This window comes from Carettochelys insculpta, chromosome 14 (genome assembly GCF_033958435.1).
Source record: "Carettochelys insculpta isolate YL-2023 chromosome 14, ASM3395843v1, whole genome shotgun sequence".
NCBI classification, from domain to species: Eukaryota; Metazoa; Chordata; order Testudines; family Carettochelyidae; genus Carettochelys; species Carettochelys insculpta.
Genome location: NC_134150.1, coordinates 34416184 through 34488272, shown reverse-complemented (window position 1 = coordinate 34488272; position 72089 = coordinate 34416184).

The window sequence follows — 72089 nt, the reverse complement described above, 5'->3', positions numbered from 1 at the left end:
TTGAAAAGCAAGTGGAGTAGTGGGATGTCTGCCCTTCTCTGTGTGTCCTCACTCTGTAGTATAAGTTGGTGTACAGCACAGGCAGAGATGCATGAACTCTACCAGCAGAAAAATCGCTGAGTGAGAGTACATAGGCTGCATATATACTCATGTGAAGCAAACTCCAAGTACTATACAAGGTAACTAATTTCTCATTTTAGAACTCCATTTATGTAAAAGGTAAGTAATCTCTCCTTTTGACACAACTGATTTTGAAGGCCACCCTTCACATCGCAAATGCCTATGTACCCTCAAGTTTCAGAGAGACCAGCATCTGATGAAGTCAGTCTGTGCTCACGAAAACTCATGCTCAAAACTTTTCTGTTAGTCTATAAAGTGCCATAGGACCCTTCGTTGCTGTACCTACACTCAGTGGTTCTTCTAATGCTTTTGTACTTTAGAGGATGTTATATTCCATCTAGTATTTCTCCAGTAATTCCCTTCCTTTAGTCTGCTCCCAGATATAGGCTTTAACCTGTGGAGAGGAAGTTGGCAAATATTTAGAACAAAGATTACAATTATCTGCTCAAATAGAAATGCCTATTGCAGAGATCAAATATTGTGCTATTAAAATGGCTTTCTGCAGCCATATGATTCTATTTGATATCAGATCCTCAGTTTACACTAATGGAAATTTGATGCTTTATCAAAGTTTAAGACGAAAGATGAGGTTTTCAGAAGTGCATGGCATTTGTCTACCTGTTTCCACAGAAGTCCATGATAAATCACCTATTGGCTTCAATGTATCTTTATAAAATTCTACCTTTACATCTACTATCCAGTAAGTAAAAATGAAGGCAGAAGTTATCTTTAATGTTAAACTAGATCTGAGAGGAAAGTATCAAAGAATCTTCAATTATAATATATATTTAAATTGAATAATCTGTTAAGTGAAAAAAGGCAAATGTAAATAAATGAAAGTAGAATGTAGGCAGTGTATTTAAGAAGATTAAACCTGTAGAATACTAGTAACAGAAACAAGCAGAATGAAACACCATACACTATCAGTGTTTCTGAGAATAGTATTAATGCACATACAGTGACTCTCAAAGGCATTTAATTTGTATTATGTTCCATTTTACATCACTTACATCTCTTAATGCATGAGGGAAAATTATTAAATCAAATGTAATAGCCTTTGACTTTGTCTATTGTAATTGGACAAGGGCACCTGTTGGAGAGGAAGAATAATTTCAAAATTGCTCTCTGGCAAAACCCAAGACCCTTACTAAATTTGATAACATTGTAAAAAATATGTAGTTTCCATGTTAGTTGATCTCTGAGTCAACATATTGAGATAGAATGTATTGTGAGATCCTGTCCCTGTGTGCCACTCAGTTGATATGAGGGGCCTGGATTCTTTGCACAATTTTCTAGCAGAGAATTCCCTTTGCTGCAACATCTGAATTGGACCAACCTCTGCCGTCTCTTCCAAAAGATCCTTTGGCTTCAAATGTTTGCAGAAAAAGGGCCTTCCAGAAGGGGGGTTTCCTTCAGAACGACCCGTTTCCTTCCAAAGGAACCCTGTCTACATGGCAGCTTTTGCTTTTGGAAGGGGATCTTCCATAAGCAAGATCTCACAGGAATATGCAAATGAGGCACAAGATATTTTAATCTGGGCCTCATTTGCATCTTCTGCTGTGCTCATTACCATGCCCCTTCCAGAAGGGAGGGGCAGTGTAGATGCAGTCAGTGTGTTTAGTTTAAGAGTTTTTTACCTTTCATCCTGATACAGCAGAGTCTGAAATCTACTGTCTCACATAAGAGTTTGATAGCCTGCAATCCTTGATCTGTAGGTCTAATAGCCTCAGATTTGTTCTGTAGTGAACATTTGCCTGCAACACAAAAGTGGCAAAAAAATTGACATGATCCAAAAAGGCCTAAGGCTGGAATGTTGCAGGTCAGGGCTGACCAGTCTTGGCAGGGATTTATGGTAATGCTTGCAAAGAAACTACCAGAGCAGCACTGCGCTACCAGCCTCTTTCACTTCTGAGCAGTAAGATTCACTTGGCCAAATTCTGCTCTCAATTTCAACAGTATAACTCAACTGCAATCAATGGGCTAAAGTTAATACATTGTCTGGCAGAAATATATCTAGGATTCTGTAGTCCAACAAAGTGGGAGTAGTGCCAAAGAGGCGAAGCTAGTATTGGCATTACCAACACCTGCATTTCATTCTGTAAGGACAGATTGCCATGTCAGCTATAACTTAATACTTTAGACTTTTTGCATAAAAAGAAAAAAAAATCAGAAGTTTCTACATTCCTGAGGCAGGATTCATTTTAGGAGAAAACATCCTCCTTTGCCAGAACTGCAAATGCTCTCCCCATCATGCAGCCTTTTATCCTTTCGCAACTGTGTTGCACAGCAGACAAGTTTCCTGTAAAGTGACGAAGAATGCAAGTCTCCAGTGTAATTCAGATAGCAGATTTCTGGTTTGCACTTTCTGTCTGTACAAACATCTGAACTTCTGCGGATGAAAAAGTGCTTGCAGAATTGGTCTCTTAATTGACAATTAAATAATTATGTAGTCTGTGCTTAAACTGCTTTTTTTTCTTCCAAACTGCACCTGATTTAGATGTCTTTAAAGATGCTTGTGGGTGAAGCATGTGTTTGTGGGTTTGAATAGATAAAGAGATCACAGAATAACCACAATTCTCATCAGTCTTATCATCTTCAAAGACAGATGCCTTCGAAAGGTCAAGACTTCATCAACCTGGTTTTGATCAATCTATTTTGTGCAAGAGGTGGGGTTATTCTGCATTGGCCCAAGAATAATCCAGGAATCTAATCAGGCCTGAAAGAGGCAGGATTCCTTTCTGCATCCACTTGTGCCAGGTGGGTAGCCTGTGAATGGCAGACTTCTACCTCTTGAACATACTGACTCAGCTGTGCTGGATGGTGTACTGGGTGAAGCTGGCAGAGTCACACCATGATCCAGTCTTCTATAATTAGATACTGATGTAAGTGACAGATTTAAGCCATTGCTACTGAAGCTATGAAACTACTTTCATCATTGCTTGATGTAAACTGGCCTACAGAGCATGAGGCTTTCAGATTTAACCCTAAATAAATACTTTTGGTATTACCAGAGGCTCTCTAACTAATTTATTGTTTATGAAAGTGGTTTCATTTTAATCAAAGCAGAACTGTTTGTACTGAACGCTGCCTCGATAAGCACACATTGAAATGTATTTGCTTCTGTTTCAACAAATAACACAGCAAATATTTAATACACTTCGTAACAGAAATAACAGACTGTTAGTGATTTGAAGTCTCCTTTCCTCATTTTTTATACAACTAATAATAGGTTTTGCTGCTGGCATGAAAAAAGGAAATATTTTGTTAGTTGCGTTTTAAGGGATTGAAGTGAGTAAATTGGTCTTTATCAGAATGGAAAATCACTGTTTAGTTTTCATTTGAGATTTAATCTCACTAAGAATACAGAATATTGTTAGTATATCTTATTTTCCTACTGCTGCTATTTGAAAGGATCTAATGTAAACATTTATCAGCTCTAAGAAAAGCTCTTTGAAATTATTAATGCTAAAAAGGTATCTTGCTTTTGCAAATAATCTGATTAAACTGAACTGTGTCTAAAGAGTTCAGAAAACCAAAGCAATTCATTAGGGAAATACCTTGCATAACTAGAAAATATTTTAATAGAACAGGACTATTTCCTGCAGCTGAGGATTTTTGCAGAGTATTTCAAACAGTTGAACTCACAACAGGAAGTAATTGCTGTTGAAAATAAGATCACATGACACTGCCTATGCTGATAAAAGAAAAATACATCACTTGGTAAAATTGATATATGTAGTCTAGTTAATGTAAAGTCATCAGGGCACTTTAACAACATTACACATTTTAAATTATGCTGCAATCTTAGAAACATGAGAATTAAAAACAAGTTGCATGAAATGTGAGGATTAAATGAACATTAGAAACATGCAAATCATGTGAATGACTGTGATGATATGACAGGTAGGTAAGGCAGCCATTTAAAAAAATGTAAATCCTCAAATTATGAATCACATTCAAAATCCGATATTCTTACATGTGTATTATAATGACGGGAAATGTCTAAAGCCACCTATTGGTGAAAAAGGAGAAGTTGTTGGAATTCTTTCTAACTTTCTTTTGCTGCTAAGAGAAGCAAGTATAGAGAAAAATACGTTACATGATAATGTGCAAATTCACAACCTAACAATACCATTCTTATTAATTTGTATCTTTGTTAGGTACTGAAAGTCAATGGGAATTTTTTCATGAACTCAAATGAGTCTTAGAGTTGGCCTTTGAAAAACACTTCAAAGTCTTCAAAATACACTCCATGTATTGAGTTAATTAAAGCTCCATTTTATAAGGTGAACATTCCTATTAAGTATCGGAGGGGTAGCCGTCTTAGTCTGGATCTGTAACAGCAACGAAGGGTCCTGTGGCACCTTATAGACTAACAGAAAAGTTTTGAGCATGAGCTGTAGTAAGAGGCTTCTTAGTAAGTAAGTAAGTAAGTAAGAAGCGTCTTACTACAGGACAAGCCCAAGAGAGAAACCAACAGAACACCACTAACCATCACCTACAGTCCTCAGCTAAAACCTCTACAGCGCATCATCAGGGATTTACAACCCATCCTGGACAATGACCCCCCACTTTCACAGGCCTTGGGAGGCAGACCAGTCCTTGCCCACAGACAACCTGCCAACCTGAAGCAAATCCTAACCAGCAACTATACACCGCACCACAGTCACCCTAACTCAGGGACCCATCCATGCAACAAACCTCGTTGCCAGCTCTGCCCACATATCTACACCAGCAACATCATTACAGGACCTAACCACATCAGCCACACCATCGTGGGTTCATTCAGCTGCACATCTACCAATATAATTTATGCCATCATGTGCCAGCAATGCCCCTCTGGTATATACATCGGACAAACTGGACAGTCTCTATGTAAAAGAATATATGCACACAAATCAGATATCAGAAATGGTAATATACAAAAACCCGTAGGACAGCACTTCAATCTCCCTGGCCACACAGTAGCAGACTTAAAAGTAGCTATCCTACAGCAAAGAAATTTCAGGACCAGACTCCAAAGAGAAATTTCTGAGCTACAATTCATCTGCAAATTCGACGCCCTCAGCTCAGGCTTAAACAAAGACTGTGAATGGCTGGCTAAATACAAAAGCAGCTTCCCCTCCCTTGGTGCTCACACCTCCAGATCAACTGCTGGTAGTAAGCCTCATCCTTGCTGACTGAGCTAACCTTGTTATCCCCACCCTTGCTCTGGTTTATTTATACCTGGCCTTGCAGATTTCCAAGACCTGCATCTGATGAAGTGAGTCTGTGCTCATGAAAGCTCATGCTCAAAACTTTTCTGTTAGTCTGTAAGGTGCCACAGGACCCTTCGTTGCTGTTACATTCCTATTAAGTAACTGATTTTTAAAGCCTCTTTTCTCTGTAGTCACTATAAAGCAGGCTTCATTGTGTAACATTCTCTTACGAGAGCAAACATGAGAATATTTGGCTGTAATTTACTTGTTTTGACACACATCTGACAAATGGTAGAATATCTGTGGTGATAATCTCCTTTTAAGGTAGCATTAACATATAATGGGCATGGTTCTAGTGAGGTGCTACACAAATTGATAAAAATGTTAAAAGATAAAAATGTAGGACCAAGAATAAATAATCTGGAAGAAAACATAACATCATTGCCAACAAAATTTTCAGTTGACATGCAAATTGAGGGAATGGCAACTCTGAAGAGAACAGATCACTGATCTACAACAAGAAGTCCTGTGGCACCTTATAGACTAACAGATGTTTTGGAGCATAAGCTTTCATAGGCAAAGACCCGCTTCATCCCTCTGACGAAGTGGGTCATTGCCCATGAAAGCTTATGCTCCAAAACATCTGTTAGTCTATAAGGTGCCACAGGATTTCTTGTTATTTTTGAAGATACAGGCTCACTCAGCTACCTCTCAGATACTGGATCTAGAGTTGTGATTTGATAAGTTATTAAACAATATTAATGGCTATATGTATACATTTAAGGACAAATAATGTAGGCTATATGTAGAGTCCCACATATTGGGTATCAGAGCCTCTGAAAAAAGATTTGGTAAGATTTGGGGGTGGAAGTGGATAATCAGCTGAGCATGAGTTGCCAGTACGTTGCTATGGCAGAAAAGGCTAATGTTATCTCTTCATGCATAGACAGGGGAATCTTGAATACACGTCCTGTATTACGCTCTGGTTTTGCCACTGCTGAAATATCTTGTTCAGTTCTGGTGTCTACAATTTAAGAAGGGTGTTGCTGTGATGTAATATTTTCTCTGCTTTATGAAAATATGCTTATGATATGCATATCACAATTAAAACATGCTTTATGCAAGATGGTTCATGTCAAATATTGGTGAGGTTGTGGCTTTTGGAACATGATTATCCTATTTGTATGATTGCATGATTTTTGTAGGAGAAGTTTGTAATATTGATCTGTGTATCTGTATTTCATATTTGCTGCTTTGGTTCACTGCCACTGCTGACAGTACCAGACTCAGCGAGAGAGTGTGGAATAACATCAAGTTGTACACCCACACCAAAATGCAAGTCTACAGAGCCTGCATCCTCAGCACCCTCCTTTACGGCCGTGAGTCTTGGACCCTGTATGCCCACCAGGAAAAAAGGCTAACCGTCTTCCACTTGCACTGCCTCAGGCGCATCCTTGGAATATCATGGAAGGACAGAGTATCCAACACCGCCATCCTTGAGCAAGCTGGAATCCCAACCATGCACACCCTCCTCAGGCAGTGGCGGCTCCGCTGGCTTGGCCACATCCACAGGATGAATGATGGAAGGATCCCAAAAGACATCCTGTATGGCAAGCTAGCCTCTGGCAAAAGACCTCCCAGACGCCCCCAGTTGCACTACAGAGATGTTTGCAAGAGGGACCTTAGGGAGGTAGACATTGAGCCGGACAGTTGGGAGGAGCTGGCAGACACTCGCAGCAGATGGAGGCAGGGACTACACAAGGGCCTTCAGAAGCGTGAGATGAGGATCAGACAGCCAGCAGAGAAGAAGCGAGCCCAGAGAAAGCACAGTAAGGACCTGCCAGACATCCATTACACATGCAACAGATGCAGCAAGGACTGTCACTCTCATGTGGGCCTTCACAGTCACAGTCGACGCTGCAAATGATGATCCCAAATGGAACTACGAAGGGTGTGATCCGTAGAATCATAGAAGAGTAGGACTGGAAGGGACCTCGAGAGGTTATCGAGTCCAGCCCCCTGCCCTCATGGCAGGACCAAGCACTTTCTAGACCATCCCTGAAAGCCATCTATCTAAACTACTCTTAAATATCTTCAGTGATGGAGATTCTACCACCTCCCTTGGCAATTCGTTCCAATGTTTGATCACCCTGACAGTTAGGAACTTTTTCCTAATGTCCAACCTGAACCTCCCCTGCTGCAATTTAAGTCCATTGCCTCTTGTTCTATCCTCAGAGGCAAGGAAGAACAAGTTCCCTCCCTCTGCCTTATGACACCCTTTTAGATACCTGAAAACTGCTATCATGTCCCCCCTCAGTCTTCTCTTTTCCAAACTAAACAAGCCTAATTCTTTCAGCCTTTCTTCATAGGTCATGTTCTCTAGACCTTTGATCATTCTCGTTGCTCTCCTCTGGACCCTCTCCAATTTCTCCACATCCTTGCTGAACTGCAGTGCCCAGAACTGGACACAATGCTCCAGCTGAGGCCTAACCAGTGCAGAGTGGGGCGGGAGAATGACTTCTCGTGTTTTGTTCACAACACACCTGTTAATGCATCCTAGAATCATGTTTGCTTTTTTCACAACAGCATCACACTGTTGACTCCTATTTAGCTTGTGGTCCACTATAACCCCTAGATCCCTTTCTGCTGTACTCATTCCTAGGCAGTCCTTTCCCATTCTGTATGTGTGACACTGATTGTTCCTTCCTAAGTGGAGCACTTTGCATTTGTCCTTATTAAACTTCATCCTGTTTACCTCAGCCCATTTCTCCAGTTTATCCAGATCCTTTTGAATTATGACCCTATCCTCCAAAGAAGTTGCAACCCCTCCCCGCTTGGTATCATCAGCAAACTTAATAAGTGTACTTTCTATGTCAATATCTAAATTGTTAATGAAGATATTGAACAGAACCGGTCCTAAAACAGGCCCCTCCGGAACCCCACTTGTTATACTTTTCCAGCAGGATTGAAAACCATTAATAACTACTCTCTGGGTACGGTTATCCAGCCAGTTGTTCACCCACCTTATAGTAGCCCCATCTAAGTTGTATTTGCGTAGTTTATTGATAAGTATATTATGCGAGACCGTGTCAAATGCTTTACTGAAGTCTAGGTATACCATATCCACCGCTTCTCCCTTATCCACAAGGCTCGTTATTCTATCAAAGAAAGCTATTAGATTGGTTTGACATGATCTGTTTTTAACAAAACCATGCTGGCTGTTCCCTATCACCTTACCACCTTCCAATTGCTTGCAGATGATTTCTTTAATGACCTGCTCCATTATCTTTCCTGGCACAGAAGATAAGCTGACTGGCCTGTAGTTTCCCAGGTTTTTCTTGTTCCCCTTTTTATAAATGGGTACTATATTTGCCCTTTTCCAGTCTTCTGGAATCTCTCCCATCTCCCATGATTTTCCAAAAATGATTGCTAAAGGCTCAGATACCTCTTCTATCAGCTCCTTGAGGATTCTAGGATGCATTTCATCAGGCCCTGGTGATTTGCAGACATCTAATTTTTCTAAGTATATTTTAATTTGTTCTTTTCTTATTTCAACTTCTAAACCTACCCCTTTTTCACTAGCATTCTCTATGTCAGGCATTCCTTCAGATTTCTCAGTGAAGATCTACGTAGACTGAAGGATGCTACTACTACTGCTATTACTACTGCTGACACTTTCGGTACAACAATCAAAATGCCAAAAAATGTTAATGGCTTATTGAGGAAATGCATACAAGCACAAGGATTACCTTTGGAACTGTGTGCTATAGAAATCTCTCAGAGATAGTACTACAGAGTGGGAACTGTTTGACCCAGGTCACATCAAAATTGATTTCCAGCAATTAGGAAATTGGTATAAAAGAGGGACAATGAAGTCATGGAAGGTCCTCACTACTCCAACAGCACACCTGGAAACACCAGAGGAACAAAGGCTGAACACCTAAGGTATAAAGTGGTGATCCCAGTCTGGAAGGACTTTTAACTTTCATAAGAAAACTTCGGAAAGCCAAGGCAATTTATGTCTTGAGAATCTGTCTGACTAGTTATCAATTAGGGTAGGACTTAGCTAATTTATATTTTACTTATCCAGTGCGTTAAGGTCATTTTGCAGTTTGTGTTTATTTACTAAGGTAATCTGCTTTGTTCTGTTTGTTCACTCTGATAAACACTTACCATTTACCTTTGTAGTTAGTTAATAAAAGTGTTCCTTTTTATAATATAACCCAATTCGTGAAATTCATGTCTGGGAAGGGACAAGACATTGTGCGTATCTCTCTACATTGAGGGAGATAGCGAATTTTTATGAGTTTGTGCCGTGCAGCTCTTTCTACATAGCGCTAGACAGTATTATTTTGAGTTTGTCCCCCCAGAATAGGTGTGGACATGAGTGCTGGGTAAGTTATCTCACACAGAGCTGATACCAGTCTTTGTCTGCAGCTGGAGGTGGCCCTACCTGCATATGTGCTCCAAAAGGCTGGAAGCAAAGCAGGAAGAATCTGGGGTGGCAGAGCAGGAGAGGCACAGTGAAGCCCCACTCCATCAGGTGGCATCCCAGATGGGGGTCTCCCATCACAGTTGATGAATTGAAGAGGGTTCAGAGAAAAGCCATGAGAATGACTAAAGGATGTTAAAGTATGTCTTATAATAATAGATTATGCTCTTTGAGTCTATTTAGTTTATCAAAGGGAAACTTAATGGTGATGTTTTTTAAACTACAGGTGCCTAAATGGGGTGGGGGGAGTAAGGGAGAGCAAATGATTGATGATGGAGTCATGAAAGTATCAGAGAAAGAGTAATATGATCTGAACGCTGGAAGTTGAAGCTAGACAAATTTAGACTAGAAATAAAGCACAGATTTTTATTAACAGTAGTAATTAACTATTGGAATAACTGACCAGAGACCATGGTGGAGTCTCCATCATCAGCAATTTTTAAATCAAGATTGGATATTTTTCACAAACATCTTCTCTTAGAACTTTGGGGAAGTTCTATGACAGAGGTCAGTAACCTTCCCAAGGTGGAGTGCTGAAATTTGACCTTTAGACCTTTCTATATGGTCCAAGTGCCAGTGATACTTTTCAAAGTCAGTAACAGTCCTACCTACAGCAGCTTCATTAATAAATAAATGAAGATGCAGAGCTTTACCATTTAGGTGTTGGTTGGTAGCATGAGCTGGTTGTTTGTTAATCCACAGGCAGCATGGCTTTGAGCAAGCTCCTGGCTGCATGGGGGAAGAGGGGCTGGGCTGAGCTCCTGCCTCACGTGCTGATGAAAATCAGCTCATGTGCCACTCTTGGCACCCTTGCGGGGGTTGCTGACTCCTGTTCTGTGGTCTATGTTAGACTGTAAATATGGCGAGATTATCGTAATGGGCCCTTCCAGCCTTGCAATCTGTAAAGCTATGAACCTGTAAAACAAAAGAAGTTCCATGATGCTTCAGCTATCAAATTATCAACCTACATTTTTAATTAAATGTCTACTTTATTAAGATATGTTTTAGTGTTCTCAATAAGTTTTTAGAAAATCCAGATAGGTAGCAGATGTTATGTATTTGTTGATCTCAAATACAAGGGCTTTGGGGGTAGAGAATAGAAATTATTTAATTTCCATTTGAACTGTTCTGGAAAAATTTTATGGGTTATTTTATAAATTAATAATGAGCGTCTGTTATAACTGATGCAGCCAAGGCTTCTTCATGGCCTCACAGAAGTCAATTGGAATTTGGTATAAAAGCAAAGGGGACAGGACTGGGCTTGTTATTTTGGAGATCTTTTGTATTTGTATGTTATGTTATGATTGGCTATTGGACTGGTTTCTTGGAAGATTAAACTGTAAATGTTAAATCAGAACAGCTACATGGTATCTAAAGAACAGCAATTATTGGCTGCAATGTGAAATGATTGGCTGTACTGACTGGAGTCAGAATATTTGTCGTATTTGACTTTGTTCTGAAGTTCACCCCAGGATATGGTCTCCAAGGGCAGTGTTCTCTCTAATTTTTTCCATCCATGAGCAGAATACATTTTGTTATGTGCACCAAGGCATGTGTGGATGTGCACCATCAGTAGAAACACATGCTGCCAGCTGGGCGGCACCTGAATCACTCCTGGGTAGCCACCCAAGTGCTGATTTTACAGGGAGCACTAGCCAAGGGCACTGTCCACCTGTAGAAAATAACCAGAGTTCCATTTGGGTCCCCTGCCTGTACGTAGCTCAGAAGCCTGTCACATCAGCTCTATAATGTTCGTCTGCTTTTCATACCTTTAGCACCACCACCATCACAGTACAAAAGGGACTGCATTTCAGCATAGAAGCTAGCTCATAATGTACATGATGAAGTAATTTCAGTCCCTAACCACATATGTTCATGTGTAGCTGGGATGCTTATTAAGAGGAAGGCTATTATTAAAATGAATCTGTTTCAAAGTCTATTGATCAGAGCAGTTAACTTACAGTTCTTATTCAAAATTATAACCTTTTAGAATGACCGGTTTTCATAGTGTCATGCGGAATTGACCCCTGCTGGTCACTAAGTAAGCATGTAATACTTGACCGTTTATGTATATTCATGGAAAAAGCACAGGAAAAATTATGCAAGAGTTGCTTTAGCTGCAGGGCAATCTCGCAGTCACTGACAATTTGTGTCTATTACACAACTATTTACTTTGCTTTTAAAGGGGAAAAGTCAGTTACCAAAGCAACTACTATATTGTATTCTACTAATTCTGTTTTTGAGATGAGGAACACTGTAAAGGTGTATACATTCGTATCCCTTAGGAACATGTCAAGTATCGGAGGGGTAGCCGTGTTAGTTTGGATCTGTAACAGCAACGAAGGGTCCTGTGGCACCTAGGAACATATACACTTTTCACAATCAGAAGAATTAGACCTGTTTTATAAACATACTTTTTAAAAAAAATCTATATTTTCTTGCTAACTTTTCTACATTCTATTTTTCTAACCAGTTTTCATCCCTGTTTTTGGTTTGAGGCTACATGGTGGTAATGGATAAGTCAAATATGAGTTTGGATATAAGGATGTATTCATATGTGTATTTCTGAGCACTATCACATTGTTTATATTAAGTAGCATTAGCAGCTCTCAGGTTCAGTAAGAGTTGTTGCTGTGATACAGTCAGGTCAGAGGGCTACAGGAGAGTGATAGAAGGGAAACGTATTAGTGCCAGGTTAAATAGGTCCCTGTTCCCAGGGTCTAACAGAGTCAAATCTAGACCCAGCAGGAACTTGTCAGAATCAAGTAGGGCTATCAAGTGCATTAAAGCATCTGGAGCCCATTAGGAGGTTTCCAGAGGCAACTGAGTCAGACTAATCAGAATATCTGGGCCAGGTAAAAACCAGTTGCAACTGGTTACAAAGGGCTCCTCTTCTGTTAGCTCTGTGTGCACAAGAGCTGAGGCGAGAGGGTGCAGTGGAGGATCTGGGAGGAGCAGGTGCAAGTAGGAACCAGAGAGAAGGACCTGTGGATAAGAAGATGCTGGGGAGGGCCCTGGGGAAAGGTTCAGGGAACCTTAGCTGTCACACATCTGTTATTGGAAATATTTGCAGGGAGGTGCTTTCATAGGGTCCCTGGGTTGGAGCCCAGAAAAAAGGATGGGCTAGGGTTCCACCCACCATCTTCTCCCTGTTACAGCACTGGAACTGGACTGGTTCTGGTAAATGGGTTTGGCCTATCCTGTACGAAATTGGAGGGGGAACAGATACTATGGCATTTGGTTTCCCATTTTCTCCGTGCTGGCCAATGATGACAGTTCCTCAATAAACAGCAAGCTGGTGCCTTAGAGAAAATGCCTAAACTGAGAGCTGCTATGAGCATCTGAGGCAAGCAATCTGCCTAAAAGCATGGGTCCCACCAAGATTGAGGAAAAGCTTTGTCACTCTGCTTTTTATGTAATTACTGAAGAAGTCTCCATATAAATACAAGTGGATGACTGGTTTATCTGTTCAGCTAATAAAGTGTCTTCCTAGCATTAGTTGTGAATGTTCAAAGCAAAATATGTTCATTACTTGCTATAAAATAAATGCTAAAGCATGTAAAATGTTTATATGATATTGCTATTAGATGAACACCTCTGGTGGAGAGTCACAGTGGAATATAAAAGCATATCAACATAAGTTACAGTAGTTCATTTCTGTCCTAAACACAGTCATGACCTGGTTGCAGAACTTGGAAATGCTTGTTGTTATTGTGGCAGTGATGGTCCAAAGGGCAATGAAACACATGGAGTTTACGGAGAACAGGATTTTATTAATGAAACTTGATCTCATTCTGTTAACAGCTTGTCCCTGAGCAGATTGTGATTTCCTTGCAAATACTTTGGAATAACCATTAGGTTCAAGACACAGTTTGTGAAAACACCTGGATGTGTAGCTCACTGTAAGTAGTGCATTGTGAATGTTCACTGTCAATTTGAGTTGCTTTTGATTAGGTACATACGTTAGGTGATACTTTTTTCTCGGTTGGAGGAATCAGGTTTCTTGCGCTGTCTCATTATCACAAGTCTGAAATTCCCTTTCTGTTAAATATTTTGAAAATTTTGCTTAAAATATATTGTTTCTATGATCCTTTTTAACCAGCAAATGATTGACTAGATTGTTTGTATATTGATTCCACCCTATAGACAGTTATCTGCATAACTAGCTTTACTGAATGGATAAGTCCCACTGAAGACAATGGGACTACTCAGTGACACTCATGGCTGTATGCCTGTGATGCACAGTGTGTACCATTGGTATGAACAGTACTACCTGGGTTGGGGGGGAAGAACAGTTTGCTCCAGACATTCCATTTGTGAGGTCTGCCAAACCAAGGGGCATTGTGACCCAGTGCACTGATTTGCAATACTACTCACTGATACTTGTGGTCCCTCCATCATTAGGCAAACCTGAATTGTTCTTTGATATTTAAAAGGAGAGAGTTTCAGTTATGCTTACCATGTGGAAAACCTTTGGAGCTGCCTCTGGGACTATTCGCTTAAGTAAATTGTATTCATGTACTTGTGTGGTTGAAGTTTCAGGCCCAAAATTAGCCCCAAAGAGGCTCAACACTAAAGCAACTTTGTAAAAAAAAATCTATGAACATCTCTGGAAGCATTTTGCCCAGGCCAGAGCTATCGGTTGAGTGTAAATTATCATGGCTACATTGAAGTCAATTGAGCCAAGCTCATTACACTAGCTGATGATCTAGTCCTTTCATTCTTAAGATCTTTTGACCAGGGTGGTGTTATTAATCAGTCCATAAAAATGGTGGAAATGTTAATGGCCTTGCTGTAAAGCACTTTGAGATCTATGATGAAAAGTGCTAATAAGAGCTAGGTATTATTATTCTTAATTTATTGTACAATACAGATAGGCTTCTATAGTGTAGTAGACGAAATCATAACATCTAACACATTGTATGCATCCTTGTATCTGAGTCCTTCAGACCACTTCAGGACAACTTCTGTTTCTGGAATGAAGATTAGACTCCCTGGCAACAAATTAAAAGCCAATCAAGTGTTCTGACACATCTCTGTAAATTGCAGAAATCAAATATTACTCTTCTGCAGAAAATCTGGCTTTTAATGTTAGTTAATTATTTTAAACATGTAAATGTCATGCTACAAATACGTGCATTAACCCCTGCAGATAACGTATAAATGCTTGCAAAGCCCTAAAGATGTGGAAAAAAACTTGTTTTAGTTTCTCTTTATGCTTTAACGCTGCATAGTAAGCACTTTTCCTGGCTCCCTCTGCTGGCTATGAGGCTAGCTTGGCTTTCTTCCAGAATGATACTGCTTTTGCTGATTAAAATAGCTATAGTAGCTCTTTCTGTTCTCTTCTTCCTCTGCTCTATGAATTCTTTGCTTAATTACACAGTTGTTATCATGACTTATTCTACCTTTCCCTTGCATGAGTCACATTAAAAAGGAAACATTTTTTTAAAATCATTTGCACATTGCATTGAAAAAGTATCAAAAGGAGGGCGGGAGAAGCAGCTGAGTTATTAAGGGGCTGCAGTCAACAGGAGCTAACTTTTGAAATCATTTAAAAGACTATGGCTACGTCTACACGTGCAGCCAACATCGAAATAGTCTATTTCGATGAATAACGTCTACACGTCCTCCAGGGCCAGCAACGTCGATGTTCAACTTCGACGTTGCTCAGCCCAATATCGAAATAGGCGCAGCGAGGGAACGTCTACACGTCAAAGTAGCACACATCGAAATAGGGATGCCAGGCACAGCTGCAGACAGGGTCACAGGGCGGACTCAACAGCAAGCCACTCCCTTAAAGGGCCCCTCCCAGACACAGTTGCACTAAACAACACAAGATACACAGAGCTGACAACTGGTTGCAGACCCTGTGCCTGCAGCATAGATCCCCAGCTGCCGCAGCAGCAGCCAGAAGCCCTGGGCTAAGGGCTGCTGCCCACGGTGACCGTAGAGCCCCGCAGGGGCTGGAGAGAGAGCATCTCTCAACCCCACAGGTGATGGCCGCCATGGAGGACCCAGCAATTTCGACGTTGCGGGACGCGGATCGTCTACACGGTCCCTACTTCGACATTGAACGTCGAAGTAGGGCGCTATTCCTATCTCCTCATGAGGTTAGCGACTTCGACGTCTCGCTGCCTAACGTCGAAGTTAACTTCGAAATAGCGCCCGACGCGTGTAGACGCAACGGGCGCTATTTCGAAGTTGGTGCCGCTACTTCGAAGTAGCGTGCACGTGTAGACGCAGCTTATAACTTATTAACAAAGTGCTAACACATGCTCTCATCGTGTTATTTGTATTTGTTTTCCTTCAGTATGATGTCTGTTTTCTCATCCCTGGATGCAATTTATTAATCTGCCTTAGCACTTTTCATCTCTAAAGCATTTAGCAAATATGAACTCATTAATTCTGACAATTCCCCTGTGAACTAAATAAGGAAATAATATCTTCATTTTACAGATGGCAATGCTAATACAGTGAGGGTAAGTAACTGACTTTCCCAAGGCCAAAAAGCCCGTCCCAAGCAGACAGGAGCTTGTCTGTGGATTAATAAAAGACCAGGTAATGCTACCGACCACCACCTAAATGGCAAAGCTCTGCATCTTAATTTATTCATTAATGAAGCTGTCGTAAGCAGGACTATTAGTGACTTTAAAAAGTATCACTGGCACTCAGACCTCACTTATGCTACGTCTACATGTGCCCCAAACTTCGAAATGGCCATGCAAATGGCCATTTCAAAGTTTACTAATGAAGCGCTGAAATGCATATTCAGCGCTTCATTAGCATGCGGGCGGCAGCGGCGCTTCGAAATTGACGAGCCTTGCCGCCGCGCGGCGCGTCCAGACGGGGCTCCTTTTCGAAAGGGCCCCGCCTACTTCGAAGTCCCCTTATTCCCATGAGCTCATGGGAATAAGGGGACTTCGAAGTAGGTGGCGTCCTTTCGAAAAGGAGCACCGTCTGGATGCGCTGTGTGGCGGCAAGGCGCGTCAATTTCGAAGCGCCGCTGCCGCCCGCATGCTAATGAAGCGCTGAATATGCATTTCAGCACTTCATTAGTGAACTTCGAAATGGCCATGCAAATTTGGGGCCTTAGAGGTCAAAAGGTCAAGTCTTGACTCTCCACATCAGAATGATTGCTGACCCCCTGGGCTAGGGGTTAATGGCTTGCATCTGGTCAGAAGATATTTAGGTTCTTGTCCCAGTTCAGGATACAAGGAGAGAGAACCCAGAGAGCTCTATAGAAGAAGAGTTTTGGGGCTTGCAGAAAGGGCCTTTAAATTGGGAACGATACCAATTCAATAAACTCTTTTTTAAAATACACGAAAACGTAACAAACATCAGAAAGCATGAGGCTATCAGAATACAATACAATCCTATGCCTCCTTCTACTAAGATAAAGAATTACTCACTGACATTTGCTTACAAAGGATGATTTCAGTACAGATTTTGGAATTAGAATAATTTCCAGTGTGTTCCCACAAAATATATCAAGAGAATTAAAGTATTAGGGGCCAAATTAATCCCCAATGTAATTCCATTTATATAAACTAAGTTACAGCAATTTTATTATTACTACCACTGCAAGTATTTACAGTGCATGGTAGATGGCTGTCATGGTGGTATCTGCGTGCTTTTGGACTCTCATATTTGGCATTTTCTGTGAGGACTCTTTCTTGAGGAGTTACTGCAGTTTCTGTGACCAGAGAAGAAGGAACCTATTTGCTATTGTTGATGGAAGCATAGAGTGGGGTTGTCATTTACATTTAGGCCTTTGTACCCCACCCTGGCAATATGAAAATTACTTAAAGGGTCATGCATGACATATGAATAAATGGAAGCTGGGCATAAAAGATGTTTCCACCTGACTGTGCATATATTCCCTTGACTATTATTAGAGATCAAGATTGGGATTTTCAGAGCAGTGAAGGGGATTTAGTCACATATCTTCCATTATAATGAACAGAAAAAAACCCACAATCACTTAATTGATGACTGATTTCCTTGCACTGCTTTGAACATCCCAAATTGTTGGCATTGCTGATGGGAAAAAATGGGTGAAAGAAATAAGCAGAAAGTACAAATAAGAGGCCATAGTGTATTAACAGTTTGTGTTTGTGTGTATTTGTGTGTGTGTGCATGTGCCCGTGTGAGAGAGGGAGATTTTGTTCTTATTGGTAAGAGGCTTAAGAGCTTCCTCTCTATTAAGTTTTCCTTTTGAAAGGAGGATTGTTCAAACATTTAAATATATTTAGTTGCATTTCATGTGCTTTTTCCTTCTCTTCATGCACTTTGGCCGTGTCTACACTAGCCCCAAACTTCGAAATGGCCACACAAATGGCCATTTCGAAGTTTACTAATGAAGCGCTGAAATGCATATTCAGCGCTTCATTAGCGTGCGGGCAGCCGCGACACTTTGAAATTGACGCGCCTCGCCGCCGCGCGGCTTGTCCCGATGGGGCTCCTTTTCAAAAGGATCCCGCCTACTTCGAATGGGAATAAGGGGACTTCGGAGTAGGCAGGGTCCTTTCGAAAAGGAGTCCTGTCTGGACGAGCCGCGCGGCGGCAAGGCACGTCAATTTCGAAGTGCTAAGGCCGCCCGCACGCTAATGAAGCGCAGAATATGCATTTCAGCGCTTCATTAGTAAACTTCGAAATGGCCATTTGCGTGGCCATTTCGAAGTTTGGGGCTAGTGTAGATGTAGCCTTTGTGTTTGATAGATTTGTCTTTTTACCAAGGCTCCACGTGCAACATTATAACTATGTATCATCCTGCCATTTAATCTGAATCAAAGGAATAGTTTATCTAATGTGACAGGTATAGTCATCTGTTGTCAAAGCTGTGATAGTGCTGACCAGGATTATGTGGATGAATAATCATCTTGATGTTGCAATACGGAAGGTGTGGGTTTTGTGAACAAACTGCAATAGCACAGAGAGATGGAGTGCCACTGAAGTGAAAATGATGGGATAGACTGGATGCTAATGTGAGATATAAAGACATCAGAAACTGACTAGGGGCATTAGGATAAAGAATTTGAGGATGTTGGTGAACATAATGAAGGATATATGAAATTATATTTGGACTATCTAGAAGAGGGTATTTGGAATAAAGTAGAAAGAAAGTACTTTTTAATGCAGAGTGGTCATACATCTTTTGTGAGTACTGCAGTGATTTTGGTTATCCTAAAATGTATTGGGCTACTGAGAGTGAAATCTTTCACTGATAAAGACTCAACAGATATATTTCTGGAGGCAACATCTAGACTGATGAACACTCAAGAGGAAGAGAAATTTTCCTAAACATATTCCTAAGCAGATGAGCTGAGCACGTGAATGATTTAAAACTGAGTGATATCTTGGCCATGGGAATCTTATGTATGAGATTGAAGTAGCTATGATGAAATTTATGAAAATTAGCAGTTTGGGTTGGGATTTTTAAAGGTGCCTGAGGGTGCTCACATTCCAGGGAAGTTGAATGGGAATTGGGCACTCATGTTCATTGGGGTCAGTACTGGACTTTTCGAAGCCCTAAATTATTTATCTAATCTGGGTGTACACACTCAGTTGTCTGCATTCAGAATTATGAATGTGGATCACAGGCAGAAGGGAATGGATAAGAAAATGAATGAAACGTCCTTTAGTGAGGGTGCTGAAGAGAAGCAGAAAACAAACAGTGCAGTAAAAAGTTGAAGGAGGAGAGGAACATGTCCCCTAGAGACATGTTTATAGAGAAGAGACTGTACATACTAGGGGGCAGCATTATGGATAATTTACACAATGGTGGAAGAGGCACAGGGTCACATGACTGACAGTATTGTCAACTATTCCAATTTTACCATATTTTATTAATTGCTTTTCTCGTAGCTCCAAATCCTAAAACAATGTGAACATAGTCATGGACTTAAGGCCGCAAGGGAACATCAGATCTTCTACTCTGACTTTCTTTCCATCACATGCCAAGTATATGAAAACTTAACTTTAATTAAAATAATAATTTTCTGTCTTCCAATTTTCCTCTCTTTGATGCAGAGGAAAGTATGAATCATATGCATCTTAAATGATGAAAAGCCAGAAGGCAAATAAGAGCCCTGTATGGATTATGGGTTTTCATTTTGTTTGGCTAAACTCATGAGACTCTTAATTATTCTAATCTCAAGATTTCAGGGGTATGACCCATGTTGTTGAATGCTTGGTTTGGCACTACTGCTTTGAGATCTCTGTAAAAATGATACTTTCTGTTTCTTTCTCAAAGGCAGCTTCAAGGTGGAAGGCTGCAGGGATCTTCGTGGCTCCTGGAGAAGCCAAAAACATGGTACTGCTGGAGATCTTTGTAAGTTAATGTTGGCTCTGTCAGAATTAACCTGCTTGATCCAGTGTTCCAACACAATGTGAATATCAAAGTGATTTCCTCTGGCTCTGTCCAGCCACTTTTCTCAAACCGTGTTGCCCAACTATTGTGTGGAGCAGCAGTTGTTGTTATGTAAGGAGGGGGTGAGTGGCTGCAAAGGCCAAACATCCATTTTGGAAAGCAGGGTTTAGACTGCAGAGAGCTGCAGACTGCAGTCATCAGCAGGCTGTGATGGTGGCTGTGATTTGTATGTGATGGGTAAATAAAAATAATGTACTTAAAATACAAGGTCTTCCTGCCTCAAAAAGGGAAAAAAAAACAACCATTTAGTGCTTTCATTAGATGCTTTTGTGGTACTGGAGGATAAGGGAAGTAGCATGCCTTTTCTGTCAATCCCCTACCCAACCCTATTTATTGATATTTCTGTAATATTCACACCCTATGTGCTATCTTTTTCATTATATGATTCGACCCGGAGGATACAGTTGACATTAATGAGATGTAAATGACAGATGTGGAGCCAGATGACAACGTGATCAACTAAAGAAATAAGAAACAGTATCAAGAACAAAGAAACAGCTGTAAAGGACAAAAATGATCTGGCAAATAGTGTCATTGCATAGAGTTTTTCTTTCTTAAATTAATGCATTGGAAAAAAAAGGATAATCTGAGCACCAAAAGTTAGCATGAGGTGGCTGATACAGCAATTAGTAAACATTTTTCCAGGATATATATGCAGTAGGGAAATGAGGAAGAAAAAAAGATTAATTTTTTTGAGAATAACAGTAGGGAACCAGTGACAGAAGATAAGGGAATGGCATAGATGTTAAAAAGGTATTATGCATGCATTTTTTTTACATGAAACAAGGGCATTTGGTATTTTCATGGGTCGCATCATGAATAATGGAAGAAAAGTTTTACTCAAAAGCCAGGGGATCTTAAATTAAGAAGGTGCAGGGTTGTATGACACAAATCTAAAGAACGTGCTAAAGAAAATGATTATGAAGACTGGCGGAACTGGAAAATTATTTCATGATGTTCCCATTGGGATGTGTCTGTCTTGTTTCACGAGTACTCTTGGCTTTGTGTAGCCTCTGACATCAGTGAAATTGTGTGCAAAGTTGGTGTGAAATGTTACCATTGAGATTTTATAGCTCTTTACACTCACATTGCTCTGGGACAGATGATTGCACAAAGTGGCAGACAGCAGTAAGTCAACCACAACTTTTTCATAAAGATTTCTAAGTATGGATACTTGAAATTATAGTTTCTCAATATGGTTTCCTTAGATGTTCTGCAACATTCTTTAAAATTCAGTGTTCCTTTGAACATTCTTCCTGTGCTACCATATTCATGGAAAGTAATCACAGGAAGCTGCAACCTAGTCAGAGCAGATTTGTTTAAAAATTCAATGGCATATTTGTAGGGATTTGTTTTGGAGTATGTGCCCAGCTCTAATTTATCATTCAGTCAAAAATTCACCATGGTAACTTCAGGGTCCAGTTCCGCCCATCTTCCTCAGGATGAGTCACTCCATGAGCGGTCCCAAATGTTATGATCTCAGTGATACTACTCAGATAGTTAAGTACTGTACTGAATTATTCAGCGGGAATAAGGGTGGAAGAATCAGAATTTAGAATAACATTAACAGAATGGTTGTAGCTGTGCTGGTTCCAATATATGAGAGAAGTAAAGTAGGTGAGATAATTTCTTATTGGACCAACTTCTGTTGGTGAAAGAGACAAGCTTTCATTAACTGAACTAATTTTGCTTTTCTTAGGATAAGACAATTGCATATAGTAAAGGACATTTGGTTTAGGAGTTGCTCTGTGTGAGTAGGTCTATGTTATGGTTCATTGTGGTACTCATACCTACTTAATGCTGTATGAACTATAAAATTTCCTGATTTAGTTGTAATTGGTGAGTTTAGAAAATTTAACTTCATTTATGTGTTTGTTTGTCTGGAATCCTCTTTTTGCGCATTCTGAACTATGCAGGCACAATTCCTTCACTATTTATGCAAAATGTTTGTCTTATTTGGGAGTCTCTGTGGAAATGGAAAAGGAAGTAGGTTGTGAATTCTGCAGTATTGGCACAATACCTGAGCACTGAAACACATCCTGGTTTTTAAAACATCCCTCGATCTTGCAGTTTGACAAATTAGGTTTTAAAGAGTGGTAGTGCATACATTTGCAATGAAGCCAGCAACCCACCTTCATTTCCATGAGGAGAGTAGCTTAAATAAATCACTTAAGGATATGTGATTTTTCTTTTTTGATATTTCTGGCTTGAAGAAATGGGGGGATTTGAAATGACTGAATGCAGTAATAAATAGGTGACACTAAGGGTATGTCTACACAGCAGCGTTATTCCAAAATAAGCTATTCTGGAAGGTTTATTCTAGAATAATTTATTTCGAAATACTGCTGCTACACACAAAATGCATTTCAAAATATCACTTAGCTGTTTCAAAATGCATCATCTACACAAAACAGAGCCTATTTTGAAATAAAGCCAATCAACATATTATGGCTTATTTTGAAGTAGGCACTATTCTCTGTATACACAGGCCCTAATTCGAAATAGCTGTTTCTAAATAGGCACTATTCCTTTCGGAATGAGGTTTACCTATTTAAGAATAAGCCGACCACTATTCTGAAATTATTTCAAAATAGCAGTTGCTTTGTGTAGATGGTAGCAAAATTATTTTGAAGTAACAGCTGTTCTTACAAAATGATGTTGCTGTATAGACATACCCTAAGCTTCCTATATAAAAATTAGAATAATATATGCTTTATGTTTCGTTATTTTAATGCAGTTTTCTAATTAGAAGTGTCTTTTTATTGAAGAAATTAAGCATTTGTGAAACATTTCAATCATGGTTGTTTTAAGCGAATATGTTAAAATTCATTTTTCATATGAAAAGATATGATTCTCTATTTTTCTTTTTTTGCACCAAAGCAGCTTAAATGTTCTATAGGCTTAGGCATGGATGGGCTTGGGGAGGCAAGCCATAGCTCTGCCCCTTCTGTGCCCACCAGAACCCAGCCCTCATTGTGGCTGCCTTCCCCGCACCTGCATTCCTAGTTCCCTTTGTTATGGTGATCCCCCTTCCCCAGGTTTTTGCATCTGCCCCGAAAGTGCTGAGCAGCCACATATCCCTATCTCCTTTCCCTTTTCAGTCCCAGAGTGCCAGGCAGCCCTAGCTTCCTTGGCTCCAGCTCCAGCCCCAAGAGCAACTGTGTAGCCTCACCTCTGACCCCAGGAACAGCTGGGCAGCTACATGGGCATGGTCCTAGCAGTAGCTGGGCAGACCAGACCTCAGTGCCAGCCCCAGGAGGAGACAGGCAGTTTTGCATTGCAGCCCCAGCCTTCCCAGGTGGCCAGAGGAGTGGACAGGCAGGAAGCCACACTGCAGCCAGAGCCCCTGCCTTCCCCTCTGTCTGGAGTGTCGCTCAGGCGATGACGCAAGGAAGGTCAAGTGCTATTCAGATAAGTATCTAAAAGTTACCTACATGACAGACGTGATCAAATGTTTTATTTTTTTCTGAGGAAAAAAAGGTCTTTTTATGTTATGTTGTTGAAAAAAATTTGGTCTCTCTCTCTCTCTCACACACACACACTCACACACACACAATTAAAAATAGTGATCTTTCTCCTGGCAAATATTTTCTTACTAGCTCTACGAGGTGATCTGAACTTTTCAGGGAATTCTTGGATCACCCTGGTTTAGTGCTCCCGTTTTAATTTTGACTTCTTTTGAAAGAAGCCCAAGGATTTTTCTCTCATTCACTTTTTCAACTGGTAGCTTGTCAAATGCAAATTCTTCTCTGGTATCTTCATGTGTACCCTGATGGCAGTGACCTTCCCCTACAACAGTTGAGTAGCAGCTATATAAATGTCTCTCATCTCTCCATCTTTCATAGCAGTCCTCAAAGCCTTTTCTCTTCCCCATCTTCTAAAAGAATGGGATTTTCCTAAAGCAGAAATTGAAAACAATTTGAGGTGGGGAGCCCTTTTCCTCTTAATCCAGTGTGACATTGGCCAATACACCGTGAGGTATCTTTATATTAGTGCTTATTTTATTTTAATTTCTAAAATTGAGTTCTGAAAACAGTAAAAAGGTCAGACTGTTCTCTGTGTCCAAATATGTTTCCCTAGTCTGAGCCCTGTTGAACAGTCTTGTTTGTTTGAGATTGATCTTTACACAGTTGAATTTTTTTAAATTAGCCAGTGCAGCAGCTTCTCTGCCTTTTTACTGAAGGGAGGGACAAGTGTTATTATCTCAGCTTTATAAATGTTGCCAAAGAATAGTAAACATAGAATCTGTTTCCCACTTTGGCTACAGCAAGTACTGTGGGGCTACACTTACAACAGCTTCATCTAATTAAGATAATCCAGTGAAAATTGTTTCTATAACCATAAGCATCTGAAAATCTTGGCATCATATTTGCTCTGAATGAAGTGTGAAAGAGCTATTGCACATATTACATCTCAGTCACATAAAGCAGCAAGTGTCTTTTAAAGTTATACCAATGATGAACATAGGTCAACCTGAGTGCCGCAGAATTGTGATTATCTTTGCAAAAAATGTACAAATGTAGTGTTCATGACAGTGCCAGATTAACCACGCTAGAGATGGATTCTTAGCTGGACAGAAGACAGGGAGACCTTTCCCTCAATGACTTAGTCTTAAGGGTTTTTTTTGCATGCATACTCTGTCACCTGAGGGCACAAACATTAGACTCATTCTGTTGAAGAGCAAGTGTCAAGGAGGCCCCACAAATTTCTTTCTTTCCTTCGTTGTCAATCCCTCAAATAGAGGATGAGCTCTATGACAGATTTACACATAGGTCGTGAGGTGACTCAGTAGTCTGATTCAGAATCGCAACTCCATCTGCAGTTGGTACAGACATTTTGTGGCAGGCCTGCTTTGATGGCAAGGTGCTTCTTCTTAAAAGGGACCACTACCTGAGGGAAGATATGGGGTGAGTTGGTGGCCTGCACATCCCAGCTTGTGAGATCCACATCAGTTTCTTATCATACGCTTTTAGTGTACTTTTGTAGCGTTTCCTCTGACCACCATGGTATCTCTGATTCTGGGGATAGAGGACCTGTTTCAGGAAGTGAGAGTCTGGCATCCATACTTAATAATCCCACCCAGTGAAGTTGGTCCATGAAGACCATTGCTTCAGAGCTGGTGATGTTGGTTTCAGTAATGATGCTGGTATTAGTGTAGCACCTGATGCCAAGGGTCTTCTGGAGACATCGTTGGTGGTATCTCTCCAGATACTTGTGGTGCTGTCAATAGGTCACTCAGGTTTTGCATCCATAAAGGAGTATATGAACAATAATTCTTCTACGAGTGTCCCTGTGGGTGCTCCACGTTAGGTGTCGGGCTCGCCCCGGTGCCACAGGTCGGATCATTCTAGCAGTTTCTGCCGGACCGCACATGCGCCGGCGTGCGCCGCTCCCTTGCGTGCTCCCGGTCACTTGTGCGATCCAGTCCCCGCCAGTTTCTCTTTAACCGCCATTGGCTGCAGATGGAATCTGCTCAGGCTATGGCCAGAGTCAGCGTACTTAACGTTCTTAAAGTGTTTTAGAGTTTCTTTTTCAGTCTTTCAGATTAAGTTAGCTTGTTATTGTTTTCCAAAAAAAAAAAAAAAAAAAGAAAGAGGAAGGAGTTAAGCTTGCAGTCTTAGTAACAAGCGGAGCACTGGAGGCCCGGGGACATAGGGCCATTAGGCCTCCTGCCACGGCAGGCTGAGTCAGAGAGGGGAACAGGCACAGAGAAGGTGCTAAGAAACCTATTAACATCTCAAAGACCCACCATAATGTCCTCTTCAGGATTCAAAAAGTGTGAGTCATGTCGCGAAGCGATGCCGGCCTCCGACGGGCACAGTCAGTGTATAAGGTGCCTTGGGGAATCTCATGTCACCCAGAAATGTTCCTTCTGTGCTAAACTCACAGCCAGAGCAAGGAAGGACAGGGAGATGCGGCTCAAAATGCTGCTCTTCGACAAGGCCCTCCAGCCAGATGTGCCGGAGCGGCTGCAGCAGGAGGGACCCGCAGGGGCCCATAAAAGGAAAGCTGCCTCCCTCACCCCATCAGCACAAAAACGGAGGAAGCTCTCACCAACCCGATCCCTGCCGGCAGCCACAGCGAGCGGGACGGGTGGAGCGCATAGTCCCCAGCTGCAGTTACAGTGGAGCGACGGCGGCGCGGAGACGTACGTGGCAGAGGCTGAGCCTCCGATAATCAAACAGCCACCCCGCACCCCTGGCAGGGCGGCGGCCAGGCAAGCGCCGGAACCGGCGGCACCACAGGCAGTGGCACCGATGCCTGGGGAACCGGCGGTGCAGAGTGCGCAGGCACGCGGCCTATAGGCACCCGGGGAGACCACCCGCGCGGCACCGCAGTGGAGCGTGCCGAGCGCGGCGCAGACAACGGGGCCGAGCTCCCCGACGCGAAAGGGGGTGGAGCCAGCCCCGCAGGGGAGGGGAAAGGCAGCACAGAAAACCCGGCACCACAGCCCTTCTCCAGACAGGGCTGCAGGGCTGCTCGCTCTGAGCCCTCTGCTCATGCTGCGGACCCCAACAAGAAGGCAGGGGTCACCCCCAGGCTATCCTGAGCCCCCGTCCCTGTTCCTACAGCCAGCCTCACCATGGCTCGGACGACCTTCGCCCTTTTTGGGCTTTGAACCTTTGGAGTACTACCAAAAGTCAGTCTCTCCAGTATCTCAATTATCCAGACGATCTCGCTCCCCCAGGCGCAGGGGGTATGCGCCTCAAGAGTGGTCCAGGTCCCCATCTCAGGAGCAGTGCCCGTGTTGCCATGGTCGCCCCTATCACGTGAGGCATAGACACCATAGGCATACTCCCAGGGACATATCCCCCCAGACGGTTCAATATCCCCGAGGACAATCGCGGACGGGGACGGAAACACAGATATCTCAGGGGGAGTTGATTCTGGAACCTCGAGATTTTCCCTCGCAAGTATCTAGCAAGAGGATGTATCACCATCAACAGGACCCAGAGGGGTCCAGAGAGGCTTACCCTAGCGGTTCCTTGGTATCTTCCCCTGACAAGGCCACGGCCCCAGGGGACGTCCATCCTCCGGACGATCTCAAACAGTTCAAAAGAGCTGTTTAAAAGGGTGGCCTTCACTCAAGGCATCCAAACAGCAGAGGTGCAGGAGAAACACCATAAGCTCCTTAAAAACCTGAAACCTCCGGCCTCTTCCAAAATAGCTATTCCGCTTGATGAAGCAATCATGGAGTCCGCCACCACAATATGGCAGACCCCTGTGTCCACTCCGCTTATGAACAAGAGAGCGGATAAGAAGTACTTCGTCCCGGCGAAGGGCATGGAGTTCCTGTTCAGCCACCTGCAACCAAATTCTCTGGTGGTGGAATCGTCTCAACAGAGGTCGAAAACTTCTCAGTACAAGACAGGGGGAACAGGCAAAGATGCCAAGAAACTAGAGTTGTTCGGCAGAAAGGTCTACTCCTCCTCTACCCTACTGTTGAGAATGGCGAATTACGCAGCGCATCTAGCGAACCATAATTTTGACAACTACTCCAGGCTGACTTCCCTCATGGACTCGCTTCCAGAGGACAAAAAGCCGGTGCTCAAGGCCAACGTGCAGGAAGGCTACGCAGCATCAAGGACGGGAGTTCAGATCGCCCTAGACGTAGCGGACACGGCAGCATGCTCAACAGCTATGGCAGTGGTCATGCGCAGGGAGTCCTGGCTCCAAACATCGGGTATCCCGAGGGATTTGCAGGCGAAGACCGTCGATCTCCCCTTTGACACGCAGAAGCTCTTTGCTGAATCAACCGACTCGGTCCTTCATTCCAGTAAAGATTCAAGAGCTACTCTTAGGACTTTGGGGATTTACATCCCTTCATACAGGAAGAAAAAGTATTACCCTCAGCAAAGACGGTACCAGTATCAACCACAGCGTCCCCAGTACCACAGGGGTTACGAGCAAGGGCGACATCAACAGCACCAGCAATACAGAACTCCCAGGCGACGTTCCCAACAGAGCCGTGCGTCCTCAGGGCAGGGCCAAAGGTCACAAGTTTGACACACAGATCCAGGGCTGCACCATCACTACCATCGCACAATGTCATCCGAAGCTATTATTCCACCATCGCCTCCAACCATTCTACGACCAGTGGCAAAGGATCACCACAGACAAATGGGTACTGCAGATCATAGCCACGGCGTACGCGATCCCCTTCCAGTCGCTCCCACCGCCACGACCTCCACCCAGGCCCCACCTAAAGGATGCCTCCCATGAAGCGAGACTCAAGCAGGAGGTAGACCATCTCATACTCATAGGGGCAGTGGAAAGAGTGCTGGAGCAACTTCGAGGGAAAGGGTTCTACTCCAGATATTTCCTCACGGAAAAAAAAGACAGGAGGCTGGAGGCCCATCCTAGATCTTTGGGGCCTGAACCGGTACCTGCACAAGCAACGCTTTCGCATGATTACAGTCGCCTCTATACTTACGGCACTGGACGACGGAGATTGGTTCGCAGCCCTCGACTTACAGGATGCGTATTTCCACATAACTATCCACCCGGCTCACAGATGCTTTCTCCGGTTTATGGTAGGCAAAGAACATTTTCAATACAAGGTTCTGCCGTTCGGCCTCTCCTCGGCCCCCAGAGTCTTCACCAAGACCTTGGCAGTGGTGTCAGCCTACCTGCACAGACAGGGGGTGTTTATATTCCCATATCTGGATGACTGCCTACTGAAAGGGGCCTCGAAGGAGGAGGTACGTCGCATGATACGCGTCACAGCAGGGACGTTCTCTTCGCTGGGCCTGGTCATCAATCTGGCAAAATCAAAGATAGACCCCACACAGGACATAGAGTTCATAGGGGCACGTATAAATTCTATCACAGCAAGGGTTTATCTACCAAAGACACGCTTTCGAGCCATCAGTTCCCTCGTGCAGGTCATCACCTTCAGCCCTACGGTGCCGGTTCTGACGTGCTTACAGCTGCTGGGCCACATGGCAGCAGCGACGTTTGTAGTACAAAACTCCAGGTTACACATGCGCAGCATGCAGCACTGGCTGGCGAGCGTCTACAAACTGGCAGCACATACCGTTCACAGGGTGGTGTCGCCCATGACAGAGGTGCGCAGATCCCTGCAAAGGTGGGTGAACCCCAAGAACAGGCTAACAGGGGTGCCCTTTCACCAACCACAAATATCGGTTTTCCTTACTACAGACGCCTCCCACATAGGGTGGGGAGCACACATGGGCGAAGAGGTGACGCAAGGACTGTGGTCCTCCACGGAACAGTCACTGCACATAAATATACTGGAGCTCAGAGCAGTGTTCAACGCCTGCAGACACTTTCGAGACCATACACAAGGCAAAGTAGTCGAGATCAGTACAGACAATACCTCCACCATGTTTTATATAAATCGGCAAGGAGGAGCTCGGTCCCGTGCCTTATGTGCGGAAGCAGTCCGATTAGGGAACTGGTGCATCGCCAACAATATAACCTTGAAAGCCTCGTACTTACCAGGCACTCACAATGTGAAGGCAGACCAGCTGAGCAGGCGCTTCGCAGTCACGCATGAGTGGCAGATCTGTTCCGATCTGCTACGACCGATCTTTCACGCATGGGGTTTTCCCCAGATAGACCTGTTTGCCACTCAACACAACAAGAAGTGCCCACAATACTGCTCCAGGGCAGGACTGGGATGGGGGTCCCTGGGGGACGCATTCGCGATCTCCTGGAGGGGCCCCCTGCTTTACGCATTTCCTCCCACACTGCTTATCCACAAAGTCTTGCAGAAAGCCAGGAGAGAGGGAGCCCGAATGATCCTAGTAGTCCCAACATGGGATCGACAGCAATGGTCCCCCTTACTCCTGCGCATGTCGGACCATCCACTGATGCCCTTGCCGGTGGCGCCAGATCTGCTCACGCAAGCTCAGGGGTCCATAGTGCATCCACGCCCCCGAGGCCTAAGACTACAGGCATGGTTAATCCATGGCTCAGCTCCCTAGAGAGCACATGTACGGAGGAAGTGCAACAAGTCCTAGAAAGTAGCAGGAGGACTTCCAGCAGGAACACCTACAAGCAGAAATGGACTCGCTTCACTGCATGGTGTTCTACCAAACAGTTAGCCCCCCTTGCTGCGCCTATACCTGTAATATTAGAGTATTTACTGGACCTCAAGAGAGGAGGACTCTCCCTATCCTCGTTAAAGGTCCACCTTGCTGCTATTTCGGCTTTCAGACATGAAGAGGAAGGGCACACGGTGTTTGCCCATCCCATGGTTACCAGATTGCTCAAAGGGCTGGTAAACCTATAACCCCCTCGGAAACCGCTTCTACCTTCGTGGAGCTTGGACCTGGTGCTTAGTGCACTAACGGGACCACCGTTTGAACCTTTAGCCATGGTTTCCCTCCGTCTCCTTACGATAAAGACGATCTTTCTTCTCGCAATCATGTCAGCTCGCAGGGTGTGCGAGCTTGCAGCAGTTATGGCAATGCCACCCTGCACAGTATTTTCCAAGGAGGCGGTAACCTTACGGCTGCATCCAGCCTTTGTTCCCAAAGTTTCTTCAGAGTTTCATATTAACGAACCTATAGTTTTACCCTCGTTTTATCCAAAGCCTCATAACTCTAACAAAGAGGCGCGCCTACACCTCCTGGATGTGAGGAGGGCGCTGGCTTTCTATATAGACAGGACTAAGTCCTTCCGGAAAACGGATAGACTCCTAGTCTCTCTAGCTCCCAAATCAAAAGGAGAAGGTCTCTCTTCGCAGAGAATCTCGAAGCACATTGTAGCCTGCATAAAAATGTGCTACGAACTCAAAAAGTGTCCTTTACTGGCCCCGCCCAGGGCTCACTCCACTAGGGCGGTGACGGCATCAACAGCCTTTTTCAAGGGCGTTGCGCTAAAAGACATTTGCAGAGCGGCGACCTGGTCATCCTATGACACCTTCGCCAAACATTACGCCCTTCACAGGGTATTCCAAGAGGATACCCGTCTTTCGACAGCGGTAGTCTCGGGGACAAGCTGCACATAATCCGATTACCCACCTCCTATCTTGGGTTACTGCTGGGTAGTCGGTTGGTCAAGGAACTGGCGGGGACCGGATCGTGCATGTGGCTGGGAGCGCGCAAGGGAGCGGCGCGCGCCGGCGCATGCACGGTCCGGTAGAAACTGCTGGAAAGATCCGACCTGCGGCGCCGGGGCGAGCCCGACACCTAACGTGAAGCACCCACGGGGACACATCTCAAAGAACCACCGTTACTACGGTGAGTAACTTCTCTTTGTCTTGATCTGGATCTTGGCATCTTGCTGTAGTTGATAGTCCACGAAAATATATCAGAGCAATTTTCCAAAGGAAGCACTTGTGCACTGGATCCTGTGCAAGATTTCAGGTCATTTTGTGTTTTGAGAAAGCTGGCTACTATGGTAGCAAAAGTGCCAAACTATCTCCAAAGTCTGATTTTTTTTTTTTGATCGTGATTTATGGTGGGTAATGTGAAAGTCCTGAACTAGGCTTATGGAGCACTTTAGTCTCCCCAATATTAACTGAGAGCCCTGAGCTTTGGTGAGTTGTGCAAAGAACTCCAGTAGGGCCAGAAGATCATATTCTCAGTCCCTGTGTCTACACGAGCCCCTTCCTTTCAGAAAGGGCATATTAATGAGTGGGTTCGAAAGATGCCAATGAGGCACTTCCATGAATATGCACTACCTCATTAGCATAATGGCGGCTGCAGCGATTTGAAAGTGCAGCTTTCAACACTATCTGGTGTTAGGAAGAAGGGGCTTTCAAAAACTGGGGGATCCTTTTGGAAGGTTCCTCTCTCCACGGGTGGCGCATGATTCGAAAATTGCACTTTCGAATCGCCATGGCTGCCATTATGCTAATGAGACGCTGCATATTCATGGAAGTGCCTCATTAGCAAATTTCGAACCTGCTCATTAACATGCCCCTTCCAAAAGGAAGGGGCTTGTGTAGACCCAGCCAGTGCATGTAAGGATAACATAGTTATTAGCATACTGAAGATCAGCAGTGGACCTCCTACAAACTTTAGACTTTGAGTGGAGAAATCAAAATTATAGAGCTGCTCATCTGTTCTGTACTGGATGTTAAGTCCATTGGGGAGGTGATCTTCAACAAGGACTAAAAAAACCTACTAAACAAATGGAAGACTGGAGCAATAATGCATCCTTGCTTAACCTGTTTTGATGATAAAAGGTTCTGTTTCAAGACCACTACAGAGAACCATGGCAGCCATTTGATCATAGCTGAGCCTTAGAACCTTAATAAATTTTGGAGTGTAGCCAGATCTGGCCATCACCTTCCAGAAGGATTTGTGATTAACAAATTAAAGACTATGAACAGGTCCTGATTTTGCTCCCAAGGGTTTTCCTGGGTTTGGTGGACAATGGAGATCATGTTGGTTATCTAAAACCACACTGAGGCTATGTCTGGATTGGAGCAATTTGTCAACAGAAGTTTTGTCGGAAGATGTCTTCCGTCAGAACAACTGTCATCTGATGCCAGTTTTGTCAACAAAACTCTCTAGTGTAGACATAGCCTGAGAATCTGACAAAATTTCCTCAGCAAGGGGAATTAATTGGTTTAAGATGACACAGGCAAGACTTTTCCCTGATGTGGATAGCAAGGCAACTAATGCCTCAATACTTTCCACACTCCGACTTGTCTTCTTTCTTAAAAATTGTAATATTAGCCTTTCTCAAGTCTTCTGAAATCTTATTATACCAGATATGCAAAAAAAGTTTGTGGATCTTCCTTACAAGTTTTTTACCTCCAAATTTCATCTGGAATGCTATCTCGTTCTGCTGCCTTGTTTTTTTGTTTTTGTTTTTGTTTTGTTTTCATAATGGGTCATGATACTACTTCAAAGGTAGGAGGGTCAGCAAGAGATTTTCTTCCATATTATTAGAGGTATAGATTCGATAGTGGCATTAGAGACGTTGACTTACAGTTCAGGAGTGATTCAAAATGCTCCTTCCATCTGACTTAGATGGCTTTGCTATTCTTAAAATATATTGACCCGTCTTGTGCTCAGAGTGACGTGGGTCCATAAGCATGTGGACCATAAATGATCTTTATTGCTAGAAAAAAAACCTCTTCATGTCATGTTTATCACCATAAAGCTCAATCTGTTTGGCTTTTTCTCACCACAACTTATGTTGGATATCAAAGTTTTTTCTTTGGTTTTCAGCCTTGACTTGCTCATATGAGTCTTTCTTCTGCTGGTGTGATATGTCATTTTGCTGCATGTAAAGATCTTTACTTTTATATTTGAGCAGGCTCTGAATCCCAGAATTCTTCTAATCAAATCAATCTTGGTGATTCCAGGTGACATAATCAATAGACTCAGCACATACTAAGAAAACGGCAGTCTTTAAACCCTTGAAACTGAATGTCTTTTGTGCTGATTTTGCCTGCTTGCAATGCCCAGAGACAATCTGGAAATTTCATTATTGCTCTAATAAGGTGATGGTCTGTCCAACAGTCATCAGTTCCAAGAATGGCTCTCATGATATATACATCCTTCTGATCTTGAGTTCTAACAATAACATTGTCAAAAAGGGGCCAATGCCTGGAGTGATATGGTCTCCAGGTGATCTTATACCTCCCACTGTGTCTAAAGAGGAGGTTCTCTGCAAACTGCCCCATTATCCTCTCTCAGATACCTTATAATATCCTTCCCTCCTCTCGTTTTATTTGCTTGATAATATCTTACTTGTCTCAAGTACAATGGCTGAGGTATCTCTTTTGTGCTTTACTATTTCCTTTCATTTTCTTTTCTATATAATCTCCTGTTTTATATATACCATTATATATACCTGAGTTTTATATATACCATGTGCTCCTTTTAAAATCTATCTTTGATTAACTCTTGCACTTCTTCAATCATGTACATTACCCTCTTGGCATAATTAGTACTATATGACATGCAGAATTCTTGAGCATACATTAATGTATCTTAGTTTTTTCTGTATCCTCTGCTGCTCTCTCACTGGAGTTCACCAAGAAGTACTCTGTTATTCATTCAATATTTCCTCTACTAAATATATGACTTCTTTTTTCAATTCCGCTTTTTGGCATCTCCAGCCACGAAGATGAAAATGCAAATTACTCTTTGCTGTTGAATATTCACATTTTTTAATTTCATGAAAACGTTTCTTGTTTTGCAAATTCAATTTCCCTTAAATTGATCAAAAATAAAACTAGTAAATTTCAACTAAAAAAACCCTGACATTTCTTAGTGACATTTTTTTTGCCCAGCTCAGTCACAGTCTTCCACAGTTTGTGACTTAGATAGAATTCAGTTCACTTTACTAAACAAACACTTAATTCTCCTTTGACATACGTAGGCAGTAGAATAGCCTCTTATATTTAGAAAGAGTCTAACAGAACTTGAGGACAGGTGATTCTTTTGAAACCCTGTTAGTGATTGGGTACTGACACAAATGCTGGTTCCAACTGTGGACTGCAGGAGCCCTGCCTGTAGTGAATGGAAGTTATTTAAAAGCTTCATTCAGAGAGCTTTGAAAGGATGGGAAGATTTTGGTTGCAAATGCTGTGCACACTTTTTTTGACCTGCTTCTCTAACATAATAGTACATGTTGCTAATGTGTTTAAAAATTAACAGAAAATATAGGAAAAAAATCCTCTTGTGTACACACATACAATTCCACCCCCCCGGGCGAATAGATGGCAGAGAAAATGAGTTACATGTGGCAGATGTTAATCACATTACTTAATTCAACACTAGAATGTGCTCTGGTGATGAGACTGGCATGAGAACCTACACAGAACAGATTTTTATAGGGGGCTGATAGTGCCATTTAGACTTCAGATTGCTCAACAGTTCCTATTGTAGGATCCATTTCTTGCTTATAACTTTTTGAAAACATTAACCATTTTGGCTGAAATTTCCCATGATGGGCGTCTGTTCAGATAAAATTGTTTGGCCCTTTCTGAGACCAGTCCATAAAATAGTGCGTGATCGTATTATTAAAGACTGTATAAAAATGGGGGCCAGTTAAAGTTGTGCAGAGGACTATAAATTTGGCACTTCCCAGCTTTCAGTGATAGGCTTTGCAAACGTAATGTCCATTTGAAGTCTTTTTGGGCGTGAAATAGAATAAAAGCGGGTCAGACTTGACGTGAATTAACAAGACCAGCACTTCTGCAAAACAGAGAACGCTGGAATGACTCAGTAATTGTTTTAGTTCAGGGGAGGAGATTTACAAGTGATTTGACTGAAAAGGAACTTTATTATTGTAGAATTTTAGTAGCAAATTTTAAAGATGTAACTTGTTTTTCTTTTACGAATCATGCTGACTCTATGCTGGTGCTTTATATAGTAGAAGATGTCTTTGTAGTATTTTTATTTTGGACTGTCCTAACTGTCAACACTGGGGAAAAGATATTGTCCTCATCTGTAACATGAGGGAAATAAGGTTTAGTCAGGCTTAGTGACTTGTCCAAGATCTCATAACAAGTATATGCAAGAACTGAGACTGGATGTGAAGTTTCTTGTTCTCATACCTTAGAGATTATCATACTGGCCTATGCTGCCTCTGTCCGTTTGCTGCTGGGTAGTCTTAGGCTCAGAAACACTGTTAGGTTTCTTGCCTTGTTAGTATCTTAGCCTATTCTGAAATGGAGGATCCTAACCTTTACAAGGTGGCATCTAAAGCTAACAGCGAACAGGTCACCACAGTCATTTAGTTCCCTCTAGCTCTCTTTGTCCTGAGCAAAGTACCTCTTCCAATCACTTCACTGAAAATCCAGGGTCACCCTGCCCCCCAGTTTGGAATAATAGCACCACATCACAGAAAGGCCCCTACATGAGATTTAGCTGCCTTCTTAATTCTTATACAAAAAGCACATTTTGATAGAGGTATGAACGAAGCTGTCCTTCCAGGGTACAGCAGCATTTTCACCAAACTTTGGAAGGCTTTGGGATGGAATTAGCACTTAACAGGCCAGTGCAGGAGTAAGATCACCCATGACCTGAAGACTGAGGAGTAAAATACTAGCTGTTTGTTTGTAAGGATAATACTCTGTTTTACAGGGGTGGAGGAAGCTTGGGAAGTGATGGCTGGATGGAAACCATCCCATATAGCCTGTCTGATGCCAGTGTGTAGGTTTCTAAGTAGGATATGGTGCATGTCAGAGGGGCCTCAGCAGCGTTATAGAGGAAGTCCCACTGAAACCAGTAGGGTGCTGTATAAATGAACTGGCTCACTTGTGAGCATATGCATAGTGAGGTCTACTCCAGCGCACGCTGTCTGAATGGATTGAGCCTTCTCTTCTAAATTGCTCAAATGCAGTCTTAGAAAGGGAGAACCAGCAGTCACACTTTCACTTTGATCTGTGCATAGGCTGGTCATTCTGTGGCTCATGCTCATTTGTCTAGGAAAATCTCTACCCCTTACCCCACTCTGCACCTCAACATAAATGGCTCTCTCACCCCTGTTTATCACATATTTTTAAAGTGATGCAATGGGGATGGACTAGATTATTTTCCATCATGCTCTTAATGTTGTACCTACATGAGAAGGTAGGGAGGGCAAGTATGAAATTATATCGTATTTGTTGTAAACACTCTGCTGGAAGTAGGATTCACAAAGTATACAATGCTCAAAAGATTTTCTCCTCCCTTAAAAGTAGCTCTGGAAAGAGAGATGTGCTCTCTATTAATGAAGAAAAGCCGCTGAAAGTCTCCTAGTTAGATGAAAGAGGATAAAAGTAATTTAAAGCCAGGCACACTGGAACAGTGGTTTGGTTTTAAAATGAATACCTGTATTGAACTTCTGGAGAATTTTAAATAAGCTTTGCTAACAAAAATCCCTGTGAAATCCTTAGCTTCGTAGCTAAAATAATTGAAGCCATATTAAATTTACCCTTAGGATTGTCTGTAGGAAACCCTTCTAATAAGATCTATATTTAACAGATAATAATGTATTTACGGTGGTCACAGCCTATCTAATAGAGCAGGAATAGATACACTGTGTTTGATCAATATCTATGAGTAATAGGTTCTTTTTATTAACTATAATGGCACCATAGTTAATTTTTAGCCTACATTATATGGATGTCTACATCCTGCTTGACTAAAACGTCTATTTTTCCACAAACAACCTAATATAACTACTTTAATAAAGTTCTTTGAAGCTGTGAGCACCAGCCTGTTGTATTTCAAGTATCTAGCCTGTTCTTAGCATAATGCATTTTCACATTGATGTGTATAAAAGCTGCTTGACAAATATAAGCAAAATTCATCAGGAAAGTAAAATATACCAACAAACAATATTTGGCAGAGACTTTTCACTTCTTCCAGGTACTATTAATTCTGTCAATCAGACACTAAAACTGAGTTCAGTTTCAGTGAAAAATAATGAAAAGTGAAGTGTCTTGTTATTCCATACCTCTACTCAAATAATCAAACTGCTATGTTGTCTCATAGTCAGGAGAGGCAATTTTAATACTCCTGAGGTCTTCTCCTTCCTTTCCTACTGACTTTCTGTGTGACCTTGGTCTCTTCTACATTTTCTAAAACTAATTTTAATCACTCTTTGATTTCTTAAACTTTGGACATCCTATATTCCTCCTTGCTGTCTGCTCTGACTGCCTTTTTTCCCTAGAATGCTGGCTGGAAAAAGGAAGCTCTAGACCTTGGGGGAGAAACAATTTTGATTTTTTGGAGGATTTAGAAATTTAGAAATTCAGTGTTCTGATCTGGAATTAAAACCTACCTCAGTCCCCACCCTGAAATTCTTTATGAAAAAATAGACACCCAGCTCTGAGGCTGTCCCAGAGCATTAGATCTGGGAAGCCCTGGGAGTCCCACCTAGGTGCCTGTCCATCTAGCAGGAACCTGGAAGTGAAGGGTGCCCAGCAGCTTGGATTGCTGAGGAGTTGGGCAGTCAAGCTGACAGATAACCAGGCAGGTTTTGAAACCCGCCTGGCATGCAGAGTTCTGTATCAGACCATCTCCATCGATTCTGCTTGATTTCATGCATTGACAAATTCTGATGAAACTTTTCCCAGACAGACGTGACTATAGGAAATTTGAGATGGTCCATCGGTTTTTAAAACTGTAACATTCCTTGGTATGCATCCCAAAAGATTACTTCTTATTGGTGAGCTCTTCTGAAGTAGTCCCAATTGATTCAATGGAACTTCATGCATGAGTAAATTCTCACTAGTGGGAGTATGAGATTCACAGTCTGGTAGCACTCAACTTAAAGGTAATTGTATTTTTTGTCCATTAGTCAATTTGAAGCTAATGGTTGTGCTTGCCCATTAATTGTTTAATGTTTTGGAAGTAATGAAGTGTTCCTTTAAGACAATCCTGAGAACTCCTGCACTGCTGGCTGATCAGTTGGCAGGGCATGAAATATTACAGAATCTGAAGTGAGCTGATGGAGATCTGCTAATAGCAGTGTCAAATCCATTCCTCTGTGTGTCTAAATTTACTACTCAAAAACTGTGCAAATGTCAAGATTGCCAAATTTTTGTTCCTAGTTGTAATTTTCTGTAATTCTCATGATATAGTCCCAGTCTCCAACCCAGCTATAATAATTCATATTAATTCTTCTATTAAGAAATTACGCTTAATGTACTGGAAGATTTTTTTAAAAAGTCATACGGCAAATTGGAACGTCTTCAGGATTTTAAAGCTTATTTGTTTTGCAAGCTTCACAATCAATTTACCTGATTCTGTGTCTGGCCTTTGAGTTTGCCTCTGCCACAGCCAGGAAAGTCAAGCCTGTGATGTGCTGCTCTTGTGAAGCAGGGATTCATGTTCAACAGATTTCTTTGTGCTATTGAACTGACAGTTCTTTGACTGCCTCTCAGGCTGATATTACATACCTTTCCTTGCCATGTGTGTCAGAAGATACTGCACGTCAGCATCAACGGACATGGCAACATTTCTTGATGAAAAGAGTGCGTATCACGGGAATGTACTATATCAGCCCATAGTCCAGTTCTGTCTTCTCAGTATTCAGAAAACATCCTCCACTTGCAAAGGGAGGAGAGCTGCTTCCATAACTGAGAGCAGCGTCAGCCAAATATGGGCTTGTTAGTATAACTGATAATAAACTAGAGATGTTTCAAGGAAGTGATGTTTAGATGCATGCCCAGATGAGGTTTAGGCTGGAGTTTGCCAGGGAGGAGGAGTTCTTAGATATTGTTTATGAATGGTAACAGAAAGGAAGCCGTGTTCGTCTGTACACCAACAAAACACAGCAGCAGCAGAATGTAGCACTTTAAAGACTAACAGTATGATTTATTTGGTGATGAGCTTTTGTGGGACAGAAGAAGTGGGTCTGTCCCATGAAAGCTCATCACCAAATAAATCATTTTGTTAGTCTTTAACGTGCTACATTTCTTCTGCTCTGTTTTTTTTTTTGTTTGTTTTTTTGACTGGTGTAACTCTTGTGACATCAGTGAATCTAGTAAAGATTCTTAGGAAAGAACTGTGTAAGAATGCATGTGTTTCCATTTGGAACCCTTGGAAAAATGCATTTAAAAATAATCCCCTAAACATTTCTGTGGTGTCATTAACTCATTTCTGCTTAGCACTGTACTATACAAGAAAGCATGTTGTTCTATCTCAGTAAAATGGATCTTCAGCGTAGAGCAGTTTCTTAGGCTTTTCATGTTGTTGACACCCTCCCATTTGAAGTCAAAAATTGTTATGATCCCCTTACAGTTATGATACAATGCACAGTAAAAAGTGGATCTACAATAACATAAGTCTAGATAATTTATTTGTATGTTTATTTCAAGAAGTTTGATGGTGCTTGACTTTGAGGGGAAAAGATAAGCGGAGGGCAGGTGGAAGCAAATTTTTTTTTTTTTGCTTTATATTGTAACTATTAGATTTACCTTGGGTCCTTCACTCAGTTATGCAGGTTTTTAAAACAGATTTACCTTGGGTCCTTCACTTTTAAAATAAAAGGAAAGTGAACTTGATTTATTTAAATGATTGTATTTTTCAAAAATACAGTGTTATTTCAGATTTCTTTAGTAAAGGATTGTTAACATTTGTCAGTTTAGTTTTTTTTTAGTAATTTTTTAACACATGAACATAACATAAGAATGGCCATTACCGTGTCAGACCAAAGGTCCATCTATCCCAGTATCCTGTCTGCTGACAGTGGCCAATGCCAGGTGCCCCAGAGGGGGTGGTCCGAAGACAATGATCAAGTGACTTGTCTCCTGCTATCCATCTCCAGTCTTTGGCAACCAGAGGCCAGGGACACCATTCCTGCACCCTGGCTAATAGCTTCATATGGGCCTAACCTCCATGAATTTATGTAGGATGGGAATTCCATCAAGTGTATTTTTTCTTCATCCCTATAAACTTTTATCACTTCTACGTTTTAACAAAAAAATGGCTGTGGTCAATATGGTTTCCAATAACGTTTTCTTCTAGTTTTTCGACCTTAAACATTAATTTAGCTGTGCCACAACAGACTGGTACTACAAATTTCTCCAGTTTATCTCTTTTCTGTATGTAAGGCTTTTGAAAAGCAATCCTATTCCAGGTTCATCCTGCTTTTCTGGCTCATCTTGATTCAGTCTTTTTCAACATTTGCTCACTTATGTCTGTTTTGAGGACTGTAATTTCTCTGGTGATTGTCCCCTTTTCTGTTTAGTTTTCTGAGATGCAGTCCCATTTCAGGCACATCCCATTTTCCTGTCACAAGCAAACTCTCACATTGCTTTACGTTATGATAATGGAAAGCTGCATACCGAGTTCGATGGTCCCAGCTCTTAGCATTTTGGAACAGTTCTTGATCAGACAGACAGACAGACAGATTCTCTGAAATGTATAATAAATACATTTTTCAACAGTTAGGGTGCGTCTACACTAGCTGGCTACTTCGAAGTAGCTGGCACAACGTCAAAATAGTGCGTGTCGCGTCTACATGCGCTGTGCACTGTTTCAAAGTTGAAATCGGCGGTAGGCCATTGGGGCTACTGGATTGGGGATTGGGGCCACTGGAGCCCAGGAGCCATCATAGCAGGGTGTGGTGAGCTGAGGGATTGAGCCACTGGGGCCAGGAGGCAGAGCAGGGGGCTGAGGGGCTGAGAGATTGGCTGGCCACATCCAGGAGGCAGAGTGGAAGCCAAGGGATTGAGGCTGCTTGAGGTAGCCCTGGCCTTTGGCTGCGCTGGGCCTACAAAGGCACAGCAAAGTACACTACTTAATATGGGGCAAAGTGGTACCCCCAATTTAGTGGTGCTCTATGCAGCTGCATACTCTGCATATGCCAAGGGATGGCCTTGGTGAGCCTGGCAGGGCCTGCCAAAACCAAACAAAGAAGATAAGATAATAAAAAAAAATCTTTTCAGCATAGAAAATAACCCAGAAAATCAACAGTAGTGGGAGCAGTTTTACACAAATATCAGATTTCTTCTGTTTTTTATACTGGAGATGTCCTGCTACTTGTTTTACCAACAACTCATTTGACAATTTCCCACTCAGTTTCACTCTTAACTTTCCAATGTACTGGATCACTGCACCTGCTCCTTAGAAAACCATACTCCCATCATTGCAGGTAGTGTGCAAAGTATCATCATAAGGGTATTAATTTGCCATATTTCACTGGCTGATGTTAATTCTTTTCTCAATGATAGTGAAGCCAGAAGTAAGGATGGAACCACAGCACTTATCAGGGAGAAAGGTGTCAATATGGTCACTGTCACAAGAGAAACAACTTTAAAAAAAAGTCCCTTCCCCATGTTGTTAATGTCTATAAAATCTAACTAATTTACTTTGTTTTTTATATCATGGCTTATTTAGGGTGGTGTGATTTTGAGGAGCTGAGTGCATCCTGTAACTGATGTAATTATATCTCCCTTATATGGCCCCCACTGCTATATATCTGAGCACCTTTAATCTGTTTTGTTGTATGCATCCACGCACCACTTGCAGGAGGTAAGGCAGTATTGTTATCACCATTTTACAGATGAGACCTGAGCCATAGCAAGACTTAAGAAGTACATAATTTCAAACCTATGGAAATCAAAGGAAAGACTCCCATTGACTCCAGTGAACCTTACATGAGGTCATGAGTTATTTGTTCACAGTTACACAGGCAGTCTACGGCAGAACAGAAAACTGAACCTGCATCCTATTTCCCAGGCTAGGGTGCATTGTCACCAATGGGAAATTTGGCTAATTAGATGAAAAGTTGGCACATTTCAGGGGCCCTGAAATGTTTTTGGTGTGTCTGGAAATCATCTGAAAACTCAGGGCTGTCTGGTAAAGTTTGGATGTTACATCTGTGATCCTATTGACTTCGATAAAACATTTACATAAGAAAGGAGTGATTGCACTGGTACGTATAACTGTTGTATTTGCTTCAGCTATACCATAAAATAATGAATATATTTTACTTTTTTATTTTTGTACTTTGTTTAGACATGCGAAGTATTGCAAAATGCTAAGTAATATTAATGCTTTCGAAAATTAATTCTAGCAGCTGAGAATGTTTGAATGAGCATGGTGAGCAGGGTCTCTTGACTCATATAGTCACACTTTATTTCACACTTGTCCATTGATCACCACAGCTGTTCTGTGCACCTTTACTGCTCATTCTGTCTCAAGGTTTCCCACATTTTTACACAAACACAAGACTGCATGTTCAGGTGCGATCAAAATGATATGATAAACTGTGCCATCACATCAAGCATGAGTCATTTGTAGACACACATGTACCTAGCAGATTAAAAAAAAGGCTCAATGGTAGTTATTTCAATAACCAGTTCAAGGACTGAATTATTTAGTATTTAGTTGTTTGCTTTTCTGTTTTTTCCAAAAGTAATGTTTTATCTAATATGTAAATTTGGGCAAAAACTTGGATCAGCTAAGGTGCAGGTTAAAACACTCCTGAATTGTTTGAAAAGTGCTCGGAGATTGATGACTCTTTGGAACCAGCAGAAATTAATTTCTCAATGCAATTAGTTATCAGCAACATACTCTGTCATAGTAACGGAGAGAAAGCTGTGCTAGTCTATATACTATCAAAACAAAAAAGCAGTCAAGTAGCACTTTAAAGACTAACAAAATAATTTATTAGGTGAGCTTTCATGGGACAGACCCACTTCTTCAGACCATAGCCATACCAGAACAGACTTAATATTTAAGGCACAGAGAACCAAAAATAGTAATCGAAGTAGACAAATCAGAAAGAAATATCAAGGTGAGCAAATCAGAGAGTAGAGGGGTAGAAGGGTGGGGGAGAATCAAGATTTAGATTAAGCCACGTATGCAAAAGAGCCCCTATAATGACCCTTCTCTTTGGTTATCACCTACAGCCCCCAACTCAAACCACAGCAATGCATTATTAAAGACCTAGAAACATACCTTGAATCAGGATGCCACACTCCAGAAGCCCTAGGTGACAGGCCTGTTCTCTCCTACAGACAACCTCCCAACCTTATGAGGATCCTCACCCACACCACAGTCTATACCATGGGAACACCAGTCCTGGAACTTTTCCTTTCAACAAAGCCTGCTGCCAGCTTTGTACACATATCTATTCTGGAAATACCATCACTGGACCCAAGCAGATTATTCACAGAATCACGGGCACATTCTGATGTTTCTCAACCAACATCATATATGCCATCTTGTGCCAACAATGCCCAGATGCTTCGTATATTGGACAGACTTCAAACTCTCTGAGACAGAGTTAATGGGCACAAAACAGACATAAAAACACTCCTGATCCACAAACCTGTTAGCAAGCATATTAATGGAGTCGGACATTCTGTTAATGACTTAAAAGTCTGTGTTTTACTGAAGAGGAATTTTACAACACTCTTCAAAGAGAGGCTGCTGAGCTCTCTTTTACATTCCAATTTGACACATTAACACATGGTTTGAACCGTGATGTGAATTTTCTGGGTCATTATAGGGGCGATGGTCTGAAGAAGAGGGTCTGTCCCATGAAAGCGCACCTAATAAATTATTTTGTTAGTCTTTAAAGTGCTACTTGACTGCGTTTTGTTTTGAAACTCTGTCATATGATACTTCTACAATTGAAATGGAAAGGGAGGAGTGGGTAGAAGTGGGCATTTTTAATTTGAGGATAGCTTCATAGTGCTTAACAGGTGAACAACAGTCATCTCAAGAATAAGGAAGTGATTGCTAGTGAAAACAGAGCATCTGGTGAATAGGTGGCTGTAGCTATGCTAACCTTTTTCCTTACTATTGTTAGACTATGTCTGCACTAGGGAAAGTAAATTGATTGCAGGTAAGCAATTCTAGCTATGGCAATTGCATAAGTAGAATTGACATATCTGCAATCGACTTACCTGACCCTCCTCACTGAGAAAGGTCAATGGGAGAATTTTTCCAATTGACCCCTCTTATTCCTTGCATCTTGCGAGGAGTACAGTGGTTGATGCCGACCTCTGATAGGTCGATTTTGTGCATCCTTACCAGACACGCAAAATTGAATGCCAGAAGATTGACCTGAGTGGATTGATCTTCTGGGGTAATGTAGACATAGCCATAGAGTCTTCTTGCTTTCTGCATACTCAGTCTGATGTGCTCACCGGTGTCACTCTCTAAATCCAGATGAAAGAGGGTACCTAACTCTTATTTCTTCACAGCCATTACGTCTTCCTCCAGAGGACTGACAAGTCTCTCCAGGCATCTGTTCTTTGTAGGGCAATTTTTAATGTTGTGTCTTGTGCTTTGGTAATTAGCCTCTTGATTTTGGTAGGCATTTTTCTGTAGTGCACCCTTTCACTCTGATGCTATAAATAAATGCTTATAATAATAATAACACTCATAGAGAAATAGTGTCTCTTCTGGCAAACTCAAATCACACTGGTGTGCGCTGAGTAGTAAGGCAATAAACCCAAAGGTATGCTGTCTGCATGCTACAGTAACACACAGCTGTGTCAAGAGTCACAGATTTCATTTTGCTGAAATAAAACTAGCTCACATTACTTTGTGCAAGATAAGAAAGATGGATTGTGATACTTTATTACACTGTCAATCAACTGGTAACCTAACTATCCTTTGTGCATTTGGCAATAAATGTCTGTGGGAGTGGGGGGTGGGGGCAAGGAAAACAAAACAGAAAACCACATTGTTTTAGAAGGCATTTATCATAAAACATATAAAGCTTGGTGATACCTTCAGACAGGATAGACAACACACACCAAATCAGTTATATTGTGAAATATCAAAAGCAGGTAGATTTTATGAATATCTATAACATACTGGGCATGGAGCAGTTTTGAAAAAATTGAGACAGAACAGTGAAAATTGAATACGTTTCTTTAGTTCCAAGAAGTTTGTACTGTAGAAATACAATAATTTGTTTTGGGTACATACAGCTGTAGACATTAATTGTCCTGCTAATGGAAGCCATTGCAGCTAAAAGCCGAGCTGCCATAGAATACAGCTAAATTGCAGGAACTGACCAAATTATCTATTTCTTTCCTGGAAAACTGCTTAGAGATACCTTATTTTGTTTACTAATAATTTGGGGGGGGCATGGGGAAGGGAGGTACATAGCAAACATGGCCAATTAGCTTACTTGTTCATTTCAATCATAATCCACTTAGAATGATACACTAAATCAAATACAGTTTGTACAACCTAAAACATTGTGACTAGAGCTTTATAAAAATTACAGCAGCAATCTGATTTGACATAATATCCCTTACAGAAATATTCAGGATATTTTAAAATATTGTCATAAATTGCACAGCCAGAAAGGACCATTGTGATCATCTAGACTGGTTACCAGTATTACACAGGCCATGGAACTCCCTCTCCCCCTAAAAAAAATTCCAAAAGCATATCTTAAAAAAAATCTGATCTAGATTTAAAAATTGTGAGTAATGTTCCCCTACTTGGTAAATTGTTCTAATGGTTAATTACCTTGACTGTCAAAAATGTACACCTTATTTCCAGTCTGAATTTGTTAAGCTTCAAAAATCAGACTTTGGATCGTGTTATTTACCTTCCTCTACTAGACCTGAAGAGCCCCCTCACCATTAAATATGTGTCCCCAGTGCAGATACTCAGACTGTGGTCAAGTCACCCTTTAACCTTGTCTTTGTTAAACTACATAGATGGAGCTTCTGGAATCTGTCATCATAAGGCATTTTTTCTAATTCTTTAATCATCAGGTGGCTCTCCTTTAAATCCTCTCTGGCTTATCAACATCCTACCTGAATTCTGAGCATCAGAACTGGAAGCAATATTCCAGAAGCAGTTGCACTAGTGGCAAATACAGAAGTAAAATAATCTCTCTTTGCCTCCTCTTGATTTCCTTCTTATCTGTCCAAGGGTCACATTATTTCTTTCAGTGACCTGTCCTTTTCATTGTATACCACTCCACAGTTTGTGTCATCTGCAAACTTTATCACTGATTTTATGTTTTCCTCCACGTCACCAATAAAAATGTTAAACAGCACAGGGCCCAGAACCAATGCCTGGAGGACCCTACTGGAGACACTCTGGCTTGATGACAGTTCTCTGTTCACAATTACATTTTTAGACTTAACAATAAGCCAGGTGCTTTTTTGCATTTAATGCATGGTGTGTTAATCATATGTCATTCTAATTTTTAGTCACAATGATATGCAGTATCACAACAAATATTTAACACAAGTTGAAGTATATTACATCAACACTATTCCCTTTGTTTAGCAAACTTGCAATCTCATCCAAAAAATCAAATTAATTTAACAGGATCTAGTTTTCATAAATACATGTTGATTTGCATTAATTACATTATCCTTTTTTAATTTATTAATTTCATTCTATATAGCCACTACATTATCTTACGTGGGATCAGCATCAGGCTTATAAGCACCCATGTAACCCTTTCAAAAATTGGTACATTAACTTCCTCTCCCCGCCGGCTTCTTTAAAACTCTTGCATGCAAGGTATCTGGACCTGCTGATTTTAAAATGTCTAACTTTCACAGCTTCTGTTTCATATCCTCCAGAGAAACCAGTGGAAGAAACATAATCACAATATGATATTACATCATTTCCTCCCACCAACTCAGAACAGAAATATTTATTCATCACTTCTGACTTGTCAGTAATTCTACTATTGTTGCCTACATTTCCCCTCTAAATCAGGTTGGGGTTTTTAACCAATCTTCCTCAATTGTAACTTTATAAGGTGTTCTTAAATGAATCTCAATTATCTCTCACATTTTTCTGAATAAATTTTCCCTCCCAGCTGATTTGGCTCCTAATTGTTTTTAGCTTTGTTGAACTGTTCCTATTAAAGCACCAAGTATATGTATTAGTAAGCTGGATGCTTTGTACACATAAGTGTGATTAAATCATGATGACTTTCCCCTAAGTTACTCTTACTTTTAGTTCTTGGATCAGTTCCTCTTTATGTTTTAAGGCAAAGTCCAATAAAATGTAACATTTTTTGAACTAGGAAACTGTCATCTATAATGTTCACAAATTCCAAGGATGTTTACTACTGGCAACGTGAATGTCAGCAGCTGTGAAAGGGGATAGCGGTACTTAATGGTCAGAGACGGGTTTAGGAATCTAGGGCTAGGCTGGGACAAGGCTGGAATAACAGCAAGGCTGGAGCAGGGCTAGCAATAGTCAGAGAAGAAGACTGGAATGGATGAAGATGTGTGAAGTCTGTTTCCACTGTCAGGCAGGGGAGCATTTCAAGCCATAAAGTAGTGTGGAGTAGATTAAGTTGCTGTTTCTCCTATGAGGTTTATATGGGTTCCTTGAGTCACCAGACCAGCTCCTGGTTTGTGGGTTGGCTGGAGCATAGCATAAGAATGACTCATAAGCACATGTTTTAATCAGGCTGTAGTTCATGGATGACTCATCACCATATAATGAAATCTCCAGCATGTGCCATTCAAACTGAAGTCCCCCATGATCTCTTAGTTACTTTCCGACGCATTAGAGATAGTCGTATAAGAAGGTGGTCATTTCTTCTCTTAGAGTGATTTGATTATTTGTATCAGACGCCAACTAATACCTTCTCTTGTGTTTTATCTATTAGAACATTGATCCACAAACATTCAAGATCACTACTTCCTGCTGAGTTCTCAGTGACTCAGAAGGAGGTAATGCCATTTTTGACACAGATTGCCACTCCCCTTCCTCTTTGCCCACTCTATCCTTCCTAAATATCTTTTAACCATTGATTTTTAACATTCCAGTTGGGCAAATCTTTCCCTTGGTTTAAAGTAATTGCCAGCAAGATTACATTCGTGCTCATAAATGAGCAATTTTAATTATTTGTTACCCAGGCTCCTAACGTTGGCATATAGGCCCTTCTAGAATTTTGTTTCTTAATTTCCTTTGATTCCTTGATTAATTTTGTTCTCAATAACTCAGTTTTGTTCTAAGTGCTCTTATCGTTCCTCTTTTGCCCCACCCTTATGTTTCACCTGTCCTAACTATTGTAGCTAAACTAAACCCAGTGAGATTGGTTACCCTTCTGATAGGGTGGTGGTCATCCAAGCTATACGGCCTCCTCTTGTAGAAGACAAAACAATGTTCTACAACACCAAAAGACTCCTTAACCACATTTGATTACATAACTAGTAATTCAATTGCAAAATCTTCTCCCATCCTTCACTTATAGGAGATTGCTTGGGCATTCTTTTTCTTCTGCAGGCTTCTGAGATCCCTGAAGTAATTTACTGTCTGTGGGATATCCCACAATACAGTAACAGAGAGGTAGCCATGTTATTAGTGCCAGTGTGAACTATAGCCAATGGATCTTTGCTCATTGGCATCAGTACCCTATCCAATCTGAATGATGTCTTGTCCTAGTATCTGCATTTCACTTGCAGAATGTTCTTTTTATTCTTTTGAGCATTGAATCTCCAACAAGGGCCATTTGTCTTCCTTGGACCATTAGACAACTCTTTGTGGGCAATAGGGGCCACAGTATTTTGTTTGACTGCACTTACCATTTCTTGGTTTTCCTGGCACTTTCTTGTCTGTCTTTCGTATTTCTAAATTATTTTGGGAGAGAGATGAACTATTCAGAAACCAAAAAAAGCATTCCTGTAGCACCTTAAAGACTAACAATAAGCTTTTGTGGGACAGACCCACTTCTTCAGATCTGGAGAATATTGATAACTGAGAGGAAGAGAATTTAAAAAAAAAAGATGAAAAAACTGACAAATCAGCTAGGTAGGGCAGAAGGGGAGGTGGAAGTGTGGAGTTAAAAAAGCCTCTGCAAGTGTCTGTTAAGTGTGATACCTGTGTTCACTGAAAATATTAACAGTGGGGAAATTGTCCTTACAATGTGTAATGTGTGCTGCTAAACTGAAATGCTGACTTACCAGTTTATGTGTATTCAGAAACCTAATGTCTGATTTGTGTCCATTCATTCTGTGATGCCATGATTGTCCAGTTTGTCCAATATACATGGCAGAGGGGCACTGCTGTCACATGATGGCATGTATCACATTAGTGGAAGTACAGGAATATCATATAATCATAGAATCATAGAAGAGTAGGACTGTAAGGGACCTCAAGAGGCCATCGAGTCCAGCCCCCTGCCCTCATGGCAGGACCAAGCACTTTCTAGACCATCGCTGAAAGCCATCTATCTAACCTCTTCTTAAATATCTCCAGTGATGGAGATTCTACCACCTCCCTTGGCAATTCGTTCCAGTGTTTGATCACCCTGACAGTTAGGAACTTTTCCCTAATGGCCAACCTGAACCTCCCCTGCTGCAATTTAAGTCCATTGCCTCTTGTTCTATCCTCAGAGGCAAGGAAGAACAAGTTCCCTCCCTCTGCCTTATGACACCCTTTTAGATACCTGAAAACTGCTATCATGTCCCCCCTTCAGTCTTCTCTTTTCCAAACTAAACAAGCCTAATTCTTTCAGCCTTTCTTCATAGGTCATGTTCTCTAGACTTTTGATCATTCTCGTTGCTCTCCTCTGGACCCTCTCCAATTTCTCCACATCCTTCCTGAACTGCGGTGCCCAGAACTGGACACAATACTCCAGCTGAGGCCGAACCAGTGCAGAGTAGGGCGGGAGAATGACTTCTCGTGTTTTGTTCACAACACACCTGTTAATGCATCCTAGAATCATGTTTGCTTTTTTTGCAGCAGCATCACACTGTTGACTCATATTTAGCTTGTGGTCCACTATAACCCCTAGATCCCTTTCTGCGGCATTCATTCCTAGGCAGTCCTTTCCCATTCTGTGTGTGTAACACTGATTCTTCCTTCCTAAGTGGAGCACTTTGCATTTGTCCTTATGAAACTTCATCCTGTTTACCTCAGCCCATTCCTCCAGTTTATCCAGATCCTTTTGAATTATGACCCTATCCTCCAAAGAAGTTGCAACCCCTCCCAGCTTGGTATCATCAGCAAACTTAATAAGTGTACTTTCTATGTCAATATCTAAATCGTTAATGAAGATATTGAATGGAACCAGTCCTACAACAGACCCCTACGGAACCCCACTTGTTATACTTTTCCAGCAGGATTGAAAACCATTAATAACTACTCTCTGGGTATGGTTATCCAGCCAGGTGTTCACCCATCTTATAGTAGCCCCATCTAAGTTGTATTTGCGTAGTTTATTGAGAAGTATATTATGTGAGACCGTGTCAAATGCTTTACTGGAGTCTAGGTATACCACATCCACCGCTTCCCCTTATCCACAAGACTCGTTATTCTATCAAAGAAAGCTATTAGATTGGTTTGACATGATCTGTTTTTAACAAAACCATGCTGGCTGTTCCCTATCACCTTACCACCTTCCAATTGCTTGCACATGATTTCTTTAATGACCTGCTCCATTATCTTTCCTGGCACAGAAGTTAAGCTGACCGGCCTGTAGTTTCCCAGGTTTTTCTTGTTCCCCTTTTTATAAATGGGTACTATATTTGCCCTTTTCCAGACTTCTGGAATCTCTCCCGTCTCCCATGATTTTCCAAAAATGATTGCTAAAGGCTCAGATACCTCTTCTATCAGCTCCTTGAGAATTCTAGGATGCATTTCATCAGGCCCTGGTGATTTGCAGACATCTAATTTTTCTAAGTAAATTTTAATTTGTTCTTTTCTTATTTCAACTTCTAAACCTACCCCTTTTTCACTAGCATTTTCTATGTCAGACATTCCTTCAGACTTCTCAGTGATGACCGAAACAAAGAAATCATTAAACATCTCTGCCATTTCTAAATTCCCTGTTACTGTTTCTCCCTCGTCACTGACCATTGGCCCTACCCTGTCCTTGGACTTCCTCTTGTTACCAATGTATTTGTAAAAAGCCTTCTTGTTTCCCTTTACGCTTGTAGCTTGTTTGAGCTCATTTTGTGCCTTAGCCTTTCTAATCTTGCTCCTGCATGCTCGTGTTGTTTGCCTATATTCGTCCTTTATAATTTGTCCTAGTTTCCATTTCTTGTATGATTCCTTTTTTAGTTTGAGATCATGCAAGATCTCCTGTTTAAGCCAAGGCAGTCTTTTGCCATGTTTTCTATCTTTCCTATGCAGCAGGATGGCTTGCTTTTGGGCCCTTAATAATGTCCTTTTGAAAAACTGCCAACTCTCCTCAGCCGTTTTTCCCCTCAGTTTAGTTTCCCATGGGACCTTACCTACCAGCTGTCTGAGTTTACCAAAATCTGCCTTCCTGAAATCCATTATCTCTATTGTACTGTTTTCCTTTCTACCCTTCCTTCGAATTGTGAACTCTATGATTTCATGGTCACTTTCACCCAAGCATCCTTCCACTTTCAAATTCTCAATAATTTCCTCCCTATTTGTTAAAATTAAATCTAGAACCTTTTGGAATAAAAAGTTGTCTGCAATGCAATCCAAGAATTTATTGGACAGTCTGTCCCCTGCTGTATTAGTTTCCCAACATATACCTGGATAGTTGAAGTCCCCCATCACCACCAAATTCTGGGCCCTGGATGATTTTGTTAGCTGTTTAAAGAAAGCCTCATCCACCTCTTCCACCTGGCTAGGGGGCCTGTAGTAGACACCTAGTAGGACCTCATCCTTGTTTTTTACTCCTCTGAGTCTAACCCAGAGACTTTCAACCCGTCCATCTCCTACGTCCATCTCCATATGAGCTCCTGATCGTGTAACTGACGTGGTTAGGTCCAGTGATGGTGTCTCCAGTGTAAATATGTGGACAGAGTTGGCAACCGGGTTTGTTGCAAGGAGAGGTTCCAAGATTAGTATTTCTGTGGTGTGGTGTGTGGTTACTAGTGAGAATTTTCCTGAGGCTGATTATGAAGTATGAAGACCAGACTAACATGAAATATGAAGACCAGACTAACATGACTTTTATATAAATGCATTCTGACATAGGCAAGGCAAGGGAAACAAAACAATCAGCACTCAAAAAAAAATCATGCTTCCTAGGATTTAGTGCAGTGCATTTAATTCTTTAAGTGCCAGGCAATATGATTTCCTTTTCTTTTTCCAATTAGAGCAAAGAAAATTGGCAACATAAAATGTTGTTGGTCATTTTCTTGCAATTAGCTGTGGATAATAAGCAGGGATTTTAGTGTTGCAGTGAAGTACGTTAAGTAAATTTGAAAATGGAATAAAGGGCAAATTGAGTGTTGGAATATCATCCCAATGGAGGAAATTGACCTGGTTCAATTTGAAGCTTTTTGGTTCTCGCCAAAGGGATAAACAGTTTTAAATAATATAATAGAACCTTCTTTTAATGGTGGAACGTGGAATAAAAAGAGCATAGGATTTAAGAGATCTGGTGGGAGACATAAGCCACAAAGAGCAGGTAATATCCACTGGTATGGTGTTTATAAAACAAAGTGTGTAAACAAACCTAAAACTAAACAGCATGTTCCTCAATTCAGGAGTAAGTTTCATTTACCTGCATTTCCCTTCAACTACATGACTGGTAATGGCTGCAAGCTTAGTGAAGACATCCAGTTGAAGCTATGTGCCCCTATGGGTATACCTGTCCTTCAATTAAACACCAAAGGCTGGCCTGAGTCAATGCACTTGGGCACTGGCTGTTGGAGTGTAAAATTGCTTTGAAGATATTTGGGCTTAGACTGGAACTTGAGCTTTAGGAGTCCATGGAGGAGGAAAGTCTGAGAGGCCCAGGCTCCAGCCAGATTCTGAAAGTCTACAGAGCAATTTTTAGCCCTGTAGTATGAGCTACAGCTGACAAGCCAGCCATGTCAATGTGCTGGGGCTTTTATTCCATCACAGACACATCCTATAAGGCTTTCTTATAAAATAGAGTAGGTCAAATTATCTGCTCTTGCAAATGGTTGCAGTTCCTTAGAACTTGTCTACACAACAAGTTACTGTGCAGCAGGCCTATTGCATGAATCTTCCACATACCACCTTGCAACACAGGAATGTCCTGGGTGGATACCACTACAGTGCACTGGGTCTTTAGCTGTATTGTAGCAGCATTCACATGGGATGTTACTTCATGGCCACCTTGTGATATGTAAATGCAAACCCTGGAGTGCTCCACACTAGTTTGCCATGCGGACAAGCGCTTAGAAATAGAGTTGCATGGATATATATTAGCAGAGAATTTGACTCTCTGTAAATAGAAACATTTTAAAATAGGATATTTGTACTGAAAAATTCATGTACAAAATTTCATGAACAAGCAAGGATGTCAGATTAAAAATGGCTTGAAATTTAGTCTGGAATACCTATAATATGTATAGAATAGTGCTTGGAATATGGAACCCAGGTCTATTATGAAGCATTCCTGGACGGTATTCTTCTAGGATTAAAAGGAAAAATTGGCAAGTGCTTTTCATGGGCTAATCTCTTGGGTAGAAGTAGCGAAAATGTTTGAATATGTTTATATTCCTACAGATATGCTACACCATGTTTTCTCTTGTTTCTTCTGTATATCAAAATTAACAATTCTCACCACAGTTTGTATGCTTATCTGCTCTACCTAATTACATTGTCTGAAGCTGGGTGTTACATACGGGGGTAACTGATATTTTAACGATGCAGAGATTTGTATCAATATTTTTAGACAAAATAGGAATTGAATTTTGTGGTGATGCCTCTTGGCCTTGCAAAAAAAAGCTCCTTAAGTTTTGCATACGCTGACTTGCCATATGCCTGTTCTTGGTGTCGTGGTGAAAAATCCCAGAAAAAGGCCATCTGTCTGAACCTTATTTATTGTTATTAATATTGTTTGTATTATACTAGTACATAGGTGCCTCAAGAGAAGAAAGGGTCCTATTGTACTAAGCACTGAGACATAAAGTAAGAGAGAGTCCCCGCCCCACAAAGCTTACAGTCTAAATTGGGGTCAGCAACCTTTCTGAGGCGGAGTGCTGAAATTTGACCTTTTGACCTCTATGTGGGTTCCAAGTGCTGGTGATACTTTTTAAAGTCACTAATAGTCCTACTTACAACAGCTTCATTAATAAATAAATTAAGATGCAGAGCTTTGCCATTTAGTTGGTGGTTGGTAGCATTAGCTGGTCTTCTGTTCACTTACAGGGCAACACGTGGCTTTGAGCAAGCTCCCAGTTGCATAGTGTTGGGGGTGGGGGGACTGAGCTCCACTTTGTGTGCTGATGAAAATTGGCTTGTGTACCACTCTTGGTACCCATGCTGGGAACTGCAGATCCCTGGTCTAAAGAGACACAGTGTTGGAGAAAGGCAGAGGTATTATCTCTGTATTACAAATGGGAAATGAACAGAGTAATTAAGACTCACACAGGAAGTCTATGGCAGGGTTTAGATATGGACTTCGGAAGCGTCAGTTCCAATCCACTGTTTTAACTGCAGGGAAAGAATGAAGTGAAAACTCATGTTAAGTTTCTTTCTAATAGTGAGTACAAAGGTGATGGTTCTGGTAGTGTGACTAGAAAAGAGTCATGATAAGCAAATAAGCAGGTGGTGCTTTGGTACTGTGCATATTCAAATTCCTACAATGCTGGGGACTGATTTCATAGGCAATTCTCAACCTAAGCAGCTAAAGAACTGGGCCTTGAGCATATACAGTTTTTGGAAAGCAAATGTTTAAAGTAAACTAATTTTTCCCATATTTTTCTTTTTCTTTTTTCTTTCTTTCTGAATTTCATTTTTTTACCACCTGAGACACTATTTCCTCTCCATTTGTGCCCTGGGAAAATGTGATAGGAACTTGCAGTTTTTTCTAGAGAGAGTATTTTCAGCTTTATATTAATGTTTTCATGCTGTATTGAAAATGTATGTGGTCTGAATCCTGTGAAGTACTGACCATGTGCACTGTCCAATGAAGATACCTGTAACTTGGATTATTTTAAGAGGTGGCTGGCAGTTGTTCTGCTGATTTTTGACAAATCTCCCAGGATTGCCTAGCTGATCCACACAGGTGTGGGATGAGGCTTGTTAAAACTACAGAGCTTACTATTTGTATGGCATTGGAGATGCGTAGTTTTGGCCATTTTGGAATGTACTATGTGGTTCAGGTAGTCTGTGAAGGCCTTCCTGGTAGAATGGAATATTTTAAGCATCAATCAATGAGGGCTTGAGGTGCTGGGAGATGTTTCTCTGAGAAAACATAAACTCTGGCCTGGAATCGGGGCTGAAGTGTCTGAGGTGGGTGCTGCTTCCTCATCTCCAGGCAGGGGCTTAGTATGGTTGCAATGTAGTGGGAGGCAAAGCCCAATAGGAAGTCCAGCCCTAAGGGGCATGTGCAACAGCCCTCTGCTTCCCTGATTGGCTTTCTCTCCCCATATAAACTAGCAAGCCATTTCTGGTAGTTGTTTGAGCAACATGGGCTTCAGGTGTTCTTCTGTGTCAGACCCTCCCCCGCACCATTTGTGATTTCTTACTGTGATTCACCTGGGTCCCATACTCTGGGCTCTTGAGCTTGCTCCAGCTCTCTACCCTGATCCTGGTTTACTGTCTTTGGCTTATTGCTAACTCCAGTGAACAGGCCTGGCCTGGCTCCAATTCTCTCCTCATGGTAACACACTCTTATTCTGCAGGTTTGACTTGGCCTGGCTGCAGACAGATCACTGACTTTCAGGCCAGATACTGAGCAGCTCACCCTGTGACCTCGTTGTGACAGAAAATCTCTCTCACCTCCTTAGTGATCTGGCAAAGGCTGGAAATGCTGCAGATTTTTAACTTGCTTTAAAAAATATATGTTGTTCAAAACTAGAGTAGATTAAAAAAAACAGGAAAATTATTTTGATGAAAACTTTCCAGACCAGTTTCAGCTGAAACTGTTTTTTTATTGGTCATATTCCAGGCCTTATTTGTCACTGGGATAGAGCTTCTTACCTACTTACAGGTTATGGTTCTTCACTCAACTAGATTCGGCTGGCAGAAATTAAATGAACCTGAAGATGAGTTTTTCTTTTTTAAAAAACAAACTGAATGAACTGCGTGACCTGCTTCTGCCACTGATTTAAAAATACCTTTGTTGAATGCTGACAGTGTGCTACACCGAAGTTTCATTTAAACTAGTAAATGGTGAATAAAAATGGAACAGGACATGATTAATGTTAATGAGCAAAAGTCATAGTAGCCCCAGACAGAACAAACAGCCCATGTTAGTGGTTAGAGTACTACATGTCTAAACCAGATGCCTTTTTCATCATTGTCTCTATGTTACATTTCTCTAGGAATATAAAATAGCATTTAAGAATCATCCCCAGGGTACATTTTTAAAGCAGATAAGACAATTTCTTCAGCTAGATTGCAGCTGTAACTCTTTTCAATTGTAATTGTATGCTGGAGAGGTACATTGCTGGTCACAATAACACTTCTTTATGTTATTTTCTTTTAAAGGAAAAAGAAATGTAACCTTGGTGTCAGTTTGTAAGTTGTTTCAGAGGTGTTGCTGTACAAAGTCAACATGAGAAGGCCATCTTGATGACACACAATGACAGAATTAAGAGAAGATGTAGTTTCTTTCTGAGGCAATCTATTTAGGGTTACATTTTTATATTACAACAAGCTGTTTTACGTCTGGAAGTCTAATGCACTCATACTTTCTCCTTTGGGCAGGCTATTCTAGATGAGTATCTTTTAAGATGAGAATAATCAAACAGTGATCTCCTTGGTTAGCAGCTTGTTTTCTTCAACTGCTCCTTTGTTTCTGGCTTTTTATTTGTTTGTTTATGGTAGCGAATGAAATGTTCTTTGTTCAACCATTGCAGCATCTGGTGGGGTTGGGAAGAGGGTACTGTGCCAAAGCATAATAAATTGCAAAAGGACTTTTCTATCCAGAGAAAACATCTTACAAATAATATAATTTGAAATGGCTACAGCTTGATTAATGACAAATTAAATCTGCATGCATTAAAATGTCTCAATTAACAATCTAACGGTTGACATTCTGCATTGTGTTCTAGTTTTCATTGTCACAAGTTGGATTTATGCATGTGCAGTGATCTGCACTGATTCTGGAACGAGGTCGAGCACAGTAAAAGTGCAAGTTTAGGCCATAAGTGATCTGACTGCAGACCAGATGAGACTGAATGCATTAGTCTTGGTAGATCTCAGAAGCTAAACAGTCACAAGCTAAATTAGTACTTGTATGGGGGAGTGTTGGGTGTTGGTGCTCTACTTTAACAAATATCTAGTTCACCCGCAATTTTTTAGGTTAGATACAAGAATCCTTGGGTGAGTTTGAACTCTCAAGACTACACGACTGACCCTTCTGGCTTTAAACACCAGTGAGTCTGTAGTATTTTCAGAATAAAATGCCAAAAGTTAACCTCCTAAATACATAGCTTGATTTGCAAAAGTGCTGAGCACTCAGCAGCATCCTTTCAAGTCAGCAATAGGGGCTGCATAAACAAGGAATAGAGCCTATTTTGAAAAAAGCCATAGTGTGTCCAATGGCTTTATTTCACAGTGGGCTCTATTGTGTGTAGATGCTGAGCGGTATTTCAAAATGCATTTTGTATGTAGCTGCGCTATTTCAGAATAAACTATTCTAGAATAACTCTTCCAGATTATTTTATTGAGGAATAAATCTGCTGTGTAGACATAGCCTTACTGAGCAGTCTAAATATCGCCTTGGGACCCTTTTTCTTATTTATATTCAGTATTCTTGAATTTATATTAATTCTTGGAAACCTTTGAGGTCAGTTAAATTGTTTGCTGCATTGATGTAAAATTTGATTGCGACAATAAAATTGCTTAATGCGAGTTTGGTTGAATCCAGTGGCCCAATACTGGAGTTAGAGACAATGGGTTAATTCAACTTCACACTGCATAATGTTTCTCAAAAAGAACTACTCTACCAGCTCTGCGATCATTAATCTACAAATGCATTTTCTGTGAAAAATGATACCACATACTTTTTATAACACATAAATACAATCTAGCTCTTTCTTTATCTTGAGCATCAAATTAATATGAATAATATTTTGAGAAGTACAGTAATACTGTGTCTTAGCCACTCTTCACGGAGGCAAAATCACATTTTTTGTACAAAGTAGTTGTGGCAATATTTTCTGTTTTAAAACAGAAATCTATCAATCAAATTGGGAGTTGTTATGGTTGAAGTTTCTCTTAATAAGGAAAAAGTGAATGTGGGTTTAACCTGCTTAATTACTCTTGTACTTCTAGAACAACAGTCTTTTATACATGACAGAAAGTTACCTGCTTCAACTGTCTGACTGCAAAGGAGAGTTAAGATTAAATTAGTTGAAAATAGTCAAGATTGACAAGGTAGATAGATGAATGTTACGTTAAATTCCTGAAGAAGATAAATGAATTAAATATTCAGCTTCCCACCTGGAAGGCTAGAGAACATACTGCTGCTGCATTTGTGAGCTGTTAGGGTATTAATTCACAGTTTATCACTATTGTTTTTCTGCTTGATTAGACATACTTTTGGAGAGTCTGCAGCAATACCACCTTGAGCAGCGGTCCTGCTCAGCTTCACAGTCCACCAGCAGTGAGCTGAGCCATTTGTTACATTGGAAACAAGGAAAGTGGCACTTTAGGGACTGCAGAAAGTGGGCTAAGGATCCAGCAGAAGGAAATAATGTTATTGGCACCTGTGCTTCTGGAAGTATCGTTAGATGTGACATAAGATTGAGATCTGGCCATTAGAGATGCCATTTCAAAGTATTTGTGAAGGTAATTTAAATTCCAAAGTTGACAATTCTGAATTGGGGTGTTTCCCATGCTGTCAAAGTTTGTATGGGGCACAGACAAGACATCAAAAGACTTGTCAGTCCTGGACTAATCTTTGCATGTTCTCTTTGTTAAGTCTTGAAAGCTTTTCTTTTGCCTGCTAAAATAATGCTTATATTGGGAAATTGCTGGGATGCTCATTAGATTTGTTTTTTTTAATAACTGATTAATAATCTCATCATTTTTGCAAGTCTGGACAATCTTTCAGTCTTCACTTGCATATTGACTGAACTGCCACTTACAGCTACGTCATCAGCAAAGTCTAAATCATCTAGGCTGTGGCCACACTAGCTTCTCCTTTCAGAAGGGGCATAGTAATGTGGCACTTCAGAATATGTTAATGAGTTGCTCCATGAATATGCAGTGCCTCATTAGCATAATGGTGGCTGTGCACGATTTGAAAGCGCCGCTTTTGAATCACAAGCCACCTGTGTAGATAGGGGCCTTTTGAAAGGACCCCGCCCCCGGACTTTGAAAGCCCCTTCTTCCTATTTGGTTTTAGGAAGAAGGGGCTCTCAAAGTCTAGGGGGTCCTTTTGAAAGGCCCCAGTCTACACAGGTGGCGTGTGATTTGAAAGCGGCGGTTTTGAATTGTGCGTGGCTGCCATTATGCTAATGAGGCACTGCATATTCATTGAAGTGCCTCATTAGCATCTTCCCAACTTGCTCATTACCATGCCCCTTCCCAAAGGAAGGGGCTAGTGTAGATGCGGCCGTTAGTAAGCAATGCAATGCCTCTGCTGTATCCATGTATGCTTCCTCTTAATGAAGTCAATGGCAATGCCAAACATCACAAATGAGACAATGCTATTTAGACATTGCCTTCGTTGAACTATTGACTCAAATATGAGTTTACATTAATGGTGCAAGCTGCACCTTTGATTTAAAGCCTGAATAATTATATTTGTTGACTGACTATAGCAGTTGAAGTTCAAGAGTGAAGGGAACTTCCAATATCTTTTTATAAAGCTGTGAAGTTTATATGAGGAGGTTTGCCTTCAATGTTTTCTTTGATTATAATTTTTAGGGGAAAACCTGGTCTACACTTATTCCTCAGGGATGAAATCTACCATACTCTTCCCTTTTGATCAGTCACTTCCTTTCTTCTTTTTAAGATGATACTATGACTTTTTTATTATCTTTTGTTTTTTGATGTGAGATGTTACAATATCTAGTTCTGAGTGCTTAGTTCCTTTGTCAAAGTCAATAGTTTCTTTTGGTGCTAGCCTGTGTAGCATCTCTTGAAACTTTCCTTTTTCTATTAGGTTCTTGGCTTCATTTGTCCTTAGCATGTGTAAGCCAGCAATACTAGTTGGAATATTGTTGGTAAAGTGTGTCACTATTACCTCTTTCAGCAGCTGCTTCAGCTTCTTTAGTGATATTATCCAGAGACTTTCTCCTGTCCTGTGCTGCTTTTTACTATTTTGTCCTTTATTTTATATACTTTTTGCTACTTCTCTTTTTAGAGATGTTTGAATCATTGATGCTTGCTTTCAATTGTTTCCCTTCTTTAACACAGTTCCATATATTTTTAATTACCCATGTTGTAGGTTTACTTTATCTGGAAACCAGCTCTAGTCACAGAGAAAGGATCTTGACATCAACGCTGGTAACTGCTCTATTTAATTTACAGACTACAAATTGTGATATCTATGTGTATGAAAAGATAAAACTATAAAACCACGTAAAAATGATTTTCCATAAAAACATGCCCTCAATATTCAACAAAATGCCTGGGTTTAGTAACCAAGTCACTAATATTCTTAACGAAAACTGAATGGCTAAATTTTATGCAGGTCTTTGAAAACGGGACAATTTTATGTCAGTATAAATTGAGGGTGGAGGTGAAACACTTGCTAACTTTATATACCATCCATCAGTGGAAAAATTACTCATCTTCATTTAGTTAACACTGCCACTCTTATCCCAGCAATAAATGTGAGAGCCTGGACTGGGTTTTCATTATCTAGCTAACACATCTGAAAAAGGGCAAGAGGAAGAAAGACAAGAAACTAATTCCTCTTAGGAAACATGCAGTTTCACTTCCAGTGTGACTTGTTGAAGTCACATTCTCAGACATGCTTACTCAGTAACTTTCAATGCAAGGTCTTTAAGGGGATTTCCTACATCTATGTTGTATACATTTAGAGGAGTTAGCCCTTCTCTCCCAGTTCTGTTTCTTGAGGTGTTTTTGTGTACTGCATGCTTAGCACACATATTTGGAGGGTAGATAGACAAATAGGTGCATTTATTCAACTTTGCCTGAGAGTAGTGTTAACCCCACTGCAAAATCCCAACACCATACCTTATGTAGCCCTTAAATCCCACTTCATTCCTCAGTATAGTTCTCCTGTAGTGTGTAAGTCTAAGAAGTTGTGCATGCTCTGTGCACTGGGGTAAATATAGCCCTCTGTCTGCATGTTGGAAAATAAGTCATATTCTCCTAGGTCTAACTGCACCATTCCAAACACAGCTGTAAGCCATATTTAAGTAACAGTTATCACCTATAATATCTGCTCCTAGGTTTTATGGTTCATGACATTCTTCTATCACCTTATTTTTTCTCATTTTTCTGGAGTTGAATCTGTGACTTGTCATTACCCCCAAAGAGATGCTAAATTATTTATCTTTAGCAATTTAAGCTCATGCAGCTGTGGTTGTTTATAAGATCATAGTTGGTTTTATAACAGATATGGCCTTAGTGGTATTTGTGAAATGGACAGTGATGGAATGACTTAGTACTGTTGTATTAAAACAAAGTATCTTTGGAGAGGCCTCTTTTAATAATATCAAATTTGTGTTAACAAACTGCTACAAACAGAGCGCTGACAGCTGATGTGGGCCCAGGAGCAAGGAGGCCTAGTTCCTTACCAGTGGAAGGGGTAGAGCCAAGGACAGATGAGACAGGACTTAGGGCAGTGAGCTCTGGGACCCCTCCATTATACGTGGACTGGCAACACTGCAGCACAGTGCTTGGCAGCATTTCAAAGGGGCCCTGAGCCCCAGCTACTGCGACTGCTACCATGGTGGTGGCTAGAGCCCTGGGCCCCTTTGAAATGCTGGGCCAGGGGGAAATTGCTGCCTCTGTCCCTGCAACCATTGGTTGGCCTGCTCACAAAGGGCCTATCCTTGCAGTCCCTGCAAAGGCACACATTTTTCAAAATGCTTTTTTGATATGCAGATGAATCCAGGCAGAACAGAGATCTCTGCAGACCCATGTGTACCATGAAGTCATACTCTCTCTATCACAGCATATGAGAAGTCATAGGACTGACAAGGACAGAGCTGTTAGCTGGTAGATTTCTTTAGCTATGACCCCATATGGGGACCTGTAGGGTGCGAGAAGACATTGTAACAGTCGAGAGTGCAGTCTGACCCCTCTGTGAATCCTCAGGAGAATCTAAACAGACCAGTCTGTGCAAGGTGAAAAACTGCAAAATAACTAACCCTGCCATGGGAACTACTGCAGAACAAGGCGCGCTTGCCAAGACTTCAAGGCTACGCTGGTAGTAGGCCACAAGGGATAGTGATAGGAATGCATAGGCAATTTTAGGCAATCTTATGTTAATGAGTTCAGCTTTATCAGCTAGTGTTAGTAAGCCTGTTACAGAGCATCTCCCTAAGCGAAGCTCCGATGCGTCGGGTTTTCCCCCACTGGTGACTGTGGCGTCTCCGGGGCTCCCGTCACGGGTGTCACGCGCTTTCAAGAAACCAAATATAGCACTCGCCTTCTGGGTGCAGCCTCATTTCTGGGGAACCCGAGCCTGGCTGGTTACAATTGGCGCAGCGATCAGGGTTCTCCAGGTATGATGCCGTTTTGGTTGAAAGTGAGGGAGGCAGGGAAGCCAGCGCTGTCCCTGCAGTGCATACCAGGATGGCCCTTGTCAGAGTGATGGGGGCTGGTAGCGTGGATGGTGGCCTGTTGGGCAGCCCCAGCAGACTGGCTAGAGTTGCAGGAGGCGGCAGGCGTGACGCCGGTACAGGTAGAAAGGGCGTTGCGTCGGCTGCGGCTGAGCCGCTGGCCAGGGATGGAAAAAAGGGCGGTGGAAGAGGTAGCATGGCTTTTCCTAACTGCCCTCCAGGCCCCGGATGATGAGCTTCTCCGCCTGCAGAAGGTGCTGGCGGTGAAGGAGCAGGAATGTCATGATTTGGCGGATGTGCGGGCAATAGTGTAGGAGGTGGTTACCTCGCAGTCTGAAAGGACGCAAGAGTTAACCCATCGTTGTGAGGTGTTGGCGGCGAGAGTTGCGCATTGGCAGCGTGTGAAACTAGGGAAAGAACTGGTGTCAATGGCCCAAGTGCGTGTGGTCCTTGCGCTAGCCACTTGGGACCCTGAGACCTGTGATGGGAACATTTGGAGCTCTTCCTCATCTGAGGAGGAGGAGGAGGTGAACGGGGAGGCTGTGCAAACTGACCTGAGACAGGTGTGCCCCATTCGGGAGTTGAGGGCAGAAGGAGGTCACTGCAATGAGGTCTGGCGAACGTTTAAGACAAGTGAGTTGCAGGCGATGGTGAAGAGTTTTAAGCAGGAGCCAGGGGAAGGCCTGTTGGCCTGGCTAGTGTGTGTGTGGGACAACGTGGGCAACACTGTGTTGCTGCTCTTTGCGGAACTCCACCAGATGGGCGTGTTGTCCCAGAATTCACAGGTCAGGCAGGCGCTGCAGACTATGCAAGGTCTTACTGATGCACAGGGAAACGCCATGGAAGCGCCATCCCTGTACTGCTGGTTGACTGCGGCGGTGGACCAGGTCTACCCCTCCCCAGGGGAACTGGAAGCACTGGCGAGGCCCTGGTTTACAATCCCAGCAGGGGTGAGTGTGCTGCGGCAGCTGGGCATGGCGAGGGTTGTGGCTTTCATCGACATGGGACCAGAAGATATAGGGGTCCATAAATCCATCAAGGCCTCTCTTTTAAGCTTTGCCCCCCCTCGAGCTGAAGGCCTCCCTTATGGCCGTGGTCATGGCAGCGGGCGGGAATGTAGGTGACTTGGTTGGAACGTTGATGCAGTTAGAGACTGTCATAGCTGCGAAAGTGGTCCGTGCCACAAAAGGAAAAGGTGGTCAGGCGGGAGCCCCTGGACAGGAGAAAGGGCACGCTCGGGTGACCCGGAGAACCATGTGGACGGACTTGCTGAAGGCAGACGTCCCCCATGAGGAGATCAATGGTTTGCCAACACCAGACTTGTACAAGCGTTGGTTACAACTGCCACCTACTCAGCGGAGTGAGGATGTGGGTGCCTCCAAGAGGGTGGGCGAGACCCAGGCACCACAGAAAGGTACAGGATCTGGGGGGAGGACAGAGCCCAGCGCCCCCGTCAACTGGACCCTTCCCCCTAGGAAGTGATGGGGAGGTGGGTCCCCAGTAGTACGGGCTGTGGCAGTGCAACAGGTATCAGGGGACCGGCGCCCATTCATTCCGTTAACCATGAAGTGGCCCCAGGGAGGGGAGCAGCATGTGCTAGCTCTGTTAGACACTGGAGCCAAGGTGACCATTCTGCATTCTACCCAGATTGCGGGTCACGTGGTGGTCGTGCAGGGCCTCGGAGGAGCGGAGACCACCGCTTATTCGGTGGAGGTCACACTAACGTTGGGGAAAGCCCCTCCCTTTCGGGCGACAGTGCTGGCTGCACCTTTGGGTGAATACATCATTGGAATGGATGTCTTGCGTGGCCGGTGTGTGGATACACAGTATGGGTTGTTTGCCTTTGGGCACCCCCGCTACATTCGGGCAATCAGAACTGTGGAGCCCCTACTGCGGGGACATCACAAATGGGATTCTGTGTGCCTGCCGGTCCCCCAGACCCCGATGTCAATCAAGCAGTACTGCATTCCTGGTGGAGAGCACGAGATTAGTGACACTATTGCTGCATTGCTACAGGCAGAGATTATTCGCCCCATGCTGAGCTCCTTCAACAGCCCCATCTGGCCAGTGAAGAAGCCGGATGGATCGTGGTGCATGCCAGTGGACTATTGGGAACTCAATAAGGTGACCCCAGAGCTTACAGCTGTAGTTCTGGACATGGTTACCATCCTGGAGCGCATCACTGTGGCGGCCTTGCCGTGGCATGCAGTCATAGACCTGGCCAATGCATTTTTCTCTATTGACATTCATCCCAAGAGTTGAGCAGTTTGCCTTCACGTGGCTAACAAAGCAGTACACGTTTACCATGTTACCACAGAGCTTTAAGCACTCCCTGACAATCTGCCATCAGCTAGTGCCAGACGATCTGGAGCGTCTGGACCTCCCCGACCGGACGGCCTGCTACCACTACATTGACGACGTTATGATCTCGGGACCAGATGAACCGACTGTTCAAGCTGCCCTAGACACCGTCATAACAGGAGCTTGTGCGCAAGGCCACCCAGTAGAACTGGACAAAGAAGCACCAACGAGCCTTTGATCTATGCAAAGAGGCAGTGGTGGCACACGCCCGCCTCACTGCACTGTTGCAGGGCCAACCGTTTGAACTGGAGGTAACAACCATCGGCAACGTGGCGTCCTGGGGTCTGTGGCAGCAGGTAGGAACCCAGCGAAAAGAACCCATCGGCTTCTGGTCAGAAACCCTCCGCGAAGCTGAAGGTGGGTACACCCCCCTGGAAAAGCAAATCCTAGCAGTGGTGTGGGCTTTGCAGAACACTGAGCGGGTCACGGGCGTTGCCCCTGTTACTGTACGAACCCCGGTCCCCTTAATGGGGTGGGTCATGGGTACCTCTGGACTGCTGTAGCAACAGCCACAAAGAGCGGCCCACGTAGCAGTAACAGCTCCAATGTATGGGTAACGTTGGCACAAACTACCATCAACGCGTCTGCCTTTTGTCTGCCCCACAGTATGGCCGTGGGACAGCTCATGGACACATGCTTTATAGGTGTCAGTGCTACTCCTGCTCTCTTGCAAAACTATACCCTTTTGTGTAACTTTGCTTTCACTGCTCTCATAGGCTACGTCTACACATGAAGCCTACATCAAAATAGCTTATTTCGATGTAGCAACATCAAAATAGGCTATTTCGATGAGTAACGTCTACACGTCCTCCAGGGCTGGCAATGTCGATGTTCAACTTCGACGTTGCGCGGCACCACATCGAAATAGGCGCTGTGAGGGAACGTCTACACGCCAAAGTAGCACACATCGAAATAAGGGTGCCAGGCACAGCTGCAGACAGGGTCACAGGGCAGACTCAACAGCAAGCCGCTCCCTTAAAGGGCCCCTCCCAGACACAGTTGCACTAAACAACACAAGATCCACAGAGCCGACAACTGGTTGCAGACCCTGTGCCTGCAGCATGGATCCCCAGCTGCAGCAGCAGCAGCCAGAAGCCCTGGGCTAAGGGCTGCTGCCCACGGTGACCATAGAGCCCCGCAGGGGCTGGAGAGAGAGCGTCTCTCAACCCCTCAGCTGATGGTCGCCATGGCGGACCCCGCTATTTCGAAGTTGCAGGACGCACAACGACTACACGGTCCCTACTTCGACGTTGAACGTCGAAGTAGGGCGCTATTCCTATCCCCTCATGGGGTTAGCGACTTCGACGTCTCGCCGCCTAAAGTCGAAGTTAACTTCGAAATAGCGCCCGGCGCGTGTAGCCGTGACGGGCGCTATTTCGAAGTTAGTGCCGCTACTTCGAAGTAGCGTGCACGTGTAGACACGGCTATATGCTGTTATCAAGTCTGTTCCACAGGTGCACGCTGTGTTGCCAGAAGAGCATCAACCACCTCACTTGATTCCTACTAGCCTTGGAATTCACAAAGGGGTCGCGGAGAGGAGTGTAGGTTCCGAGAAGACATTGTAACGGTCGAGAGTGCAGTCCAACCCCTCTGTGAATCCTCAGGAGAATCTAAACAGACCAGTCTGTGCAAGGTGAAAAGCTGCAAAATAACTGCCATGGGAACTACTGCAGAACAAGGTGCGCTTGCCAAGACTTCAAGGCTACGCTGGCAGTAGGCCACAAGAGATAGTGATAAGAAATGCATAGGCAATTTTAGGCAATCTTATGTTAATGAGTTCAGCTTTATCAGCTAGTGTTAGGAGGCCTGTTACAGAGCCTCTGCCCGAGCGAAGCTCCGATGCGTCGGGTTTTCCCCCACTGGTGACTGCGGCGTCTCCGGGCCTCCCGTTGTGGGTGTCACGCGTTTTCAATAAACCAAATATAGCACTCACCTTCTAGGTGCAGCCTCGTTTCTGGGGAACCCGAGCCTGGTTGGTTACAGGACCTCTGATAGCCTCCCATACTTCGTAGGCTTACAACTTGGAACTGTTATAATCCCATGTGAATATTAGTTTGCTTTGTTATCCTTCCTCCTATTTTTGTTACATTTACTCATTATGTTTTACCTCAGATTAGATTGAAAAGTGGGACAGAGAACACATCATCCTATATGTTTGCATCTAGCACAATGTGGTCTAAATCTGGATTGGGGCATTTGAGATATAATGCAATACAAATAAGCAACAATACTAGTTTCTCCCACAAAATTTCCACTCCCAGCCCCCAAAGTCAAGGCTTTTTCCAATATGAGAGGCACTTGAAGACAAAATCACAGCCAAATGAATTTACTAGGTAGTAAAGTAAGAAGACCACTAAAGCAATCTGATCTTGTTCGCTAAACATAGAAAAGGTCTGTTTTAAGAGCAGCTAGAAATGGACTTAGAGCTGAAAAAAAATACAGGGAACTCGCCGAATACTATTTTATAAGATTAGCTGACAAACTGGAATATATGTGGAATCACCTTCACACAATCAATGTTGCAGACATAGTTGATCATAAATTAAACCTCAGTGACAGTAAGGTACTGCCATGCCTATACACCTCAGAAGCAAAAGGAACCAAGTGTACAATTCCAGAACATATTAAAACTACCATGTCTACTACCACAGCAGATGGAGCAGCGCTCTCATAACCAAAGGAAGCAATCAAGAAAATCTTCTTCTGATCTCTGTAGCAGCAAAGCTCTTGTCTCAGGTGGTTGGTCTGTCCCACAATTACTATTAAAGATAGGTTGCTCTGGCATACTGACAGTTAAATAAATTAAAATATTACTTTTAAATCCAGATTAATTCCAGGCACCATTGAGATGGCCTATAGTTATTTACTTTTGAAACAATGTTAAGGACACTTTAGTGTGTATATCCTGCAGATCAAATTTCTCACTAAACACAGATTTTAAAAATATCACCTACTTGTTTACTTGTCAGGTAATTCCTCCCTTCCTTGTCCTTGCTATGTGATAGACTGCTTTCATGCCACGTAGGTAGTTTTTCCGTACAACTGAGGCTACTTGTCTGTGCTGTGGGTGCTTTCATTGTGTTGACAACTATCATGGCTGCTATTAGGGACTGAAGTAGAGGCCTCCAGAGCTAAATTACCAATGTCTCTCCCTCTCTCTTTTTCTTCAGGATGAGCTAAAGAGCCCAGTTCTCTAGGTAGGGCATTAGTAGTCTCATATAATCTGTGATTTGTGTACAGAGCAGGACACATTACACATCGGCCAATGCATTACACTTGCATAATAGGATATAGGAGAATCACCCTAGCATAGGAGGCTCCTCTCGTCATGTGTATACACCATAGTCATTGTCTTTGACACTGTCCATCCTGAGTGCCAACATGTGGGTCTCATGGCCAGTGAATATAGGTCATGAGTGGGATTTCCCTGAATTTCAGTAGTAGCCCCTTGGGATCTATGTCAGCCAAGCAAGGTAAGCTGGCTTGAGGTCCAGCTTGCAGCCAAACCCAAATCAGGTAACTCAGAGCCACCCTAACACACCTACTTCTTTGAAATGTGCAGTGTACTCTTTAATTTTATTTGATGTATCATCTTACCCGTTTTTTTTAATCACCATTTGGGAGAAGGAGCTGGTCCCCCAGGACTTGAAAGATGCCCTGACTGTACACATATACAAGAGAAAAGGTGACAATGCATGCTGTGATGACCACCGGGGCATCTCTCTGCTCTATATAGCTGGTAATATGCTGGCCCACATCCTTTACAACCTGTTTTCACTTGATGTGTTCAAAAATGGTACCATTCCTGCAATACAGTGAAGATTTCATGTTGGTTGAGGCATTGCTGACATGATATTTACAGCCAGAGAAATGTAGAAAACAACATCAGGACCTTTATGTGATTTTCATGGACTTGACCAAGGCATTCAACATAGTCAACAGAAATGGCCTCTGGAAAGTACCTGGGTGAATGGGCTGTCCTAAAAAACTATCTATATTATTCAATCTTTTCATGGTGGCATGCTAGGTTGCATCTTTAACAATGGAGAGACATCAACACCTTTTGAAATTTCAAATGGTACAAAGCAAGGATGTGTCCTCGCTCCTGTCCTGCTCAGCATCTACTTTTCAATGATGCTGCTAGTTGCTTTCAAGGACTGCACATTGGCCGTATGTATTCAGTTCCAAACAGATGGCAGTATCTTTCATGTCCAGAAACTTCAGGTTCACACCAAAGTGTTTACTACAACTATTCATGACCTGTTGTTTGCTGATAACTGCATTGTTGGCTCATTCAGTGAAGGAAGCACAGGTGCTTTTTGATCACTTTATTACTTCTGCTCACCATTTTGGACTCACAGTGAGCCTCAAGAAGACAGAGGTTATGCCTCAGCCTGTTTGGAAAGAGACCAGCACTCCAGCGATCACTACTATTGTTACCATCCTTAAGTTGTTGACAAGTTCTACTACCTTGGAAGTGTACTGTCCTCTAGCATAAAACACAGGATAACTCAGGGATAAGGGATTGGCAACAGAGGGAGTTTTAGCTGGCAGAGGCATGTTCACATGGCTTGTTTACTGCTGGCAGCAGCCTCTGCCGGCACTGAGATCTCGTGCAGCTATGCTACTTACCAGTGTGATTATGCTAATGAGCAGCCATTTACAACTGTGAGACTTCACATTAGCGTGGAACTGCTGGGAGAACAGCTCTGTGTAGACGTGCCCATAATGTACTGCAAAGGAGAAATGTGATTACCAATTAGCTGCAAGAGACTTCATTGAGCCAGGTTAACCAGAAAATTGTTCTTTCTGAAAGATATTTCATATGTGGGGAAAACAAAGATAATTCTTTTTCCTGTTTCAGTTCAAATGTACATGACACTGAAATGGAAACCATATCTGAATTTCAGAGTGTGGTTGTAAAATTAGAAACACATTTGTTTTGGGGTATTTTTAATCTTCTGGTAATATTCTTGTTTGTTTACAAAAAGGAACATTAAGTTAGAGATTGGTCATTGTGACATGGCAGTTGTATCTGCTTCACAAGCTATTGTAAAATTATTCTTTTTTCCTGGTTTTCAGCCTGCTTAAAAATTTCCAAAAATTTGCTATTGGATTTCTATGTTTCTGCTAACACTATTTTGACCTTATTTTATTTGTTTGCAGTTAAAATAAATGTTTCTGTTTGGATCATTCAAGGCTGAATGATTTTGCTTTTCACACTTCAAAACACAGCTCACACATTTTCCCCATGAAGATAAGTAACTCAGAAATGTCTTAATTTGAAATTTGGCATGAATTTATGCAAGGCCTGATGTTGAACTCGCTGCTTTTACACTCATATAATAATTCATTTGACTTAAACAGAGTTTCTGATTTACAGTGGTGTGAGATCAAAATCACACTTTCAAATTCATATCCTACCTTAGTGATGTTTGAGTTTCACTTTAGAGTGCTAGATTTTCATGAGAATTTTGTTGAGGCATAATGGGGATTGTTAAACATGGCATTTCATTCTAATTAAGAAACATCAATGTTGTAGCCATTATAACTGGATTATTTGGTGAATCTATCTCCCCTTCTTCCCATTTATTCCACTGAAACTCTTACCAAATTTAATCTGGGAAACCATGGTTGTAAAATCAAACTAAATGCCAGATGATCTTATCATTACTTGTCTACCTGTGCTGCACTTTTAATTTCAAAGAGCTTATGAAATGCTTACTGATGTATTATCTTGAATAGTTTCATATTCTAAATACACATTACATGCATCTTCTACATGAGTATTTCTGATATTGTATGGAAATGTCATGGCAGTATTATCCTGAGAGGTCCTTTTGCCACTTCTAAGTCATGCACCCTTATGTGTGTATAGCCACCTACTATTGTGAATCAGCCCTTTTCAGAGGAGGAAGTCTGGCAGGGAACAGAGGATTGTGGGTTTCTGTTGCTGCCATAAAAAGTAAGAATAGTTCTCTGGAAAACCAACAAATGCATCAGTATTTGTCTAGGCTGCAGTAGCCTTATTCAGATCTGGGCCCAAAGCCAAATTTCATATAGTTTCATTGCTTGTTACTCGCAATGCATAAAATGCAGCTGTGATTGATTCTGGACTCTATTTTTCACTTTTGAGAACTGGCTGGAAGTCTTTTCCAACATCAGAGACAGTACAGGGCTGTGAAGGAGCAGTATGGGACAAACCCCATTCTTTAGTGTAAAGCAAGTCAGTGATTTCTTATCCTGGCCATACATTCTCCTCTACTACTTAGCTGCCATGATTTTCCCCACCACAACATTAGCAATATTGTACTTAAAAGTACCATTATTTTGTTTAACAGATTATATATAGCTGAAATAGTATTGTTTTGCTGTTGATTATTTCTCAAAAAGCTCAAGCTGTTCCCTTTGCTTGGGGTGTTTTTCAGCATACTCTTTATGTACCACAAGATTCAAGAATCACAGGACTTTGCTTATTTCTTATAGGTGTTCATGTGATATGCATCTTAGTGATGCCCTTTCTGTACATGGTTTAGAGCA